General features: G+C 53.5%; 2 protein-coding genes across 2 annotated transcripts in view; both read right to left on the bottom strand.

Moving 5' to 3' along the window:
* GINS2 (GINS complex subunit 2) overlaps positions 1 to 10,063 on the bottom strand; it is a 14,419-nt gene extending 4,356 nt beyond the window's left edge. The window contains exons 1-3 of the mRNA XM_025427035.3: positions 9,866 to 10,063; positions 7,624 to 7,738; positions 398 to 497 (exon numbers count right to left, since the gene is read on the bottom strand). Of these exons, the coding sequence (XP_025282820.1) occupies positions 398 to 497; positions 7,624 to 7,738; positions 9,866 to 9,955 (305 nt within the window). The 5' untranslated portion in view covers positions 9,956 to 10,063. The remainder of the gene's footprint in view (positions 1 to 397; positions 498 to 7,623; positions 7,739 to 9,865) is intronic.
* A 12,659-nt stretch (positions 10,064 to 22,722) lies between these two features.
* On the bottom strand, positions 22,723 to 59,426 carry C5H16orf74 (chromosome 5 C16orf74 homolog). Its single transcript, XM_049109728.1, has 6 exons — positions 59,358 to 59,426; positions 57,453 to 57,524; positions 53,884 to 54,436; positions 44,859 to 44,903; positions 25,505 to 25,648; positions 22,723 to 23,256 (listed from the first exon to the last, which is right to left on the bottom strand). Exons 1-6 carry the CDS (start codon positions 59,424 to 59,426, stop codon positions 23,198 to 23,200), a joined length of 942 nt encoding a protein of 313 aa, XP_048965685.1. The 3' UTR covers positions 22,723 to 23,197.
* Between the last annotated feature and the right edge of the window lie 10,774 nt (positions 59,427 to 70,200).

Here is a 70,200-nt window from a genome sequence, read left to right as displayed (position 1 = left end):
CTAGGGTTCAGAGCAAGTGTGAGCCCTCTGGCCTTTCCTGTGAAAGACATACAAGAACTCAAATGCACACAGTGGAAGACTCACCAATAAAACACAGACACAGTAAAGCTTCACCAATAAAACAGAGCTACAGTTAAGAAAAAGAAGACTCACTGGGGTTCAATGTCAAGTGATAAAGCAACAAGGGATTCCCCAGGAGAGGTAGAGGTGGGAAGAAAGCCCAGGCAAGAGAATAGGTGCATACAAACGCCCCCCAGGTAACTGACACAGGGAACTAGGTGGCCGGGGATACCCCTCACCTCAGAGTTGAATGTGGAATGAGAAAGGAGGGATGGTGTAAGGGACAAGAATCAGGAGTTTCACTTTATACGTGGCTCTAAGGAGGACACATACTTACTGATTTAACAGGAGTTTGGTAAGTTCCATGTAGTAAGGGCTAGGCATAGGGGTAAAGGTTTCTTCCTTCCGCTCGTGATCCCTAATCTTCTCCAACTTTTCTGAAATTTAGAAGTGCATACATTTTTACCATCACCATGCCCAAAATATTTAAGTTTTCCAACTTTATCAGGTATCTACATTACCTATTGGATCAACTAACAGAAACAAAGGAAAAAAAGCACTTTTTGGAGTACCATATCACTAATTAGAGGATTCAGGGCCTATTTCCTCAAAAGTTTCTCTTATAGGGACACCTGGGTGACTCAGCAGTTGGGCACCTGCCTTTGGCCCAGGGCATGATCCTGGAGACCAGGGATCAAGTCCCACATCAGGCTCCCTGCATGGAGCCTGCCTTTCTCACTCTGTTGTCTCTCACAAATAAACAAAATCTTAAAAAAGGGCGGGGGGCGGTCCGAGTGGCTCAGTGGTTTAGCGCCGCCTTCAGCCCAGGGCCTGATTCTGGAGACCCGGGATCGAATCCCATGTCAGGCTCCCTGGATGGAGCCGGCTTCTCCCTCTGCCTGTGTCTCTGCCTCTCTATGTATCTCATGAGTAAATAAATAAAATCTTTAATAAAAGAAAAAAAAAGTTTCTCTTATAGAAGGTGGTAAATTTTTGTGGGTGTTGCTGCTCTGGCCCACAGGATGTAGTACTGATGAAACTGTGTCTGAGTCAGAAATTCTTTTCTTAGGGAAAGAGACAAGTGTTCTACCTTTGATGCAAAAGGTGAAGAGAGTAACCAGTGACTGGAGAAATTTACTTATGTATATGAAGCCTTGTTCAGAGGAGAGCAAGAGGACATAGAACAGCAGTGCTTCCAACCTGGGGGTGGGTGATGATCATGGGGGGTTAAAGCCCAGCATCTGGAATCCAGCAGTGGAGCCCAATTCCATCCAGCAGCAGCACCCCTCTCTCCCTGGTTTATGGGCCTGAGAAAGTCCTGAATGTGGACTGGCCACTGTGGCTGAGGGACACACACACAACTGTGCTGGGGGTGGGGGGAATCTGTCAGTGATGGGTCCCCTCTTCAGGGACCCTTGGTGCCATGCTACAACCCGATTTACTCCCCTGTTCCATTCACCTGCTCACTCTAATGCTCTCCTTCTGAGAACCTGCACACTCCTACTGGTACACTGCTCCCAACCCCCTCCACACCTGTCTCTGTGCACTAGGAACAGCCATCCAGGTGTATCCTGGACCTCCTCTCCAACCTTCATAGGACACCACCCTATCAATGCTCACTCGAGCATTCACTGTTGTCCTCACTACTTAACCATTCCATCAACCTCACTACAATAGCTTCCATCTTAAAATGAAAAATCCTAGGGTGCCTGGCTGTCTCAATCAGTTGAACATTTGACTCTTGATTTTGGTTCGGGTCACGATCTCAGGGGCCTAGGATCCAGCCCCAAGTCAGGCTCTCTACTCAGCGCGGTCTTCTTCTCTCTTTTCCTCTGCCCCTCTCCCTGCTTGCTCTAAGTCTTTAAAAAAAAAATAAGAGGGCAGCCCTGGTGGCTCAGTGGTTTAGTGCTGCCTTCAGCCCAGGGCCTGATCCTGGAGACCTGGGATGGAGTCCAACGTTGGGCTTCCTGCATGGAGCCGGCTTCTCCCTCTGCCTGTGTCTCTGCCTCTCTTTCTGTCTCTGGGTCTCTCATGAATAGATAAATACAATTTATTAAAAAAGAAAAAGAAAAAAATTAAAAGAGAGGGAGAAAGAGTCTAGGGGTGTCTGGGTGGCTCAGTTTGTTGAGTGTCTGCCTTCGGTTCAGGTCACGATCTCAGGGTTCTGGGATCAATACCCGAGTCAAGCTCCCTGTTTAGCAGGCAGTCTGGTTCGCGTTCTCCCTCTCTGTGATCTCTCTCACTCTCATTCTCTCTCAAATAAATAAAATTTTAAAAATAAATAAAACCTTAAGTAAGTGAAATAAGAGAAAAACAATGATCATATGATTTCACCCATGTGAATTTAAGAAACAAAACAGACGATCAAAGGGGAAGGGAGAGTAAAATAAGACAAAATCAGGGACACCTGGGTGGCTCAGTGGTTAAGCGTCTGCTTCTGGCTCAGGGCATGATCCTGGGGTCCTGGAATCGAGTCCTACACCGGGCTCCCTGTGGGAGCCTGCTTCTCCCTCTGCCTATGTCTCTGCCTCTCTCTGTGTGTCTCTCATGAATAAAAAAAAAAAAAAAAAAAAAAAAAAAAAAAGACTAAATCAGAGAGGGAGACAAACCATAAGAGACTCTTAACCCAAGGAAACAAAATGAAGTGGCTGGAGGGGATGTAGGTGGGAGGACAGAGTGGGTGCATGAGGGTGCATTAAGGAGGGTGCATGATGGAATGGGCACTGGGTGTTATATGCAACTGATGAATCACTGAACTCTACCTGTGAAACTAATAATACACTATATGTTAATTAATTGAATTTAAATAAATTTTTTAAATAATTTTTTTAATTTAAGATTTTATTTATTTATTCATGAGAGATACAGAGAGAGGCAGAGACAGGCAGAGGGAGAAGCAGGTTCCATGCAGGCAGCCCAATGCAGGACTCAATCCTGGGACCCCGGGATCACACCCTGAGCAGAAGGCAGACACTCAACCACTGAACCGCCAGGCATCTCTAAAAAATAAGATCTTAAAAAAAAAATCCTCCCAACATCAGCTACCAAACCACTTTTTTTTTAAAATAGTTAACTTCGGGATCCCTGGGTGGCGCAGCGGTTTGGCGCCTGCCTTTGGCCCAGGGCGCGATCCTGGAGACCCGGGATCGAATCCCACGTCGGGCTCCCGGTGCATGGAGCCTGCTTCTCCCTCTGCCTGTGTCTCTGCCTCTCTCTCTCTCTCTCTCTCTGTGACTATCATAAAATAAAAAAATAAAAAAAAAAATTAAAAAAAAAATAAATAAAATAAAATAAAATAAAATAAAATAAAATAGTTAACTTCCTTTCTTCAACCACTCAGGTGGGTGTCTAGTCTACCCTTCTACAAACACTGCTCAACACCAAGGCCCATGACCTCTGCTCAGCCAAACCCAACGGTTCCATCTGTCTTCACAGCTGACAACGATCAATCCTGCTTGGAGTGTATTTATCACTTGATTTCTGGAATACCACACTCTGAGTTCTCTTATCTCATGGATTCCTCTAGCCCTACCTGACCTCTCTTTCAACACTAGGGTATAGAGCTCAGATCCCTGACCCCTTGGCTACCTAAACCCATATCCCATGTGATGTCATCCTGCCTCACTTAAATATCATCCAAGCACTCATGATGACTTCAACATTCATATCCCCAAATAAGTCCCTTCACCTTCTTCCTGACTAAATACTTCTGCCCACATTATTTCTACTTAGATATCCAATAGGCATCTCCAATGTGACATGGTCAAACCCCAACTCTGGACCCCTACCCCAGCCCTCATGCTCCTGAAGCCTTTCCCAGCTCAGGAGACAAGCTACTCCATATCATTCTGTAGCTCAGGTCAGCCACGCTGGCACTCATTCTTCACTCTCCTCTCTCAGATCCTACAGCCTGTCCATCAGCAAATCCTACAGATTCTCCTTCGAAATACACCTAGACTCCAACCATGCCTGCCCACCTCTGGCAACTGGTCAGACTCACAGCCTGGATAACTCCCTCCTGCCCTCTCTCCACAGACATTTTTATACAGTTGACATTCTTTTCTCGCATCTAAATCAGAGTATGAAATACTGCTGTTCAAACTGTGATGAATCAAACAGTGACATCACCCAGTGTTGGCCAGGATGTGAAATACTGGGAACTCTCACACGATTCTGGTGGGATCAGAATACCTCAACCATTCTGGAGGGCTGGGTGGCGGTTTCTTACAAAGTCAAGCATAGTCCACCCTATGACCATAGGTATTTACCCAAGAGAATTAAAAACATTTTTCCAGGGCATCCCGGGTGGCTCAGGGGTTTAGTGCCGCCTTCAGCTCAGGGCGTGATCCTGGAGTCCTGGGATCGAGTCCCATGTCGGGCTCCCTGCACAGAGCCTGCTTCTCCCTCTGCCTGTGTCTCTGCCTCTCTCTCGCTCTCTCTCTCTCTGTGTCTCTCATGAATAAATAAATAAATAAAAATCTTTAAAAAAAAAAAAAAAACATTTTTCCACAAAAAGACTTCAATAGGAATGTTCATAACCCCCCTCAATCAGCAATAGCCAAAAATGGGAAACAATCCAAATACCTACCAACAGAAGAATGGGTGATCAAATGTGGAATATTTTATCATGAATGAAATAGTACTTGGCAATAAAAGAATGATGTAATGCCACGTGCAACAATAGGAATGAATCTCAAAAACAGTGACAGAGGAGCACCTGGGTAGCTCAGTTGGTTGAGCACCCAACTCCTGGTTTCAGCCCAGGTCACCCAGCCCTGATCTCTGGGTCAGGTGATGGGAGTTCTGCCCTCAGTGGGGAGTCTGTTTGGAGATTCTATCTGCCCCTTCCTCCACTCACGCAGGTGCACTCTCTCAAATCTTTGAAAAAAAAAAAAGTCACAGAAGAGACAAAAACAGACTTAATAGATGATTCCATTCATAGGACAAGAATAGGTAGAACTGTATGGTGGCAGAAGCAGAGGGCAGTGGTCTCTTGGGCATTCTCTACTGACAAACTAGTGGGGTTTCACTACTGCTCACCCCAGCGTGGGCCTGGCCTGTGAAAAAGCTCAGGCTCTCTCTCCACACCTTCACTGCCTGGCCTGCAAGACAGGCTCTTGCCCCTATTCTTTGGGTTTGAAAGGACCGAAACTGCCAGGAGGGGATGTAGCACTAACAACCAGAACTGAGGGGGTTCCCTGTCAAAGAGCCCCTCAGCAGAAGGAATTAGGAGTTTCCCTTTGTTGCATACCTTCCAGGGCCACCCCCTCTTTAGGACCAGGAGAAAATGCCCACGCAATCTTTCTGAAACTGTATTTGAAAGTGCCTGGCTCAAAATGTCCTCACTCCTAGATGGGAGCTGACCCTGGCTGATTCCCAATTGGGAGGGGACAATCAAAATCACTCAGGTGCTTTTCAAACTCTACATGCCCCCTCTATTCCAAATAAAATCAATGTTCTTTGCTATAATGAGCCACTTTTATCTGAGATAGGAAGAAGATTGCAAAGGCTCAGGATAAATTCTGCCTGCGTTGCTGATACATTAGTTTTTATTTTAAAGATTTGAGAGAGGGCACCTGGGTGGCTCAGCGGTGGAGCATCTGCCTTTGGCTCAGGTCCTGATCCCAGGGGTCCTGGGATGGAGTCCAGCATTGGGCTCTCTATATGGAGCCTGCTTCTCCCTCCACCTGTGTCTCTGCCTCTCTTTTCTGGGTCTCTCATGAATAAATAAATAAAACCTTTAAAAAAAATTTTAAAAATAAAGATTTGAGAGAGCTTGTGCCCATGAGTGGGAGGAGGGGCAGAAGGAGAGGGAGAAGCAGACTCCCTGCTGAGCACTGAGCTCACCCTAGGGCTCTATCTCAGGACCATGAGATCAGGCCTTGAGCTGAATGCAGACGCCCCCATCATTTTCTTTATTAGTGAGGCATAATCAATACACTATACAATTCACCCATTTAAAATATATAATTCAGGGCAGCCTGGGTGGCTCAGCAGTTTAGCGCCTGCCAGGGCCTGATCCTCGAAACCTGGGATCGAGTCCCATGTCAGGCTCCCTGCATGGAGCCTGCTTCTCCCTCTGCCTGTGTCTCTGCCTCTGTGTGTGTGTGTGTGTGTGTGTGTGTGTGTGCGCGCGCGCGCGCACGTGTGTCTTTCATGAATAAAAATCTAAAAAAATAAAATAAAATAAAATATATAATTCAGGGGCACTTGGGTGGCACAGTCGGTTAGGGGTCCAACTCTTGGTTTCAGCTAAGGTCATGATCTCAGGGTCATGGGATCGAGCCCTGCCTGCATCAGGCTCCATGCTCACTGCACAGTTGCTCACTGCAGAGTCTGCTTGAGATTCTTTGTCTATCTCCTCCTCTAAAATAAATCTTTAAAAAAATAAGATGTACAACTCAATAGTTTTTAGTATATTCAAAGTTGTAAATGATCTTTGTGTCTTTTCTATTTTTCATGTAACATAATGTGTTCAAGGTTCATTCAGTCGAAGCACGATCAGTGCGTCATTCCTTTATATGGGTAATATTCCCTTGTTTGGATGATGCATTATTTTCATGCATTCTCTATAATGTAAGAGAACCCAGCCCCTTACTTAATATGCTTGTCAATACATGGGGCTCAAACTTATGAACCCAAGGTCACTCACAACTCCAAGGTCAAGAGTAGTATGCTCTACTGGCTGAGCCAGCCAGGCACCCCAATATAGTTATTTTTTTAAAGTTAGAAGAAATGTTTCTTCAAAGCCATACAATATTCTTAATTTTATTTTAAAGATTTTGAAAGAGAAAGAGCACACACACACAGGCATACAGAGGGGCAGAGGGAGAAACAGACTTACTGCTGAACAGGGAGCCCAATGAGGGGCTCAATCCCAGGATCCTAGTATCATGACCTGAGCCAAAGGCATAAGTTTAACCAACATGAGCCTCCCAGACACCCTACAATATTCTTAATTTTAAAGCCAGTTGAGGGGCACCTGGTGGCTCAACTGGTTAAGCATCTGCCTTCCCGCTCAGGTCATGATCTCAGGGTCCTGGGATTGAGCCCCACTTCGGGCTCCCCGCTCAGTGGGGAGCCTACTTCTCCCCTTCCCCCTGCCCCTCCCCCACCCCATGTTCACTCTCTCGCCCTGCTCTCTCTCAAATAAAATATTTTTTTTAAAATAAAAATAAATAAAAAAATAAAGCAAGTGGAATTATCTTAAAATCAAAATCTGAGCGAAATTTGGTGTAGATGCCTCAAACTAACATGACATTAGTAATAGTGGTTAGCAAACTAAGAGGTGAATCTCTAACCGTTCATTAATTCCAGCTGATCAGCACTGGGTGGCTCAGTTGTGTGGGGGGGGGGGGGCGGCGGGGGGGGGGACCCTGCTCAGCAGGGAGTCTGCTTCTCCCTCTACTCCCACTCATCCTCCCTTGCACTCTCTGTCAAATAAATAAACAAAATGTTTTTAAAATTTCAGCTGACCAGTGGATGTTGGAGTAAGTGGAAGGGGCTCCGTGCTTGCACCCTAAGGGAAGGTGTCACTTGGCCCTGCTCCACCCAGGTCCTTACCCACATCCATCCACTCAGGAGGAATCAGCCGACACTTCTGTCTCTGTTTCAGGTTAATCGCCAGCCACAGAGGCACTTCCACTGGTAAACCAGGGTTAAAAGGCCCCAGGTCCCCCTGCCAAAGAAAAACCAAGTCCTGGTAAGACAAAATATGGCACAGGGCACTACTGGACCCCACTGCTGTCCAACAAGGGAAAAGGCGTTGCAGATGTTGAAACCCAAAGGAAAAAGCCCAACTGTGAACATACACCCAGCAAGGTAGCTCCAATCAAGTGATCAGGCCGTGGGCACTGTCCTCAGCTGCACACCTGGCCAGCTCACCTGAGCATGGGTTTCCTGCAGGGTGCTGCAGGGAAGGTGGCTGGAACAGCTGAGGTGCTGGGCCCAGGATGAGAACCTGCTCACCTCTTCCTCCCCTCTGCATCCACCCAACCTGTACCCCTGCCCCAACCCACCACTGGCCACTCAGTGTCTCTCCCTCCCCAGTACTCCCCCACAGCACCCGCCTCTCTTCCCCCAAAACTCGAGGTCACCCCACCCTGTATCCTCCCATATTCCATTCAGAGTCCCCCCTCATGAACTCCCCCCAACCACCAGGCATCCCCTCCAAGAACTCCCCACCACCACCACTCATTGTACCCCCGCAGGTAGTCCCCCCCACACCACTCAGCATAACCCCTAGGTATACCCCACCACCACTCGGGCATCCCCGGACCACTGGGCATCCTCCCCTCAGATGCTCCCCCCCACCACTGGGCGTCCCCCGTCAGGTGCTCCCCCTCGACCACTGGGCGTCCCCCCTCAGTGCTCCCCCACCACTGGCCGTGCTCCCCTCAGGTGCTCCCCCCTCCCCGACTACGGGGCGTCCTCCCCTCAGGTGCTCCCCCCCCACGGGGCGTCCTCCCCTCAGGCGCTCCCCCCCACCACTGGGCGTCCCCCCCAGTACTCCCCCCGACCACGGGGCGTGTTCCCCTCAGGTGCTCCCCCCCACCACTGGGCATCCCCCCTCAGGTGCTCCCCCCGACCACGGGGCGTCCCCCCCAGTACTCCCCCCGACCACGGGGCGTGTTCCCCTCAGGTGCTCCCCCCCACCACTGGGCATCCCCCCCTCAGGTGCTCCCCCCACCACTGGGCGTCCCCCCTCAGGCGCTCCCCCCCACCACTGGGCGTCCTCCCCTCAGGCGCTCCCCCCACCACTGGGCGTCCTCCCCTCAGGCGCTCCCCCCACCACTGGGCGTCCCCCCCACCACTGGGCGTCCCCCCCAGTACTCCCCCCGACCACGGGGCGTCCTCCCTCAGGCGCTCCCCCCACCACTGGGCGTCCTCCCCTCAGGCGCTCCCCCCACCACTGGGCGTCCCCCCCACCACTGGGCGTCCCCCCCAGTACTCCCCCCGACCACGGGGCGTCCTCCCTCAGGCGCTCCCCCCCACCACTGGGCATCCTCCCCTCAGGTGCTCCCCCCCACCACTGGGCATCCCCCCCTCAGGTGCTCCCCCCACCACGGGGCGTCCCCCCTCAGGCGCTCCCCCCCACCACTGGGCGTCCTCCCCTCAGGCGCTCCCCCCACCACTGGGCGTCCCCCCCACCACTGGGCGTCCCCCCCAGTACTCCCCCCGACCACGGGGCGTCCTCCCTCAGGCGCTCCCCCCACCACTGGGCATCCCCCCCTCAGGTGCTCCCCCCACCACGGGGCGTCCCCCCCAGTACTCCCCCCGACCACGGGGCGTCCTCCCCTCAGGCGCTCCCCCCCACCACTGGGCATCCCCCCTCAGGTGCTCCCCCCACCACGGGGCATCCCCCCCTCAGGTGCTCCCCCCGACCACGGGGCGTCCTCCCCTCAGGCGCTCCCCCCCACCACGGGGCGTCTCCCCCAGTACTCCCCCCGACCACGGGGCGTCCCCCCTCAGGCGCTCCCCCCCCTCAGGCGCTCCCCCCCTCAGGTGCTCCCTCCCAGTACTCCCCCCGACCACTGGGCGTCCCCCCCAGTACTCCCCCCGACCACGGGGCGTGCTCCCCTCAGGTGCTCCCCCCCACCACTGGGCGTCCCCCCTCAGGAGCTCCCCCCACCTCGGCGTCCCTCCCAGTACTCCCCCCGACCACTGGGCATCCCCTCCTCAGGGTCCCCCCCGACCACTCAGGGTTCCCCAGCCCCGTCCACTCGGCGGGTGTCCGCGGCAACCCCATCACTACCGCGTCTCCCAGGCGCTGGGGCCTCAGGCAAATGGCTGCCCCAGCCCTTACCCCGATGAGGTAGATCTGGTCTAGGCTGAAGTTTGGGATTATGGTGACCAGCTCCTTCTCAGCCAGAAACTCCACCTCCGCCGCGTCCATGCTGGCCAGAGACACGTCGCAACCGGCAGCCCCTCACAGTCCGGGGTGAAGGGCCAGGGCCACAGCTTTCCCGCCACCGCGTGGGGCCCGCCCCCCTGGACCGGAAGAAGCCTCGGCCAGCCAATAGCAACACGGCGCTCTCCCCGTGGCGGCGGGAGGCGGGGACCGCGGCCGCCTCGAGTCCACGGATTGGCCAACGTCAACGAGGCTGAGCAGACCACGCCCCCCAGCCTCGCGGCAGGGCCGGCCCCGCCCCCTCCGCGCTCCTCCGGTAGGCGGTGCTTCGCGCCGTGCACCTGGCGCTGCGGGCTCTCCGGCCGCGGTTCCCCGCGCTTCCGCCTCCCTTCACCTGTCCTGAGCGCCTACACTCTGAGTCAAGCTGGGGGTGGAGATCGGTGCACGTGGGCACTGGGACCCGCCCCGGGACACGAGTAAGTGCATTGATTATTAGGTCGTGGCTGTGACCTAGCCAGACACATGTGGCCTGGGCCCCAGCGGAGTGAGAAATATAGCCTTGTTTTCCTTAACTTCACAAGCTTTTGTCTTCTCTTTACATATTGATTAGAACCTATAAAAAGGTAGATTCCTGGGACGCCTGGGTGGCTCAGTAGATTGGGCGTCTGCCTGTGGCTTGGGTCATGACCCCAGGATCCTGGGATCCAGCCCTATATCAGGCTCCCTGCTTAGCAGGGAGTCGGCTTCTCCCTCTGCCCTTCACCTGGCTCATGCTCGCCCACTCGTTCTCAAATAAATAAAATCCTAAAAATTAAAAAAAAGGCAGATTTCCCACCTCGCCCACATCTTCACAGTGTGTACTTTGCCAAGCACCCCAGGTGAGACTCAGGAAGGGGCAGGTTTGCACAGCTGCTGCAAACACTACTGATGAGCTTCTCTGTCCCTTCCTCTAGACCACGGACTTAATGTAAAACCTAATAGCAGTGCTTCTCACATTCTCTTCTGGGTCAGAATCCACCCAGAAGATTCTGAGTGTTAACATGCACGCTCCTGGAGAACAGTGAGTTAGGGGTCTGGGGTGGGATAGAGAACTGAATTTTAGGGCAGCCCTGGTGGTGCAGTGGTTTAGCGCCACCTGCAGCCCAGGGCGTGATCCTGGAGACCCTGGATCGAGTCCCACGTCGGGCTCTCTGTTATGATGCTGCTTCTCCCTCTGCCTGTGTCTCTGCCTCCCTCTTTCTCTCTGTCTCTGTGAATAAATAAATAAAATCTTTAAAAAAAAAAAAAACTGAATTTTAACTAGGGCCAGAAAGCTTCCTGGGGGTGAAGCTGCCAGTGCAGGCTAGGGACAGTGGGCTGAATTTGAACCCTTGATCATGAGGTCCTGAGAAAAAACACAAGAGACAGGAGGATTCCAGGGTTCCAAATCCCCAAAGGAAAGTTGCCCCACCCCAGAAAACTCCATGCTTCCCTCCCTAAGCCCCCTGAAATCTGCCCCATGTCGGGTTGTCGGAGAAATGAAATAAGGCCATAATTAAGTTCTGTCCACTTACATGGCCTAGCAAGCTAAGTCTGCTATTTATCTGCACTGGAAATCACCTTCATTGTGAGCCATTATATAAAACTGGCTGACTCGGTTTAGCGCCACTTTCAGCCTGGGGCCTGATCCTGGAGACCCAGGATCAAGTCCTGCATCGGCCTCCCTGCATGGAGCCTGCTTCTCCCCCTGCCTGTGTCTCTGCCTCTATGTGTGTGTGGTGTGTGTCTCATGATTAAGTAAATAAAATCTTTAAAAAAAAAAAAAAACAAACTGGCTGGCTCAATCCGTGGAGCTGGTGATTTTTTAATTAATCTCTAACACACACACACCCAAAAAACCTCTAACGCAACATGGGTCTTGAACTCATGACCCCAAGATAAAGAGTCAGATGTCCTACCAGCTGTGCCAGCCAGACTCTCCAGAAGGCGCTACTCTTGATCTTGGGATCTTGAGTTCAAGCCCTTTGTTGAGAATGGAGATCACTTGAAGAAGGGGGGTGGGGGAGGAAAATGAATAAAAGGTCCCTTTGGATGCCATGTGACTGAGGACAAGTGACTACTTTGAACCCCAGTCTCCTCATCTGCAAAGGAGGTAGGAATGAGAAGGAGCCTGGGGTGTCTGGGGAGAGGGAGAAGCTGCAGGCCACCTGGTCTCTCCTAAAATAGAAGCTCCCTCAGGCATCTGCAGGGAATGTGTGCCAGCTTGTCTGGGTTTTGACTGATAGGGGAATGTTTTCTTGACTGGCAAATATTTGTGTTCCAGAGCTGGCGAGGCTTCCCTCCCTCATTTTCATAGCCTGGAAAAGAGCAAAGGAAAAGAGCTGGTGGGGAAAGCCCAGGTTCAGAGAGGCCATGCATGGCGGGATAAGTAGGAGAGCTAGCAGAGCCCGGTGTCCATATCACCTGAGTGTCCTCATCCCTGTCTGTAAAGTGGGGGCAGTGCTGCGCTTACCTCACAGGGCTGCTGAGAGAGCAAGATGAGCTGGCTCAGTGTGCCGAGTTACACACTGCAACGTGATGGCGTCTCCGAGTCTCAAACATGAGCAAACATTGGGGGCACCTAGGGGCTTGCTAAATGTCTTTCCATTCCCAGAGGTATGATTCACAACAGCTGAAAGGTGGAAACCTGCTTAAATGTCCAGCAGCTGAGGGATGGATAAACAAAACATGGCCTATACATCGTGTGGAGTATTCATCCACCACAACCAAGAATGAAGCATTGATTCGTGCTACAGTGTAGATGAGCCTGGAAAACATGCTACGTGAAAGAAGCCAGTCACAAAAGGCCGCATATTATGAGTCCATTTATATGAACAATGCAGAAACTAGATTAGATGTAGAGATAGAAGCTAGATTTGTGGTTGCCAGGGCTGGAGGAGGAGGAGAGGAGTGTGGCTGTTCATGGGTACAGGGTTTCTTTTAGGGGTGATAGAAATGTTTTAGAACTAGACTGGTGATGTTTGCACAGCTCTGTAAATACACTAAAAACACACTGAATTGTATATTTTAAAAGGGTGACTTTTATAATATATGAATTATATAAAGCTGCTATTTAAGGGGCACCTGGGTGGCTCAGTTGGTTAAGGGTCTGCCTTCGGCTTAGGTGGTGATTCGAGGGTCCTGGGATCAAGCCCTGCATCAGGCTCCCTGCTCAGCAGAGAACCTGCTTCTCCCTCTGCCACTCCCCATGCTTGTGCTCTCTCAATCTCTCTCTCTCTCTCTCTCTCTCAAATAAATAATCTTAACAAATTGGGATGCCTAGGTGGCTCAGCAGTTGTGTCTGCCTTTGGCTCAGGGCCTTATCCTGGATTCCCAGGATTGAATCCCAAATCAGGCTCCTTGCATGGAGCCTGCTTCTCCTCCCTCTGCCTGTATCTCTGCCTCTCTTTCCGTGTCTCTCATGAATAAACAAATAAAATCTTTGAAAAATAATAATCTTAACAAATAAATAAAATCATAAATAAATAAATAAATAGCTGTTATTTAAAATGTCCTTCCCTAAGCTCCAGATTTGGATTTTCTGACTCAGTGACCACACACCTAACTGGATCCCAAGAGGTTTTTATAATTGGGAAAATTGGGAATTGAAGGGATTTGCCCCAATCTGGTTTAGCTCTGAGCCACACTTGAGATCCAGAGAGGACTTCCAAATGCCTGTCCTCATGTCTGGTCTCTAAAAGGAGGGGAGGACGGCAAAATACACTGGAGAGAGGAACAAGAAAGGCATTGGATCCACCTGTAGGGTTGGGGTGGAGGTGGGCTGTTGCTTTAGACAGGTTGGTCAGAACCCTCACACCACTATCCCCTGTTATATAAAAGGCCTCCCCTAGAAGATGGGAATGACCCATTTGGTAGTGAATTAAGAACTGGAGATAAGGGATGCCTGGGTGGATCAGCAGTTGAGTGTCTACCTTTGGCTCAGGGAGTGATCCTGGGATCCAGGATGGAGTCCCACACCAGGCTCCCTATGAAGAAGAGTCAGCTTCTCCCTCTGCCTATGTCTCTGCCTATGTCTCTGCCTCTGTCTCTGTGTCTCTCATGAATGAATAAATAAATAAATCTTAAAAAAAAAAGTTGGAGATGAAGTTAATGAGGATAAAGGGACAATCTTATTGTGTAGAAAATTCCAAACAATGTACATAAAGACTACCTTCAAGAAGGTGACATCAGGGCACTTGGCTGGCTCAGAAGAGCATGTGACTCTTGATCTTGGGGTCTTTTGAGCCCCACGTTGGGCATGGAGGTTGCTTAAAAAATAGTGATTCAGGATCACTTATTTAAAGATTTTATTTATTTTTATATAGAGGAAGTGTGAGGGTGGTGGGGGAAGGGGCAGAAGTAGGGAGAGAGAATCTCAGACTCCCCACAGAGCATAGAGCCCAATGTGGGGCTTGATCCCAGGACCCCAAGATCATGACCTGAGCCAAAATCAAGAATTGGACGCTTAACCGACTGAGCCACCCAGGTGCCCCAAGAGTGTCTCAGAAGCATTTAAAAATAAAAACGAGGGGGATCCCTGGGTGGCTCAGCAGTTTAGCACCTGCCTTTGGCCCAGGGCGTGATCCTAGAGACCCAGATTGAGTCCTGCATCGGGCTCCCTGCATGGAACCTATTTCTCCCTCTGTCTGTGTCTCTGCTTCTCTCTCTCTCTGTGTCTTTCATGAATGAATAAATAAATAAATTCTTTAAGGGATACCTGGGTGGTTCAGTGGTTGAGCGTCTGCCTTTGGCTCAGGGCATGATCCTGGAGGCCTGGGATGAGTCCCACATCGGGGTCCCCTCAGGGAGCCTGCTTCTCCCTCTGCCTGTGTCTCTGCCTCTCATGAATAAATAAATTTTTAAAAATCTTAAAAATAAAAGTAAAAATGAATGTGGCCTGTAACTCCCGAGTCCTGAAGGGTGGGCTGCCAGTAGCCACTTCCTTCCGAAAAGAACAGGTTGGAAATACAGAAAAGTGGAGTAACTTGACAGTGGAGAAACCCATCCAATATGACCTTGGCCAGGTGGTCAGGGTCAACATCAGCAGTGACAAGTCAAGGTGAGGGCATGCACCTCTCATGTAATGCAGGAGAAATGCTCTTTACTTCCTGAGCCTTCTTCCCAAAACCCATAATCCCAGTCTAATGCTGGGGAAAACATAAGACAAATGCCAATAGAAGGACATTCTGCAAAACTCCTGGTCAGCGTGTCTCAAAACTGCCAAAGTCGTCAAAAACAGAATATCTAAGACACTGTCACAGCTACAGGAGACATGAGGACTGAATGTATGTGGGATCCTGGAACAGAAAAAGGACACGAGGAAATGTGAATAAGGGATGGACTTTAGTTAATAATAATGTATCAAGGGGAGCCTGGGTGGCTCAGACCTCTGCCTTTGGCTCAGGTCATGATCTCAGGGTCCTGGGATCGAGCCCCACATCGGGCTCCCTGCTCAGGGCGGGGTCTGCTTCTCCCTCTCCCTCTGCCTCTCCCCACGTCGTGTGCACATGCTCTCTCTTTTTTTCTCAGATAAATAAAATCTTTTAAAAATTGTATATCGGCACGCCTGGGTGGCTCAGCAGTTGAGCATCTGCCTTTGGCTCTGTAGTCCCAGGATCGGATCCCACATCAGTTTCCCTACATGGAGTCTACTTCTCCCTCTGCCTGTGTCTCTGCCTCTCTCTCTCTCTGTTTCTCATGAAAAAAATAAATAAATTAAAAAAAAAAGAAATAAACAGACTCTTAACTATAGAGAATAAACTGATGGTCACCAGAGGGCAGATGGGGGGGATGGGTGGAATAGATGATGGGGATGAAGGGCTGCACTTGTTGTGAGGAGCACCAGGTGATGTGTGGAAATGTTGAATCAACTATGTTGTAAACCTGAAACTAATACTATATTGTATGTTAACTGGAAATTATTTTGTACCAAAAAAAATAGCGTTTCATAATTGTTTCATTAATTTTGACGAATAGACCACAGTAAGTTAAGATTCAGGACAGGGGAAACTGGATGGGAATTCTATGGGAACCCTCTGTATTATTTCTGCAACTTTTTTGTAAATCTAAAGCTATTCTTTTTTATTTATTTATTTATTTTTAAATTTTTATTTATTTATGATAGTCACAGAGAGAGAGAGAGAGAGAGAGGCAGAGACACAGGCAGAGGGAGAAGCAGGCTCCATGCACCGGGAGCCTGACATGGGATTCGATCCCGGGTCTCCAGGATTGCGCCCTGGGCTAAAGGCAGGCGCCAAACCGCTGCGCCACCCAGGGATCCCTCTTCTTTATTTTTTTAAAGATTTTATTTGAGAGAGAGAGGGCTTGTGGGTGAGTTGGGGGAGGAGCAGAGAGAGGGACAAGCAGGCTGGGCGCTGAGCAGGGCACTTGATGCGGGGCTCCACTCCAGCACTCTAAGATCATGACCTGAGCTGAAGTCAGATGCATGACTGACTGAGCCACCTGGGTGCCCCACTAAAGCTCTTTTGAAAAAAAATTTCATTAAAAAAAATCCTGGGGTGCCGGGCTGGCTCAGTCAGGGGAGCATATGACTCTTGATCTCGGGGTCATGAATTCGGGGTAGAGATTACTTAAAACTCTCCTCCAGGTTCCCGCAAGGCACCTAAGCACTCCTGAGATTGAGGTTGAACCTACTGCCACCTGCAGGACAGTCAGTGCTCCAGTACCTTTGGTCACAGTAGAATTTAGGCGGGAAGCAAGGCACCTTGGAGTTCAGAACGTAAAGCAGCAGACATGCTGCCATGAGAGAAGTGTCCCACAGCCGGGCTGTCCAGCAGGGTGGCCACTGGGCCTCGGGTAGAAACAGCATTTGCAGCATCTGCGACTGACTCGGGTCTGAGGTCCTCCAAAGGGTCAAGCAGGCCCACATCTGGTGTTGGGCTGTGGTGCACAAATGCACCTGCACAGGTGATTCTGGGGATGAGCATGTTTGGGAGGGACCTGTGGCCCATCTGCGCAGAATGTGTCCATTCAATCCTTGCTTAGTGTACCTCGAAGTCTGAATCTCAGCCACGTGGGAGCGATTTTCTCATGGTAAGGGGCCCTGGCATCCTAGCACAGTGGTGGACTGTGCCTGGGGTGGGGGGCAGGCTGTAGGGGCTCTCAGACATGCTTGTGCACGAGAATCACTTGCCCAAGGCCAGGCCACACCTGGAGTTAAGAAAGAACCACAGCAAAAAAAAATTTAAAAAAATAAAAATAAAATAAAATAAAATAAAATAAAATAAAATAAAATAAAATAAGAAAGAACCACAGCCTCTGGGGTGAAGTTAAGGGCCACTGGCCTGATAAACCGAGTCCAGCCTCATTCCTGTAGCCTCTGGGGGGAACCTAGGGGGAAGCCATCTAAGGAGGGGGCAAGAATTACAGTCACGGCAGCAAAAGAAGTGCAGAATGGAAATCACCTACTCTTCCTTCCCTTGTCTCAGCTGAAACCAGTCATGGTATCACAGAGAACAGGGGCCTGGTGATAGGGAAGGATCACTTCCCTAATGTGGCCCCAATCTCACAGTGTTCCAGGAGCCTGAAAGCCATAGCTCCTACTGTGACTTGGGGGGCTGTCTGCCCTCCAAAGTCTCCAGGGTCAGGGGAGGACATGATCTTCTTTCTGCCCATTGGGCTCACCTGCTCCAACTGTTGACTATTCTGAATATCACCACCTCTTGCAGCCACTGTGAGGCTTTGGGGGGAGGATGACACAGTCATGCTCCATAGGTGGAGGCCCCTGCGCTCAGTCAGCTCTAGTAGCTTTTCTCATAACAGCCCACAAAGTATTGTTCTCCCTGAGGAGCGTGCTGGGAAGCAAAGCCTGAAAAGACAAGCAGCGGCCAGCTCTCCAGGGCCTCCTCCGTGAGCTGCTTCCAAGAAGGTGAACAGGATCCTGAGCTCAACAGGAGGCCCTCTGAGGGATGCAGGTCAGGGAGTGACAAGAATAGATGCACATTCTTGGAGGAGAACTCTGGGGGGCGTGGGGCATGGTCCAGCAGCAGGAGGCTCACATGGAGGCTGTGAGTAGAAATCCAGGTGAGCCCTGGCAATGGCCTGGCCTAGGGCAGCTCCAGGAGGTCCAGGAGTAGGGCCAGTCTAAAACCAGAGCCTGGACAATTCCCGCCAGGGCCCAGAAAAGCCCTGCAGCACCCAAGTGGCCAAGGGAGCTCCCGATCTACCTGTGGCTCCAGGCAGCCGCCCCTCCTGGAGGCCTGTGGACCCTCCCCGCAGCTCACAGGCCTTCAGGGTTTGGCGGGGGGAGCCATCCCGCCGGCCGCCCGCGCACATCTCGACGGAGCCGGGCGCTCTCAAATGGCTCTGACATGGTGCGAATACACTCTTGTGTCTTTTTGCCATCTGCTGCTGTCATTAAAACATTACATTTCCATCTGTTTTCACACTTTCTCCCCTCCTGGAGGCACACAGCACGAATCCCTAGTCGTAGGCCCGAGCGTTCCCGCACCTCCTGGAACCTGGGAGCTTCTCGGGGACACGCCAGGGTTAGGGCCAATGGCCCTTCTCAGGGGTCAGTCGCCAACGTCCATCTAGTTTTTCATTCACCCGAGACCACCAGCTCTGCACCACACCCTGCTAACACACACTTTGGGGGGAGGCACTCACAAAGCATTTTTATTGTGGCTTTTAATCGGTATGCATGATTTTGACATTAAGAGTAAATGAAAAATAAAGTACAGACATTAGTATCCATTTCCCTCAGGATGTATTTAGGGAAGAACACACTCAAGAAGCAAGAGTCAGGGAGCCATGCTGTGGGCTCATATAAATCATCATTCCAGACCAGCCCCAAAGAGGCACCCACCCCACCTGGCCCACCCCCTCCTATAGGGGCACCCCTGACCTTTCATTGAAAAAGGACATCTGCTGCCTCCATTCTGACTGCAAACCTTTTTTTTTTTTTTAATTTTTTTAAAATAATCTCTCCATGGAACCTGGAGCTTGAACTCATAGCTCCAAGATCGAGAGTTGCTGCCCCACCAAGTCAACCAGCACCCTTGACCTCAAATGTCCTAGTTTGGGTTCTCCTTCCCAGCTTGTCTCTCAGCTCAGGTGGAAGACCCTGAGGGCAAAGCGTCCCGTGATGGCAACAGAAGCAACCCCATCATGCGATAAGGGCTGCCCTGAGCCTGCGAGACCTCTCGTGATTGACCCCAGACAGTGATGGATTTGACCTTCACTGCCTACCTGCACGCACCCACCCACTTTTGCCCTACATCTTCCTTAGATAAACTGGAAGTATTTTTGACACTTTGGAGACTGTCTTGGAGCTGCTAGCCTGCTCTCTTGCTGGTGTTGGCCTCACTGGAATAAATCCCTTTCTAATCTCCTTACACTTCAGATTCTTGCGGCGGTGGCAATGAGTGGCCTGACCAAGTCTGTCCGGGACCCCCAGAACCAGGCACTCTTGCATCCCTGCGTGCTGGGCTACATCATGAAGGGTCAAGTCCACACAAAACCAAACAACTTCATGAGGTTGTGACCGCACAGGTGGGCTTCGTGGGTCTTCTTACACACAGTTGTGCTAACATCAGCATTATCACTAACTTTTTTTTTTTTTTGAGATTTTATTTATTTGACAGAGAGCATAAGCCAGGGTGGGGGGAGCAGCAGGCAGAAGGAGACGAGAAACAGACTTCCCGCTAAGCAGAGCAGGGGCTCCATCCCAGGACCCTGGGATCACGACCAAAGCCAAAGGCAGACATTTAATGGCTTAACCGACTGAGCCACCCAAGTGCCTCAATTGTTAACATCCTAGAGGACTCTTTTTTTTTTTAAAGACTTTATTTATTTATTCACGAGAGACACACAGAGAGAAGCAGGCTCCATGCAGGGAGCCTGATGTGGGACTCAATCCCAGGACTCCAGGATCATGCCCTGGGCGTGAAGGCAGCTGCTCAACCACTGAGCCACCCAAGCAACCCTTTTTTTTTTAAAGATTGTACTTATTTATTCATGAGAGACACAGAGATAGAAGCAGAGACATAGGCAGAGGGAGGAGACTGAATGTGGGACTGGATCCCAGGACCCCAGGATCACAACCTGAGCCAAAGGCAGACACCCAACCTCTGAGCCACCCAGGTGCCCTCCCCCATTCTTTCTGACAGCTCCTGTGTGGGATGTTAGAGCTGCAGTGGGGGGCCCTCCTCCTACTTTCATGCCCTCCCTGGGCAAGAGCTTCTACAGAGCAAGTGCCCTCCACCTCACCCCTCCCTTGTGGGGAGAGAGAGCTTGCTTGAAGGTAGAGGCTTAGGGACAGGGGCCGGGCAGTGTCATGGGTTTGCTGCAGATTGGGGTGCAGAATTCACCAGGAAAGGTCTCTCTCCCCTTATTCAGCAGGCACCCTCATACGGATGCTGGCTTCACCAGGAATGAAGCCTCCAGCTACAAGAGGCACAAAGCTCAGGACTGGTACTGATACCTTTGGCCCCATGAGAGCATGAGAACTCACCCTGCCTGTGCAAGAAAACCATATCCAGCATCCTGGGACCACACAGCCTCTGACCAGCCCCTCCTGCCTGGGCTCCAGCTCACAGCCCTCATCCTGTTGCCATGGGCACTAAAAGCCTGGGATGAAGCTGCGATTAGCCGCAGCAGGTTGCTGAGTGCGCTGGAGGCCTCTGAGTGGTGCCTAGGGAGATATGGGGGCTCCCCTTACCCTGCACCCCAGCATGTAGACCGAGCCAGTCTTCAGGGCTCATGCCCAGCACCAGCCCTGAGGCCCAGCATCTCCCTGGTGCCCAGAGTCATAAGCGGGAACTGTGAACACACTTGCATGACCTGACTTGGGCCCTGTGCTCCTGCCACCCTCCATCACAGCACACTGGGGTAGCGGCTGGCCACAGCAGGAGGAGATACACAGAGCAGGTTTGAACTCAGCTTTAGCCTGACAAAGCCCAGCTCCTCACAGCCATGTAGTAGAGCCATGGCTCACCCACCCAGGGACCAGGGAGTAAGACATTGATGTTTGCTGTCCTAAGCCATTGATTTTGGGGAGCACGTTTGTCTTAGTTTGTTTGAGTTGCTAGAAATTTATTTCTCATGGTTCTGGAGTTTGGGAAGTCCAAGATCAAGGCACTAGTAGATTTGGTGTCTGGTGAGGGCCTGCTTCTTGGTTCACACTTGACCATGTCCTCACAAGGCGGGATCTCTCTGGAGGTCTCTCTGGTAAGGGCACCAATCCATTCCCCAGGGCTCCGCCCGCATGACCTCGTTCACCTCCCAGAGGCCCCCCTCCTTACACCATCACACTGGAGATTAGGTCTCAATGTAAAATATGGGAAGGTGGGTACACATTCAGATTATAGCTGGGGTTGTTTGTTACACAGTAGTGTGACAGCCAAAGGAAAGCTGCCTAATACACTATCTCTAAGGGTTTCCTCCAAGAGGATCCTATGAGTTGGAAGTGCTCAGAACAGTGCCTGGCACACAACCAGCAATTTGAGCGCGAAGTAACAGATACGTTGAATACCTGTTGTGTGTGAGCTCTGGTAGCATGCTGATGAGTGAGACTGATCTTTTTTAAAAGATTTTGGGCAGCCCGAGTGGCTTAGCAGTTTAGCGCCACCTTCAGCCCAGGGCCTGATCCTGCAGACCCAGGAGATTCCCATGTCAGGCTCCCTGCATGGAGCCTGCTTCTCCCTCTGCCTGTGTCTCTGCCTCTCTCTCTCTGTCTCTCATGAATAAATAAATAAAATCTTTTTAAAAAAATTATGTATGTATGTATTTAGAGAGTGTATATGAATGGGGGTAGGAGCAGAGGGAGAGGGAGGACCCTCCCAGAGTGGTCTGGCCTTTACCCTGGGCTCCTGGTAGGTGACCTCTAGGCTCTAGGAATGTCCTGCCTGATAAGAGTATCTTTGTTTACCTGGAGCCTCCGGTCACGCAGAACAGCCTAACAGTGTGATTTACTGTGGTATCAGCCTGACCTCCAGAGGGCTTGGACACTGAGGTCACCATGTGGGCGGCCAGCCCTGTCTGTGTGGCCAACTCCCAGCAAAAAGTGCAGACACCCCGGTGGCTCAGAGTGCTCCCCTGGTTGGCGGTACCCTGAGTGTGCGTCATCCCAGAGCCTGGATGCTGCCTGCAAGCCTTTCCCTACACTCTCTCCTGGGCCCCACCCTTGTCACCTCTGCCCTTTGAGGATTGTAATCTCCATTCTTTCACCATAAGAAACCATAAACACGGCCAGGTCAGCACAGCTTTTCTGAGTTCTGAGTCCTACTAGGGGATTACTGAACCCCGAGAGTGGTCTTGGGATCCCCCCACCAAACTGCACTTCTCTTCCCCCCTCCTTACCTGTGTGCTCCCTGATTACCTTCCAAATAAAGTCTTTCCTAGCAGAGTCTTTGCTGGGGTTCTGCTTCTCCAGAAATGTGACTAACACAGGGGGAGCCACACGGTGTCTGATAGAAGCCAAACACAGGTGCCACCGTCAGAACAGTCTAGGAGGGACGCAGGGACACCAAAGACTTGATGCTCTTGAAAAAAACAAAGCCCAGAACCACTGCCTCCCATCCTAGAGATGCATTGTTACCAGGATCCCGCAGCTGGCAAGGACAGAGCTGGGACTCAGGCTCACGTGACTTCAGGGTCCGTGCCTTTGGCCAGGCTCAGGTTTACATGGTGGTGGGCAAATAGAAGGCCCAAGAGCACCCGAAGCAGCCCCCGACCCCGGCCGGCCCCGCCCCTCCGTATGAAGTCATTCTCTTCACTTCTGCACCTGCGTGCGCTCCGTCGCGTCTGCCCAGCCCAAGAAACAGGGTTTACTGTTCATTACAGATGACCTTTATTGATAATGCAAAAAAGGAATTATAAATCACTTTGTGGACTGTTTTGATATCTGTAAAACAACTCGTAAAAAACAGAGCCACTCTTCTGCAAGAAGTTCTTGTGTGTGTCCCTCTCCTGCGTACCCGTCTGTGTGGCCCAGGGTGCAGGGAGGATTCGTTTGTCCAGAAGAGAGCCTCTCCCTGCCACCCCGGTGGCCGTCACCGTGAATGTGTGGGTGTTAGGAGTCCCCACTCGGTGGGGCATGGGAAACATGGCTCTGGAAGCAGGCAGGGCTGATTCCTTGCTCTTCTTGCCACATTGCAACTGGTGGGCTCCCAGAATCCTTTGTTTTCCCGGCCAGTATCCAGCGACCTCAGCACAGCTGTCCCAGGCAGCCACACCCCCAGAGACATGTGAGTTGGGGGCGGCTGGAGCAGGAGCCAGTGAGGACAATCTCCGACCTGTGCCTCCTCCTCAGGCCTCAGGGTCTATTTCTCCATCCTCTGGGCACGACCCTGTCTCATCCAGCCAGACTAGGACAAAGAGGAGGAATCAGCATCTGAATGGGCACCCCCCACATCTGAGTCCCCTCCCCTCAGAGCTCCAAGGCCAGAACCTCTGGGCTCCATGCTCTGTACCACCACCCCGAGCTCCCCCCACATACAGGGAGGTAGGGATGCTGACAGGGGACCTGGGTGACACTGGGTCTTGTGGGCCTTCCCCATGCACCTGCTGCCCACACTCCGAGCTCGCCCGGGTCCCTAGCTGAGGTTCCTGGGATTGTACCCCTGGGCCCCACCCTTGGCTCAGCATCTTTTGGCAGGTGCCTTCAAGTCCAGGGCTGGATGTGAGGTCAATACCTCCACACAGCTAGCTGTCCTAGAGATGAGAAGGCAAGGCCTGGGGTGGGGGGGCTGCTCTAAGTCACCCAGGGGGGTCCAACCCATTGCCTGGGGAAGCTCAGGTATGTAATCATCACTTGGAGCCAGCAGCCCCAGAGGTGGTCTCCATCTGCTCTAAATATCACTGGTGGAAATATGAACAATACAGCCACTGTGCAGGGCATGAAATCAGACCCTGACCTTCTTGTGGCCAATCCTCCCCAGCTTCTCTGAGGCACCATTTTACAGATGGAGGAACTCAAGACTCAGGGAGGGTCAGCGTCTTACTCAGTGTCACAAGGTGCTAAAGTCACAGAGCAGGGATCCGAATGCAGGGTTTTCTGACCTCGAGGTCTGGGCCCTTTATCCTATGTCTCTGCTCTCTGAAAGAGGGTCTGAGCAGGCAGGACAGGAAGAAACGACTGTGCAGGTCGTCTGCGCTGATTCACCCCGGAGCTGGTTACTTAAAGAGGCCTCTCTGGGTTTTAGGAATTCCTCTGCAAGCTCAGGGCCTCTGACCTTGTAATGTCTCCCCACACTCCCATTGGCCCTGGGGGCAGGGAAGGTGGTTATGACCCCATTTTGCAGATTGGGGACACCAAGGCTGGCAGGGCAGGAAGCCTGACGGCAGAGCAAAGGGCCGGAGCCTCTGTGGCCTGCACTGAGCTCTCTGGTTGGACACTGGAGCAAGAGCCCAGCTCTTCCCCCACCTTGCTGTGTGCCCTCGGGTGACTCACTGTCCCTCTTTGGACCTTAGCTTTCCCAACTGTAAACTAGAGATAAGAGCGGTACTCACAGCCCTCAGGGTTGGAAGGAGAATAAACACTGTGAGCAGCATTCAGCCTGGCGTCTGGCACTTGGGAAGGTGACCAGGAAGATCACCTGGTGTGAGTCATTGATGAGAAGGCCCAGAACCAGGCCTGACATAGGGCCCGGCCCAGAGGGGGTCCTGTGGCTTCCTCCTGAGTACCCACCCTGGTGGGCAAGCTGCGATCCAGGCTCAGCACTTCTGGAAAAGTCTACCCAAAGCCCCCCAGCAAACTTCTGGAGCCCCACATCGGCCTGGTTGGCCTGTGCTCCCTGACGGCTGGTGGGCTGACTGATGCTGGCCACTGGGAGGGCGCCTCGCTAGGGGCACAGGGTGAGCTCCAGGTCACACGGCTGGGTCTGAATCCCAAGCCTGCCACTTACCAGCTACATGGCGAGCGTCTCCACCCCTCTGAACCTCAGTGTGCCCATCTACCAAACGGGGATGAAAACAAGACCTAGCCCAGAGTTACCCTGAGGACCCCATGAGGAACAGCTCACTGTTCATATCAGTATTTCTTCTGATTATTTTTTGAAACAGCAGCCACAGACAGCACCTAACACAGGCGTGGCTCCAGAAATCTCTTTGATGAACAGGTTGTCTCACCGGCTCCAACAGCATCCACAGAGGGCAGGTGGGGGCACGGGTCTGCCTTTCTTTCTGGGAACAAGTCTGTCTCCTCCCCGCTCCCTGCAGCTGGAAGGCCCAGAGAGCAGCTCGGCCCAACATGGTGTTTCCAAGCCCATCCCGTCCAGCTGAACTGCTGTGGCCGGCAAGCCGGAGCACCCGTCCCCAGCTGGCAGGGGAAGGCACATCCATCCATTACCTCGCTGGGCCCGCCCAGCCCCATCCATCACTGGCCCTGGCTGCCGGCAGGGGCTGTCTAGCTAATTACTTAATATGCCACATCTTGCTGAGGGTGGTGCATGCAAGGGGCCCTCGGTGGATCGTACGCAGATCCAAGCATAAATTTTTAACAAACCCCAGCAGGTGGGGACGTGGGCTCAGAGCCACGGAACAAAAGGGGACCCCGTGAGCTGTCCCCAGCCAGGCCCCTCAGACACACTGGCAGTAGTGGCAGGGCGGCCTCACCTGTCTGCCTGGAGTCCCGTGGCAGCATCATGCCCGTGGGGGTCGGGGGGGTGATGATGATGTTGGGCACATCCAGGTGCTTGTCGCTCAGGACGGGGGCCTCGTCATGGCTGCTGCCGCTGCTGCTGCCACACATTTTCAAGCCTGAGAGGGCAGGCCGTGGGACACACACATACACACAGGACAGGCAGACAAGCATCAGTGGCCGCTGGGAACTGCCTGCTGCAGGCTGCCTGCCTCCCTCCCTCAGCACCACTTCTCAGGCAGGACGGGAGTGCTGTCCCCACTTCGCATGCACGGGACCCCCGGCGCAGAGCCGTTGAGTGACCTGTCCAAGCTTGCATCGTTTAGGGAGGGCACCGAGTTTTACCTGCTGGGCTCACTAACGTGGCTCCAGCGCCCAGCGCGGCGTGTGACACGCGGAGGGCGCCCAGAGCAAGACTCTGAACGGATGCGGGCAGCGCAGTGCGGACCAGAGCCAGGCCCGTGTGACGCGGAGCCGCACCTGCCCATACCGCTCCCCCTTGTCACCTTCTGAAAGAGTGTTTGTGGGATGCGGCGCATTTCTCCCTAGTGCATTTGACTAGATTTCCCAGTGGAACTGTCTGAGCCTGGCGTTTTCTTTGTGCAAAGACTTTGGATTATGAATTTGGTGTCTTTCACAGACAGGGCGCTAGCCAGGTTTTCTGTTTCTTTTCCTGTGTCAGTTTGGATAAGCTGGGCTTTTCCAGGAACCTGGCCATTTCTTCCACGTTGGTGAATTTGTGGTCCTGGGGTTTCTGCTAATGAAGTTCGGGTGACCCAGCCACGCCCAGTTACAGACCTCCCGGCTGACACAGAAGCACCCAAACCATCCACACCACACGCCTGCCTTGCTCCGTCATACTTCCTGTCTGAGTCAGTGGAACCACGACCCGCTAGAAACCAGAGTATCCACCACAATTCTGTTTTCTGCTTCACCCTCCAACCCCCAAGCTGACCTAACCAATCACAAGCCAACAGGTGCCATCCCTCAGCATCTTTGCCATCCTTCTCCTTCCCCATGCTGCTAACCAGTTCTTTCTGCCAGGAGCTATGAACCTAATCATACCTGATCTTGACAACTGGCTATAAGCAGTAGCTCCCAAAGTGTGTTCCCTGGAACACAGGCCTCTGAGACTCCCTCAGGAAGAGGGTCCCACGATCACATGAGTTCGGGAATACCACATAGTTGAATGTTGACCGGATCCCATCCAATCTATCTTTCTCTTGGAGATTCTCATGGATATTAGAGAATTAAAGGCTCTGAGAAGTCCTGCAGTAGGGAAGCAGTTTTAAGTGGGCTTAATCCTGGGCTTCCTGAACTTAAATAATCTTGGGGTCTGTTTTTGGGGGAAGGTCTGTTAATATCTCACAGAACCATGAGTCATGAAATACATTTTGGGAAATGTTGATCATAAATTACAGCCAGTCTTCACAATCTGGGCTGAACTACTCACATGCAACCTTATTTTCTGCCATCTGCCCACACGCCCCAAACTGCTCACAGTTCCCAAAACCCTGGGCTCCCAGCACCTTCGGGCCTTTGCATGTGCTACTCTCTGCCTGTAATGCTCTTTCTTTCTTTGCTGGGATAATGGGCTCCTACTTACCCTTCAAAGCCCAGCAAAATAGGCTCTTCTTTGGGGAAGATGTCCCAGCAAATGTGACCCCTCCCTCCTTTGTCCTTCTACACTGATTCATTCATCAATCTTCTTCCAGCACTGATCACACTGTATTGAAACATTAGTTCTTAATTCTGTCTCCCTTTACCACCAGCGTCTGGAGGGCGGCCAGTGTCTCACTCATCTGTTTCCCTTGGGCCCACATGGTGCCTGGGGGAGAGCAAGTGGAGTGCTTTAAACTGTAAACGAGAAACACCTCCAGGCACCATTGAGCTGGGTGTTAGCATCCCTGGCTCTGGGCCCCACCACTTTGTTTCTCACCCCAAACAGCCCCGGACTGGGATGACATTTGCTAAGGTCCCTGGGTCCCTGGCCAACAGCAGGAGCTGAGTAATGGGGTGATGGATGGTCATTCCTGCTGCTCCTCGACAAGCTCCTGGCTGGGGGGGAAGTCACTGGTTCTCAAGCACGTCCCCAAGAGGCAGAGTCTAATTCACCTCCCCTTCAGTGTGGTTGGACTTAGCACAGATTATAGTGCACAGCCCATGACAGAAGGCATGGCATGTGACTTCCAACACAAGGTCACAAAAGACTGCAACTTCTTCCTTTCCCTCTCACTCTGGGGTATGCCAGGCACCAAGCTGCGGGGATGAGCAAGGGGTGGGGGTGGGGGCGGGGGGCGGGCCTGTGTGGTGAGGAGCTGAGTCTTCCTGCCAACAGCCGTGTGAGGGAGCCATCAGGAAATGAGTTCTCCAGCCCAGTCAAGTCTTTGGATGACACTGCAGCCCTGGCTGACAGCTTGAAGGTAGCCTGACAAGAGATCCTGAGCCAGAACCTCCCACGAAGTCAGTCCTGAATACCCAAGCCACAGACACCAAGATAATAAATGTTAAAGCCACGGAGTTTGAGGGTAATTTGTTATAGAGCATTGGAAACCGATGCAGTCCACACAGCTCACTCTGACCATAGGGGGAAAGGACAGCAGGTGCACAGTGGGAATACCACACCCACCGTGCCATGGGAAAGTCATAAGGGGCTTCTCAGGGTGACCTTTGGTCACCTAAGGGGTGTTCCTCTGATGGGAAGTTCATGCCTGGACAGTCAAAGATAGCCTGTTCGAATCCACAAAAGCATGAACATCAGATGACCTAAAGCAATGGAATCGGGCCAATTTCTTGGCCCATCTGTAGCTTGACCTGGGCTGTGAGCTCAGAAGAGCTGCCAGCAGCAGGCACAGTGGGGAGTGCCCTAACTGTAAATCAGGCCAGCTGCTCACTATCAGTGTGACCCTGGGCAAGTCACATCTCCCCTCCAGGCCTCTGTGTGGTCAAGAATTCAACCAACTCGCAAAGAGGTCTGGCCTCTGTGCTTGGAGGCCCTGGATGCCATGCCTGGCAGGAGAACTTTTGTTTGCCTGAGGGCCCTCGTCACATTGGAGAGTCCAGCCACATGGCCTTTGGGTGACACTCAATGGGACTGGAGACAGATCTTCCACGTGAGCAATCAATTGTGCCTTTGTAATGGAGTCCCAGTGAATTTGTGTCCTTGGGCTGCTGTGACAAAGGGGCTCAAACAATAGAACTCTACTCTCCCACCTTCTGGAGGCCCGAAGTCCGAGAGCACCATGCCGGCAGGGCTGGTTCCTCCTGAGTCAGCGAGGAAGACCGTGTCCCAGGCCTCTTCCCCGGCTTTCAGTGGTTTGCTGGCAATCTTTGGTATCCTTTGGCTCACAGACACATCACCCCAATTTCTGCCTTCATCTTCACACAGCTTTTCCCTGTGTGTGAGTCTATGACAAAATTTTCCCTTTTCATAAGGACACCAGTCATATTGCATCATGGACTATAATCCATAATAATCCATACTGGATTATTACCCTACACAGTATGACTCCTCCTTAACTAATCACATCTGCAAACATCGTATTTCCAAATAAGGTCACATTCTGAGGGTACTGGGGGCTAGGACTTCAATATGTGAATTTGGGGGGACACTATTCAGCCCAGAAACACCCAGTAAAACCTCTGAACACCCGGACACCTGGGTGGCTCAGTGGTTGAGTGTCTGTCTTCAGCTCGGGTGGTGCATCAGGCTCACCATGGGGAGTCTGCTTCTCCCTCTGCCAATGTCTCTGCCTCTCTCTCTGTGTTTCTCATGAATAAATAAATAAAACCTTAAAAAAAAATTTCTGAGCATGGAGGGCCACGTGACCTTCCCTGGTTGGCACCCCTCTGTGCGTGTGTGTCACACATCTATTCCAAGAGTGTAACGCATGTATCACTCTGTGAGGAGAGGACGATGAGAGCTCTGTCTGGACGTTTCCTGGTCTCTGCCCCACACACTCCCTCTGATTGGCTGATTGGACTCTGTGTCCCTTCCCTGTAATAAATCATAACCATGAGTACAAGAGCTTTCAGAGAGTTCTGTGAGTCTTTCTAGGAAAGACTGCAGCTGGGGTCAGAAGTGAGGGTGTTCTGTGGACTGTGTTCTCTCTGACTTCCTGTTTTCACTGACAAAATGGGGTGGGGGGGACCCACCTCTGTGGCTGGAGAGAGGATGACACAGCACCTGGCACCCTGCCTGCTCCCGCTGAACACGGCAGCCTTCCCGCCCTGCACGGCTTCCTCTGTCACTCACACCAAACTCAGGCCTGGAGTCTCTCTCCCAGGCAATGCCCCAGCCTCCTCCCAGTCCTGAACCCCGATCCTATTTCCTCCCTGGGCTGGTGCCCCCCCCCAAATCTCCCAGGCCAGTTAGTTCTGCAGGAAGAGGCCATCTCCCAATCAGACTACAGGCCCCTCAGGATCACCCAGGGAGGCTTCTGCCAACTCCATCTGAAGCAGTACAACCCAGAACGTAAAACAGGTAAAAGGAAGGCACTCGGAGGAGGCCTTCCTGTTATCACGTGTACTGGTGGACATTGACGGATTCTTTGCTGCATGCCAGACACGGTGCTGAGCCCCCAATGGGCTCTTTCTCCTTTGGTCTCCACTGCTCCCCCCTGCTGTGTGAAGGCTAACCAGCCCCATCTCATGGATGTGGAGACTGAGGACCAGAGGAAGAACCTGCACTCGGTTGGTTCAACAGCTAGTGTATTGGAGTCAGGATCTGAACCCAAACCCAATCTGACTCCAAATGTTGGTGATTCTTTTAAGCACAATTCTAATTCTATATATTGGAGCTGGCAAACTTTCTGAAAAGGACCAGACAGTAAATATTTTTTACTTTGGGGGCTATGTGGTCTTCTGTTGCAACTGCTAAACTTAGCCATTGTCATGGGAAGGCTGCCACTGACAATATGCAAATGAATGAGTGGCTGTGTTTCAATAAAACTGAATTTACTTATTTATTTTTTAAAGTAGGCTCCAGGGGGCACCTGGGTGGCTCAGTGGTTGAGCATCTGCCTTTGGCTCAAGTTGTGATTCCAGGGTCCAGGGATTGAGTCCCACATCCAGCTACCCATAGGGAGCCTGTTTCTCCCTCTGCCTCTCATGAATAAATAAATAAATCAAATTTAAAACATAACGATAAAGTAGGCTCCAAGGCCCAACACAGGGCTTGAATTCACGACCCTGAGATCAACACCTGAGCTGATACCAAGAGTCCTGATGCTTAACCGACCAAGCCACCCAGGCACCCCACAATAAAACTTTATTTACAAAAACAGGCATCGTGCTAGATTTGGCCCAAGGGCTGTGGTTTGCCAATCCCTGCCCTATAACATTCAGAAGTCAGGGAGTGTGGATCCGGAACATGCCTGATGTCCTAATAGGCAGTTGCAGAACCTCAAAAGCCTGAGGTTGGTTAATGCCAAAAACAAGAACAAAATCCCAAACCTGGCTGCTGCTGTATAGTGACAATACCTACCTCTGATGGGTATTGGGCTTGAGGAAATGAATGAATTCGCGTAAAGCACTTGCCCAGCGAGCCAGGGGCCTAGAGGGTGCTCAATCCCTGTTAGCTTTCTCTATAATCATCCATAAAGAGCGTCTCATGGAGTGCTGGCAACAAAAGGAAGCTCTGATTATTGTTATCTTTAACAGGAGGGAGCCTCCCTGCTCCCTCTCTGAGGCCCCTTCCTCCACGAATATTCCCAAGTTCTAAAATAAAATGCTAATAGGGAAGAGCCATACTCCTCCCGGGGCCCCACATTTGCATTTTAACAGGTTCTGGGAGGTTGGCGACAAAGCCCACATTCTTAATCAGGAAGCATCAGGTCACTTGGTGGGCCCTGGAGAGATGCTAGAGGCGGAGAGGAGAGAAGGGAGGGGAGGGGGTGGAGAGAGGAGAGAGGAAAGGAGGAGGGTGGGACTCCAGCACCTCTGAAATCCCGTCACCCCCTCGCCGCCGCTGGGACTGGCCCAGCCTCCAGCAGAGGTGGCTGAGCAAGAGGGAAAAAGCTCTCGGGAGATAAAACCTACTTTGGGGATTAAAAACAAATGCCAACCCTGCCCTAGACAAGGAGCTCATTTATGCTAAAGCCAGAACTGTTACTTGTTAATTATGTGCCCGCCTCAGGCCTTTAAAAGCCCATTTCCTGAAGGGGTGGGCTTGGCTAGGATTGGGGGGGGGGGCAGGCCCCAAGGAGGCAGGGGGTAAAGAACGGATCCCAGCGCCCCCAAAATACTGAAGGCTTTCGGGGTGCAACAGGGAGTCTGTGCAGGAGGCTTTCCAGCGGGCAGTGGTCACCTGACCTGGACTGGGCTCGGGCTCTGGGTCATGCACCATTCTGGACCTTGAAGCTAGAGCAGGCCAGACAGCCAAACCCTGGCCTCCAGGAGCCTGCCTTCTCTGTGGGTGAAATGGGGAGACACTGTGCTATGAGGCCAGACTTCCTCTGAAACCTTGGTCTGCCTTTTCCCAGCCCAAGGGGACTGGATTTCCATCTTGGCTGCTCACTGGGAATCATGTGGGAAGTTTGAAAAATACCGATTGAGGACCCCACCCCCAGAGAGCCTGATTTCACTGTACTCTGGCCACCAGGGATTTTTTTTTTTTTTAAAGTAGTTTCCAGGCCCAGCTTGCACCTCAACAAGAGGCTTTAACTCATGAACCTGAGCTGAGATCAAGGGTTGGATGCATAAAGGACTGGGCCACCCAGGCACCCCTCGGGGCCAGCAGGAGTTTTGAAAGTGCCCAGGGAAGTCTAACAGCCAGGGCAGGGAATCCCCAAGCTAGAGTGACTGTGGGAACGCATTGCACTACTCTAGGCCTGTTTCCTGGCTGTAAAAGTGGAGTCACAGCAGTCTCTTAGGCACAAAGCACCTGGTGTGGGGTATGTGGCTGCCAGGTGCAGGAGGAGTGAAGAAGGGTGAGCCCATGGGCTGGGGCCTGGGGGAGACTGAGGCGGAAGACCATGCCTCACGCAGCTTCCCTACACCACCCCTGGAGTGGATGCTAGGCCCACAGCCGTTCTCCAGGCAAGAAAACCAAGGCTCGGAGAAAGGAGGCGCTGGAGGACACGTGGAGGCCAGGTGGCTCCAGGCCTCAGCTCTCGCCCTGCCCCTTTGGGTATCAGCCACCACTTCTCATCTTTCAGAAGCCCCGAGCCAGGCCAATGCTCTGCTCAGGATGCCCCAGTTCCCCAGGCGGCAATCAGCAGTACCCAGGCCACTCCCAGGCCACAGCAGACACCTGTTGCCCTCAGCCGGCTTCGTGGCTAAAGGGCGCCCTCTGCTGCTTTTTTTGAAAACGGCACTCGGACTGGCACCCAGCTTGGAAGGGACCATGTCCCTGGGACGGTGTTCACTCTTCCCAAAGGCACTGTCGCACACACAGTGATTCTGTTGGACCCAAGATGTACTGGAGGCCAGAACGTACACCTGGGCTTCAGTACACCTGGCATTGACTCCACCTCTTTGGACCCTGCTTCCTCACCTGCAAAATGAAGGTAAATAATCATGCCCACCTCCAGGGGGCGCTGCGGGGAGTTAATGCCCACATGGCTCACTCCCGCCAAGGGGTGCAATCATTTATGTGCATTTTGCAGGTGAAAAATCCACATAGTTGGCCCTGCGGAGCATGCTGCGTAAATACAACTGGTTACTTAATAGCACGAGATTCTGACCTTAGCGCTTATTCATTGACTCAGCCAATATTGAGCACCTACTGGATGCCACCCAGCTGCTGTTACTCCTAGCCACCTGAGCGCAGGTCAGGGACCTGGACCCACCCGTGCCATGCGTGGGACAGCTGGAGTGGGGGTGGCTCTGACGAAATACTCCTGGTTCCAACTTTACACTCGGAGGCACAATTTCCTTATTGGATTGGAACAACCCTGGCTCTAGGGGTCTGGGAGGAGGGAAACTGAGCCCGACTCTCAGTTCTGCTGGCTGGCTGTTACCCCACCTCGCTTGGTCCCGACCTTTTCATCTGAGGCTCCCTTCCCTTGCGGCACAGAGCCCGGCCCAGGGGAGGGGCAAGTTCAGCGGGCCACTAGTGAGCACCCACTATGTGCTAGGTGCTGGGGACACGGCAGAGGAGAAAGAGTCTCAGCATGTTTCTCTGTCCTCCACCCTCCCGGCCCCAGCGTGGAAGTGAGGCCCCAAAGATTTCAGAGTCAGATGGAAAAAACAGAGAGCCCCGGTGTTTCAAGGTTCTGTCTCACATTGCTGTGGCTGCGGTGGCGGCACAGGGTGGAGTGTGGGGCGCTGTGTGAGCTCCCTGAGGGGAGGTCTTCCCAGTGAGGCCGATGTGTGAGAAGCCCATCTTCCAGAAGGGCACACTAGTGGCCAAGGAGTCAGAGGCCATGCCCAGGGTCATGTGGGAACTGGCGCAGAGCCCTGCCTTCCCAAGGCCGGGAAGCAAACACTTTCCAGAGCTTGGGTCAGTAGTCAGAAGCAGATGATGGGAAGGAGCAGCAGGACAAGGTTAGGAGGGGAAGGTGAGGGCACTGGGGTCAGCCACAGCATGCATAAAGGCCCTGGGGCTGGAGCAGGGTGCACTGGGGCCAGCACTAACTCCTCCAAGATGACCAGATGACCGGATGTCGGATTTAGTGTAGGTCTTTCAAAAAAAAACAAAAAACAAAAAACCAAGCCGACAAATGCCTCCAAGGGTTCCAGATGCACTTAATCTTTTTTTTTTTTCATTCCAATTAAGCCGAAAGCCTTTGCATTATTATGGATGAGGCCAGGGCAGTGAGGGTGGTTTTACCTTTTCGAGTCAGCCTGGGCCCAGTGGAGCCAGCAGTGGATGTTTTAAATCTCTTTTTAATTAAGGAAAAAGCCCCAGCTTGCGTCAGGGATGAGCTGCTGGAGCGAGAGGCTGGGAGGAGGAGCCGGAGAGGGTGGGGCGCCGTCAGGTGGGACGAAAGCACACCCCTCCGGCCACCCGCAGCCTGCCTGCCCTCCCCCTGGGGTCCCCTGGTTCCTAACCCCAGCCTCTCTGGAGGGCTTCTTGGATCTCACCTCGGGGTGAGTGGTGAGAGTGCAATGAGAGCCCAAGTCCAAGAAAGTAGGCAAAAACACCTGGGCTGGGCAGTGGCCTGGGCTGTGGGGAATGCTTGCCGTGTGCAGCTTAGAGTCCCTCAGCCACTGCACCGCAGACCATGCTTTGGGGAGGGGGCTGCCTGGTGCACAGTAGGTGGGGTATGTGGCCCTGACCTCTAGAGGCTGTGGTGCCCTCCAGCTGTGACCACCGAAAATGTCTCCAGATGCGGCCAGTGTTTCCTGGAGGTGGAGTTACCAGGTAAAATACAAATTAAAAAAATACAAATCATTTTTTGGTACAAGTCCCATGCAATATTTGGGACATACTTTATACCAGACAATTATTCTTTGTGCACTTGAAATTCAAATGTAATGGCATCCTGTTTTATGTTATTTTTCCCCCAAATCTGGAAACTCTATGTAATGGGGTGGGGGTGGGGGGCAAAAATCCCCCTGGTTGAGAAGTCGAGAACATGGTCATAGCTGTTGATAGCTCGGCCTTTCTGAGCAGGCACCTGGGAGCCCCTGGTATCCTCTGTCCCTTGTGGCTGGTCTGGGGCCAGGGGAGGGAGCTGCGGGGGGGCCAGAGCCACAGGGACTGATGGCTGGACTCTGCCTTTTACCAGCTGTGTGGGCTGAGCAATTTTCTTACCCTCTCTGAGCCTCTATTTGCAAACTCACAGAGAGGATAAGTAAAAGGGCGGTACCCACGTTGCCTCCTTTATTAGTATAAAGATTTGAACTTTCACCCAAGATAGTGATCTATAACCCACAGGGCTCTCCTGAGGATGTGTGACATTAAGTGGAAGATGTCTGGGGCAGCCTGAGCCTAGAACGGGGGCTTAGTGGGGCTAGGACTGTTATTACTGCCACCAGGGGCCACGAGGCAAGTAGATTCCAGCTAGGCCCAGAGGTAGGAGGTGAACGGGGCCTACCTGAGCAAACCTGTGAGCTCCTGGGGGTGCCCGAGCCCTGAGGACAGGGATGTGTCATCCCAGCTGTGGGCAGCTGGCGCGTGAGAGGGGCCATGGATGGACAGCCACACAGTGGAGCAGATCAAAAGCTCAAGGCCCAAGTGTCATTTGGCATTTGAGAAGCAGAGCGGCAGCAGGTGCCACCATGGAGAACTGAGGCTGTGGGTCCCCCCGGGGAGGCCTGGATGTCTCCTTCCATGTGTTCCCTGGTCAGCGCCACATGGGCCAGGCCTTTCCCAGGATCCAGCACTGCCCTGCACACCTCTGATTCACTGGAAGCTCAGTGAACCTTCACAGAGGGCTGGTGGCTCTGGACAGGGTGAGAGGGTTGGCCTGCCCAGGGCCTAAGGGTGTGCTGGCCCTCAGTGCAGGGGAAAGACAAGTGCAATGACGACAATCCCCCCAACACCTTGTATGGAGGTCCTGCCACCCCCTACAGGTATCAGCACCTGAGATTATCTTAGCAGCCCCCCAAGGGGACTGTGGTGGCCCCACCCAACAGCGGGGGAAACTGAGGCAAAGATAGGCTGCACCACTTGCCCCTAATCACACAGCTGCTGCCCACAGCACAAGCCCCAGCCCACCAGAGGCAGCACCATGTCAGTTGTAAAATCCTGTGTGGTGACAAATGATGTACAAGGTGACAGGAAGTGGCCAGCCCAGAGCATCCCACTGGGTCCTCAGGTTGTCACAGGGTAGGGCAGACCAGCCCTTACTTTGCCGAAACTGAGGCTCAGGGAAGTTCGTGCCTTCACCTGGGGTCTCAGAACAGATCAGGCTCCCCAGTGACTTCAGAGGAGGTCAGAGGAGGGTCTCAGAGGAGTTTTGGGAGTGGCTTGGGCACGTCAAAGCTCCTTGCTCAACAAAAGAGGTGACACACACAGAGGTCGGGGGCTGGGAAGGGACAGAGGCAGAAGCTGACCAGGGCTGTTAGGGGTCAGGGAAGGGCTCGCCTTGTGGGGAATGTGAGGGGGCCCCCAGAGGACTGGAAGGTTCTGTTTCTCTGTGGGGACGCTGGTCTGGTCAGTGTGTGAAATCACACGGAGTGGCTCCTCACAGCCTGTCTTACATCAGTAAGAATGCAAACCTATCTTGCAGAAATGAAACAAACCCCCTGAGATAGCACTTTTTACCCAGGAGATCAGCAAGAATCAAAAAGAGGCCATTACCACTCCGTTAGCTTAGCCTTTCCCCATGTGGAGGATGCAGGGCCTTTGGGTGTGACTTCCAAGGTCATGTGCCAAAACTCTCAAAATGACAAAGGCGCTTGCCCTCTGACTTGGCAGTGCTGCTTCTGGGAATGTCCCACAGCCAGGCTCCCTCATGAGTGCATGGGACATGGTGGGTGAAAGACCAGCTGGAGATGGTTAGGACATGAGGGGGGGCCACACAAGGAATATTATGCAGCTGCATAAAAGGACTGGTCACATGATCCACAAGGGACCTGTTCCCGTTCCCGTGCCTGCAGATCAGTGAAAGGAGGAAGAGGTGGAATGGCTTGTGTTGGAAAAAGAAAAGGAATAGACCCAGGAACATTTCTGTGCATGCAGACATAGAATATTCCAGAAAGATGGGCAGCCCTGGTGGCGCACCGGTTTAGCGCCGCCTGCAGCCCAGGGTGTGATCCTGGAGACCCGGATCAAGTCCTGCGTTGGGCTCCCTGTGTGGAGCCCGCTTCTCCCTCTGTCTGTGTTTCTGCCTCTCTCTCTCTCTCTATGTCTCTATGAATAAATAAATAAATAAATAAATAAATCTTAAAAAAAAAAAAAGAATATTCCAGAAAGAGACCCAAGGCAGCCGTAACTATGGCTGTCTCCAAGCAGGTGGCTGGGAGAGAGGCTAAGGCAGATTTACTTTTTACTAGATATCCTTTGGTACATTTTACATTCTGTACTGTGGGGGTATTTTATAGATTCAGAAAATAATGAAAAAGAGAGAGAAAACATTTTCCAAAGGGGAGTTACAGACAAATGGATGTAGGAGGTAGGAAGGAGGAAGGTAGGTTGTGCTGCTTCAGGAGAGGTCTGATCAAGGTGAGGGGCTGAGAGAGTAAACAGGCAGAGAAATGCCACAGGGAGACTTCAGAGTGTAGACCTGGAGAGGCAGAAGCAGGGATGGGAATGCTCCTTCTCAGGAGAGTGGCCCAGCGTGTGGCTAGGACAGCAGTGTGACAGGAGCTGAGGCCAACTGGAGGGGCGGGGGTTGGCTAGGACTTACAGGACAGGCGGCCTCAAGGCCTGTGCCTTCTTGGCCTACAGCCCTGGCCCCACAGTCCCTCAGTGGAACCTGTGGCCTGAGTGGACATTGTGCCTGATGGCTCAGCAGACCTGAGGGCGGCCTGCTGACAGCTCCCTAGGACCTGCCTGCCACCGAGCTGGGGGGACCCTGTGCTCAGGGCCAGACTCACCATCACTACCCTCATCTCGGTCCTGCCCAAGGTCATGCCCCTCCTAGCACTGCTCTCCAGTATCTCCAGCAGACAGGCAGGGAAAGGCCTGTCCCCCTCTATCTGGGACACCAGTGTGGGGCCACTGTAGCTCCAGAGCCCGCCCACTGTGGGTACTGGTCCTCAAGGTGCCCTGAGCCAGTCAGCTTGCCTGTGACCCTCCCAGCCGTTCCTCCCTCCTTCAGGACAGCAGGTGTTGGCAGGGGGGTGGTGGGATGGGGGAGGTTAGTCTAAGCAGGACATGGGGCTAAATCTGGGCAGGGAGCCAGGAGGGCTGCTGGCTCGCCCTTGGGGACCGGGCGGGGTGGAATTAAGTACCATCTGCTTGGGCATTTAAGATGGTCTCTGATTAGCCACCCCTCCCTGGAGCTGGTGGGGGTCTCCCTGCCCTTTGAGCCCCTGCCTTCTGGGTTTTAGACAAGCTAACCTTGTCACCTTGGGCAGTTAGTCCCCAGCCCAGGGTCCATGTGAAAAGCACAGATGCTGGCTCCAGACCCCGGTTCTCACCTTGGGCTGCCCGGGAGAATCAGCTGGGAGTGTCATAAACACGCCTGTGCCCAGGACCCCCACCCCCACCAACCAAATCCCTACCCTCTGGGGAACGGGCCAGGGCCACTGAGGTTTCAAAGCCTCCCATGTAATCCCAATGTGCATTCCTGCAGGTCGGAATCACATGGAAGTCTTGGACTCTGGGTCTGCACTGATTCTAGGGATCCCTACTACTAATGCAAGAAATTCCTGATGCCACATCTCGGCTGTCATGGCCCTGCTTGCCCCAGGGGCCTCAGTGCCTCCTGCTTGGCCCCTCAGCCCCTCATTCCTGTCACACTCCCCTCTTCACTGCTCATCAGCTCACCAAACTTATTCCTGTCTTGGGCCTTTGCGTCTGCTGTTCCCTTTGCCTGGAGCACTGTTCCCTGCCTCCACATGGCTGGCTCAAACGTATGAAGTCCCCAACTCGTTCTGAAAATTGCTCAATGCGATGCCTGGGTGGCTCAGCGGTTGAGCACCTGCCTTTGACTCAAGGCGTGATCCTGGAGTCCCGGGATCGAGTCCCACATCGGACTCCCTGCATGGAGCCTGCTTCTCCCTCTGCCTGTGTCTCTGCCTCTCTCTCTCTCTCTCTGTGTCTCTCATGAATAAATAAATAAAAATCTTTAAAATAAAAAAAATGAAAATAGCTCAAAATGCATTAGCAAAATGGATACCTTTATCTTTCCCTCCACATGGAGCTCCCAGTCCCCGCTGGAGTAAACCCCAAATTCCCTGCCTCTGCCCCCCAATCTATCTGGCTGCTCTCTCCTTGATCACCTGCTGTCTCCTTCCACATGCCCCTGGCTCTTCCTGCTGCCTCCGCTTCACTGTCCCCCTGCCCTCTCCCAGCCTCACTGTCTCAGGCTTGCATGCTTCCTCGGGGCCACCCCTGCCCAGCGGCCGGGCTGCTGGTTTCCATCCTAGCACACAGCAGGTAGTACTCAGGTGGCTGTTCACCTCTTTCTCACCCTCCCAGTTCCATGTGGTCAAGAAGCGCAGCAGCCTTGCTCAGGTCTGAAGCCCTGTATTTGGCCCTGAGTCGGTGCACAGTAGGGGTGCAATCAATGTTTGTGCAATGAGCAGTCTCTCCACCAGCTCTGCCCCTAGCAGCGGGTGGCTCAAACCAAGAGTTTGCCCCAGAAGGGGTCATCCTTCATGACTCTCATCTTTGCTGTGACCTGCGGCTAGTCTCAGGCCTCCCGACACCAAGTCAAAAATGGGCATGGTGTCTACAAGCCTCCAACCACCCCATGCCTGGGTTACAGGCCAGTGGAAGAGAGGCTCTGACTCCCCTGCAAGGGAGGTGACAGAAATGCCTGGACAGCTGGGGGGGGTGTGTGCCAAAGAGGGCGTACCGTGTCCCCAGTCCCCACCATCACCGCTGTCACCTGCTCGGCAGAAGAGATTAAAGACCTCACCTACACCAGACCCTAACAGTGGGCTGTCCTCCCAAACACACGGCCAGTCCTTCTCAAGATGCTCAAGATTCCAAAGACAGGGGCTCTGAGAAACTGTCACGGCCAGAGGAGTGAGGAGATGTGACCAGTAACTGTAAGGTGGGCTCCCAGCACATCAAAGGGGCCTGAGGGGAAAACAGGAAAGCTGAACACAGCACGGACTTTACTGATGTAACACATCTGAACTGATTCGGGGTCGTGATGCAGCGACTATGCCCCGGTTAGCTTTAACTGTTGGGGAAACTGTAAATTTGAAACCGTACTTTCTGTAAATCTAAAACTGTTCTAAAAAAATAGTCATTAAACCAAATGAGTGAGCCACCAACCCCAGTCAGAATCTCCATCTCCTGGTGCCTTTCTCCCTGGTCCAGGCGGCCCCAGAAGGACAGTCCACTGGGGCCACCCCAGCCTAGGAGTCTGTCTCTACGATAACACTGTCATTGGCTGGGGCTGGAGCTGCACCCTCCGGGGAACCCCAGAGACCACACTCACCCTGAGGCGGCCCCCACAGGAAAGCCCACACCTCCGGGTTGACTTCCCCTGCACCTGCAGCCCCCACCAGAGCGGGAAGCTACAAAGGGCAGGGACAGACAGGAAACCCTATCCACTGGGCACCCACTTTAGTGCTGATCTAGCTCAGATAACTCTCGAAACCTGGCCCAGGACACGTCACCACTCATCACTCCATTTTACAGATGGGGAAGCTGAGGCTTTGCTACATGAAGTGATTTGTATGAGGCTGCAGTTATTCTGGGACACACCTCGGAACTGAACTCAGATCCTTCTGACCCCAGCACCACGTCACTAGTGTTCTCAAACTTGAGCAGGCACTGGAATCTCCCAGAGGGTTTGTTAAAACCACCCCCAGAGTTTCTGACTCAGTAGGTCTGAGAGGGAGACCACACGTCTGACCCGTTCCCAGGTGATGCTGAGGCTGCAGGTCTGGGGGCCCCCCTCGGCTGTTTCCTGGGCAGTGCCACCTGTTGCTGGTCAGGGGAGAGAACATGCTCACAAACCAGGGAAGCCACTCACCCCTCCCTGCTGCCTGCTAAGCCAAGCCCCTCCTGACTGGCCATAGGATGTGGAGCAGGTGAGAGTGCCCTGTGCCTCGGTCTATCTGTGAAGTTACCGACACTGTCCCCCTGCAGTAAGCATGAAATAGGCAAATCCAGGGACCCCATTCCGGGAGCAACGCCTGGCTTGCAAGGATGCCTGGCCTGTGCCAGCTGTTCTACCAGAGGGCACAGAGGAGGTGCCCTTGGGCCAGTGGAGCATTCCCACATGTCACAGCTGTGAGGGCCAGACCCCACTCTCCCTTGGACCAGAAACAAGAGGATCTCTCCCATGCCACACCCTCACTAGTCACCCCTTGGGCTGACTCTTTGCTGTGAGACCGGAGAAGCACCTTCCTGCCCCGCATGTATGGGGCTCAGGGCTGAAGTGACTCATGGGGGGGAAGAGTGTCCCCCCACATCCACACAAAACCTTTAGGTCGTGACCTTATTTGGAAACAAGGTCTTCGCAGATATGATTAGTTAAGAATCTTGGGATGAGATCATCCTGGATTTAAGGCTGGCTGTAAGTCCAAAGACTAATGTCTAGAAAGGACGCAGAGAGACACTGGGAGGAGGCTGTGTGAGGCCAGAGGCCAACGCGGGAGGACGCGGCCAGGAGCGGGGAGAGACAGGGAAGACTCTCCCTAGGAACCTTCCGGGACAGTGTGGCGACCCTGCAGGCACATTGATGTAGGACTTGTAACCTCCAGACTGTGGAAGAACACATTTCTATTGCTTAGAGCCTCTTGGTTTGTCATAATGTGTTGCAGTAGCTCCAGGAAACTCTGACACCATCTTATAGACCGTGAAGATGAATGAGAACGTGTTAATAACGTTTCTGGCTACAGCGACTGCTTCAAATATCAACTTAAATGTTTCCTTCTCAAGAGGCCATACCAGTGGTGGTGGAAGCAAGGCCTCTGGATCGAGCCTGCCTGGGTTCACATCCCAGCAGGTCCCAACTGTGTGGCTTCGGGCAAACTGCACTGCCTCTCTGTGTGTTAACTTCCTTATCTGGAAACTGGGGATCCCAGTAGTCCCAATTCACTTGGTTGTCTGGAATGAGGGGGGTGGATCCACACAGAATGCACAAAATGGGGCTTTGTCCAGGCTAAGCCCCCAGTGAGAATTCACCATTCATTCTACTTGACGGGGTCATTCTGATTTCTGGAATTTATCCCAAACAAATCATAATTTAAAAAATCAGAAATCAGAGATGTTCAAAATGGCACTACTTACAAAAGCAGTTAGAAACAACCCAAAGACCAACCCTCAGTGCGATGGGGACACAGGCGTTAGAGAGTGTTGGGGGATGCCTCTCCTGGCACCCAGATGCTGAGCACAAATGTGTCCCAGCTCCAGAGCCAGGTGAAAGCATGCCTATGGACAGCAAGGGCTGAGCCAGTAACATGGACATCAGTGTGCAGGGAAGGGGCCGCAGGGCACCGGTGCTCTGCATTTGTTGCGCACATGCACATCCCCTACGAGAGGAGGAGGGTCTGGGGCCTCTGTGCTGGTGGGCCTGGGTCATCTTACGTAAGCATAGAGAAGAGAATCCTGTACTCAGCTTCCTGCCCCATGCCTGTCACCTGCCCCATGTCCTGCCCCAAGAGACCTGCCACCTCCAGAGAATAAGGCTGGGTGAGGCTGGTGTGGGTAGACGGCTGGCAGCCAAGGCCCGGTGGCAGGCCCCAACGAGCTGCAGTGAAAAATATGTGAGCAAACCTCACTGTCCCAGCAACATTCCAGCACTTAGCTCCTCCAGGTCCCAGCAATGTTCCAGCACTTAGCTCCTTCAGGGCCTGGCGGGAAGGTGGCCCTTTTATTTTTTATTTTTATTTTTTTTAAATATATTTTTTAAAATTTTTATTTATTTATGAGAGAGAGAGAGAGAGAGAGAGAGAGATAGGCAGAGACATAGGCAGAGGGAGAAGCAGGCTCCATGCACCAGGGGCCCGATGTGGGATTTGATCCTGGGTCTCCAGGATTGCGCCTTGGGCCAAAGGCAGGCGCCAAACTGCTGCGCCACCCAGGGATCCCATGGTGGCCCTTTTAAAAGCCTCCATCACCAGGAGCATTCAGCCGCCCAACAGGGGTGGGACAGGGGTGGGGAGATGGTGAGGGAGGGGTACAGTGGGATGTTCCCCAGGGACTCTTAGGGTCTGCAGTGTCTGCATGTCCTCCCCTGGTCGGACCCCCCACCCTGGGCTAAGCGGCCCTGGAGGGACCTCTGGTTTACTCGTCAAAGATGTCCTGGCGCAGGAGCCGAAAGTGGAGGCAGCCCTGTGTCTGGGGAGGAATGAATGGGTAAACCAAACCTGGTTTATACACACGGGAGACTATAACTCAGCCTTTCAAAGGAAGCAAAGTCTGCCACCTGCCATAGCACGGAGGGACCTCCAGGGCATGCTGAGTGAGGTGAGCCCGGCAGGACAGGATAGATGCTGTATCACTCCCGTCACAGGAGGCCCCTAGAACAGGCAAAGTTACAGGGCCCGGAGTAGGGTGGGGGTGGGGCTGGGGAGTGAGTGTGTGACCAGGACAGAGCTCTCGGGTGCAAAGTGGACAAGGTCTGGAGGTGGATGGTGGGGACGGCTGCACAATGACATGAATGGACTTAACGCCACCGCACAGTACACTTACAAATGGTTAAGGCAGCAAATCTGATGTCCCGTCCATCTTATCACGGTTAAATACTGAAACAAAATGCTCGTCCTGAATGCCGACTCTGTGGCCGGCCCTGGGAAAACCCGCGGGCAAGCCTAAGGCAAGAGGGTCCCTGAGCGTCAGGGGCTTAGTCTGGACGCCACCGCTGGCCCTCCACCCCACAGGTGCCCCCCACTCCTGCGTGGGCTCAGCTGCGGCCTCAGAGGGGCCAGGCCCTGGTGGGGGCGTGGGTCGTGAACGCCTCTCCAGTCAGGATCCCATCGCCACTTTGCAAACGACGCCCTGGTTTTCTCCAGGGAAACCAGGGCTGCCCCCTTGCGCGGCGTCTAGAAGGAGCTGTCCATCAGGATGCCCCGCCCCTGCCCCGCCCCTGGTTGGGGGCGGGGCCTGAGCTCTGAGTGGGGCCAACCTGAGGCTCTCCTGAGCTCACGGGTCCCAGCAGTGGGACCTTCCGGCGCCCCTGACCTCCTTCTGCGAAGTGATGGGGCCAGGGGCACCCTGACACATCCAGGAGGTGAGTCAGCGCTGCTGGCATGCCACATATGGGCAGGGGGCCATCAGAGCGACTCCGATTTCGGGCTGGGGAGCTTGGATCACTGAATAATGGGCTTCAAGGGGAGAGGTCTCTGTGGGCCATGCTGGTCTGAGTGCCTCTAGGTCATCCAGACGCTGGACACAAAGGTCCAGCTGCCTGAATGTCTGGGCTGCCTCTGCCAACACCTACAATATTCCCCCGTGATTCTGTGTCCTTTTAGGACCTACTCCAGCACCCAGCAAGCCGGGTCTCTTATGTCAGTGATAACAGGCCTACAAGGTGGACAGCCAATGCCCCAGTATGCGCCTATCAGGGGCTCTTGCTCCCTTATTTCCCACAGGTGGGATTAATCCCCCTGATGGAGAAGCCAAGGCCCAAGGGCACTGTGGCTGTCCCACATCACTTACCTGTCAGTGAGCAGGGAGGCCTGAGGGGTGCTCAGAGTCAGCGTGAGCATGTAGAAGGCACCTGCTGTGTATCGATGCTGCCTGCGGTGGCGGTCCCTTCCCTCTCCAGGGTGAGCACATTTGTGCTCTCTCCTGCCTCATTCCTTCACTACCCCCACCACCTCCCCCAGCCCCGGAAGAGCTGGTGGGGGTGTTGCCCCCCTTACCTTTCAGGCAGGACAGCTTAAGCCCCATGGCGGTGCCTCTGTGGCCTGTGAAGAGAGAAGGGGCTTGTTTAGGATTGGCCATGTGCACCCCCCCCCCCAACGGATACACAACAGGAAGTAGTGGGGAGAGAAACTGCCAGTCACCAGTGAGGTCAGGGTGCGTGCTGACTACATCTGGGCTGAGTTTGCTCAAAGACGAGCGTGTGCTAGTGGAAAACATTTTCAGGTGCCTCAGAGCTCAATGTACTAGAGATGTGGAGTATGGGGCACAGTGGCGGCGACAGCGTGGTCGGGGGGCTGACGTTGGTTCTGAACCAAGGTCCCCCGGCCATTTCTTTTAGGGGTTGCTGACAGTAGCTGGCTTCAAGAGCAGGAGGACGTGAGGACCCTTAGGCCAGGCTGTGGGGCGGCCCTAAGCCCACCATGATGGGCTCACCTTCTGTTAGGGCACTGCTCCCCTTTTAAAATGCATGTTCTTTGGAGACCTAATGGATCAAGGGCACATAGGCCTCAGTCTGTGGGACTTAACATTGTCCCAAGCAGCATTCCCACAGTCTGCCAGCAGTGTGATGCATCCTTAGCATTCTGAGTGATGAATAAAACAGGCAGCAGCTGATGGTGCTCAGCACCAAGGTGCTCTTGACGATTCTCAGCAACAATCCCTGGGAGGTGCTACTACTGTCCCCACTCACAGATGTGCAAATCAAGGCTCAGAGAGCTGGGATTGCAACCCCAGGACCACCCCCCAGGGGCCTGGAAGGGCAGGCTAGTCCCTCCATTCACAGGGAGCTGCTCATGTGCCAGGCTAGGTGGGGAAAGGGGGTGGGGGGGTGGCCACGAGAGGAGCCCCTCAGATCTCCTCTGCTGGTGTGTGACCAAGGCCCGGCACTGTGCTCTGAAACCCATCATCTCGTCCTGCACAGAGGCCGACATTTACGGCTAGGAAATGCTGGGGTCCCCCAGCAGGCTGTGCTGGTGGACCCGCAGCTTTGCCCCCCCGCCCCGGGGAGCTTGTTAGCAATGCAGCATCTCAGGCACACCCAGATGCACAGAGCCAGAATCGGTATTTTAACAAGGCCCCCTGGGAGCCATGTGCCTGTTAAGGTCGGAGAAGCTCGCTCTGGGCCAGAGATTGTGGAGATTTAAGGAAGGAAGACAGAGAGGGGTGGGGTGAGGGTAGGGAGGTGCGGGAGAGGGGGGTGGGGACAGTGAGGGTGTGGAGAAGCAGCTGGAAGTCTGGGAGACATGCAGGCCCAGGAGGTGGTGGGACCAAGAGGGGCTGGTTTGGAGAAACCCAGGGTGAGGGCTTCAATTTTATCCAGGTTGGGTTTGCGGGACACGTAGGAAGGAGGTGGCCTGCAGACATCTGCTAGGAGATGGGCTGGGGGGATTGGGGAAGAGGCAGCAGAGCATGAGCGAGTGGGAGGGAGAGAGACAGACACGGTGGAATGTCTACTGACTTGACAGCAGGTGCTGGAGCTGTGTGCCCTCCTGGCCGGTCCAGAGCCTGGCTGAGCCAGGTGACCACAGGTGGGTTCCTCAACCAACCTAGACTTCACTTCCCTTGTCTTGAAAACAGGGATGATGCTCTTGGCATCTGAGCATCTTGGCACTGAGCAGCACGGAAGACTGCATTATCAGGAGGGCACACGGCTCAGGCTTGAGCAGTGTCAGATGCTATTATTTATGACAGCCACGGAGGGAAGACAGGTAGTGGCTTCCAGCTGGGGCCTTTCTCCAGGGCCGTGCTATCTAGCGTGGTCTTGGACCAGCAGCATGGGACCACCCGGAGCTTGTGAGAGATGCAGGCTCTCAGGCCCCGCCCCGCCTGCAGGCTCGGGGAGCTGCCTCTCAACCAGACCCAGGGGATGCTCATTACCGCTGCAGAGACTCAGCGAATTCGCCCGGGCACTTAAGAAGATACAGATGCCTGGGGCCCACCCCAGAGATTCTGGGGTAATTGGCTTGGAGTGTGGGCCTGGCACAGGATTTTTTTTTTTTAAAGCTCACCAGGGGAGACTGATGTGCAGGATGAGATGCCAAGGAGAGGGGATCCTTCTTCAGGGGGGAGAGGAAGGATCAGGCTGAAAGAAGAGAGAGACCAAGGCCAGGCATGTGGGAATAACGGGTGTCATCTCTTGAGCGTTTGCTGTGTGCTCAGCATTTGTCAGAGCCCCTGGACCCGTGGACCCCTGGACTGATGTCCCTGGTCCGTTAATGCTCACAACACCCCAGAGAGGTTGGGACCATCCTCATTTCAGAGGAGGAAACAGAGGCGTGGGGAGGTTAGTTAATTTGCCCAAGGTTGTAGGGATAGCAAGAGGTGGGGTCAAGATTCAAACTCAGCACTTTGAACCTAAGAGCCACAATATTTTCAGCTACAGGGCTCTGCAGGGCAGATGGGTGGGGATGTTAAGCAGGGAGTGGCATAGACCTTACCCTGTCTCTCCCAACCCTCCCCAGGCTGGGTCTCCAGCCCAGAGGTCTGCAGCCCTGACTTCGGGCTCGTGAACAAATATGCCCAGGACCCCCAACTGGCCACTGTGAGCAGCACACACAACATCGCGGTCTAGACAGACACACTGTGCGCAGTGCACCCCGACTTCACTGTGTGCTTCTGTGAGGTCTTTAAGTGGTGGCCACAGCGTACCCCATTGGTCTTATGGGCGCCCCATCCCAGGGTTTAGACAATGATTTATGTGGAAGTCCTCCCGCAGGAAATGATGTTAGGACTTTGCAATAAAATACTCCAGAAAAACTAGCTCCGTGCCATAGGCACCAGGGAACAACACGGTCGGGCCCAAGGCATCAAAGTGGAGAGGTGGGAGTTCATTACATATTTTTGTGTGTGTTTGAAAAATACTAAAATGTCAAAAGAAAGACAACTGTCTATGAGGTGACAGGATGGGGCCAATGTTTAGTTTTCTGAGCCTGATCATTGGACCGAGTCTGTAAGAGACAGTTCCTGCTCTTGGGACACACCCGGCCCAGGTGTCTGGGCTCAGAGGCCATCATGCCTGCAGCTGTAACTCTCGGATGGCCCAGCTAGAAAATCAACAAAGCCATGTGTACAACAGAGAGAGACCCTAAAGGAAATGTGGCTAAATGCTCATCTCTGGGGAAGGACATGGAGTGCTTTATGTTCTTGCAACTTTTCTGGAAGCTTCAAACTATTTCAAGAGAGGTCAACCAGGGAAAGAAAAGCAGAGAAAGAGCAGCAACAGGGGTCCCACAGTCTCTGTGCCCACCACTGCCTCCCCAGCTGTGGCCCAGAGAGCAGTTCTGTGCATCAGACACTATTTTCCTAGAAACTTCTCTGATGCAGTTGTAGCTACGTTCAGGGGACTGTGGCTCTGGTCTGGGGAAGGCTGTGTTATTTTATGCCAGGAGTACCACTTCCCCAAGAGTTGTCCTGAATTTTTTTTTTTTTTTTTTTTTTTTAATTTTTTTTTTTTTTAATTTATTTATGATAGTCACACAGAGAGAGAGAGAGAGGCAGAGACACAGGCAGAGGGAGAAGCAGGCTCCATGCACCGGGAGCCCGATGTGGGATTCGATCCCGGGTCTCCAGGATCACGCCCTGGGCCAAAGGCAGGCGCTAAACCGCTGCGCCACCCAGGGATCCCGAGTTGTCCTGAATTGATAGGTGTTGTCTCTAAAGCTCTCTTGTAACTTGAAAAACACTCATTTCAAAACATTCAGGAGGGAAGGAGAAGGAAGGAGAGAAGAAGGGAGGAAGGGAAGAGGCAGGGAGAATAAAGAACAGCCAGATCAAGGAAGCAAGAGGAGGAGGGGGAACGAGGACTGGCCCCAGTCTGGATTCCGGGGACACAGGGACAAGAAGCTGCACTGCGGTTATACAAAGGTCACGCCACGGAGTCATGTCAGTGTGTAGGGATTCTGTGTCAGCTTTCTACAATTCCCAAATGGAGAATTTTCACAAACCACCGTTTCTTGTCTAAGCACATGGGCCATAACCCTGGTCATCCTGCTTCTACCTCTGCACGGGGACAGAAACCAGGCAGCAGGTGGGGAGCGGACCAGAGGAACACGGAAGAACCAGGGTCTGAGAGCTGTGTGATCTCAGGCATGTCGTTTCCCTCTCTGAGTCTCAGGAGCTGAAGTTGGGCTCACTGGGCTCTGTGTCCTCATCTGTAAAAACGGGTGTCCTGCCACTAGCCTGGGGGATGGTCGCCACTGTCACCCAGCACTCCTGTGAAGGCCTGGCATTAGAAGACAACAGGGGGCAACCCGTGTTGGGGACCCTTGTTTGGAGGTATGGGCTGCTGTGTCAGGAGGGGGAGCTCCCAGGGGTGATCCACCTGCAGCCACGGATACGAGCCGTGTCCACTCCATCCCTTTGTGATGGAGCTGTTGGTGGGGGCCATCTAGGCAGAGACTAGCAAGGCTTTGGTGGGAGAGAGCCCAGGGGATGGGACGAGCTGTCTGCAAGGGAGAAGCACAAGCCTGATTCCACAACCATGTGAATGGGGGTCTGACCGTGGGGAGCGAAGCTGCTTCTACCATAAACTCCCTCACTGTCATCACTGTGGCAATGAATGCTGACAGATACCCAGTTAATGCTTTTAAGAGGTCAAATCCTGGGCCAGGATAATTATAAAAATTAATTCCCCTGGACCCTAACGATGCCTAAGAGATAAACATTACTACTACCCCATTTTACGGATGGAGCAGGGCATGGAGCTCTGAGGGGCCCAGGGGCTAGTAAGCTGCAGCCGAGGCTCAGGACCCGTCCTGGCGCTTAGCTTCAGCACCCCATCCTTCCATAGGCCACGTTTGTTACAAAGATACAGATTTTTGCAATCAGGAAAAAGAGCTTTAAGGGAGGGAAGAAAAGATCGAGTGGGAGGGGTCCCCCTTAGCTCAGCAAGATGGCACAAGTGCAGTCAGGCCCGGGAGAACTGCTAGTTTAGGTCTAAATGTTCTCTCTCTCACACTCTTGCAGGAGTGTGAAAAACCTCCCTTTCATATTGAATCGGGCTGTTTATGCTCCCTCTGAAATATCAGATTGTTAATTATTTGCACAACAGCTTGAAGTAGAACAGGTTCTTTCTTGCATCCAGGCATAAAAATCTCTCTACCACCAAATGGCCACAACAGGATCCTCTTCTGGCGATAGGGACCGGCAATGATACTCACTTCCTTCCTCCTGCAGGGGTCTGTCTCTCCTCTGAGCAATCAAGATAGAAGGGTATCAGCTGCTTTGCACACCACACAGTGTTCACTAAAACCATGAGCATCTCCAGGGGAAGGACACACTTGGCCAAGTTGTCTGTTACTGTTTTGATAGCCGCTTGGAAGATACTACCGGCCCACAGCCGTGAAAGCTTCCCAGCTCACCTTCTACATGTTTGCCATGCAGAGAAAAGTAAACCCATATACTTGTTCTCGGCACAAAATAAAAAGTAATTAAGATGTAGCACTCCCTATCCAACGTATAGAACCACTGACTGATTGGGGGGACCCTACTTCTTGAAGTCTGGCCTAGTGCAGGCTGATTTCCTTCAGTTACTTCTTTTGTGGATCAGAGGTTGGGCTCTAGAGTGTGAGGGAGAGTCTTTCTGGGGTGAATCATACAAATCTACAGCTAGAAGTGGCCGTAGATAAAAGGCTCCAGGTAAAATATGCAGTCCTAATTTCTGCATGGGACATACTCATATCCCAAATCCTTCATCATTAACCCACAATTTAAACATAACTGGGGGGACACCTGGGTGGCTTAGTGGTTGAGCATCTGCCTTTGGCTCAGGTCGTGATGCCGGGGTCCTGGGATCAAGTTTTACATTGGGGTCCCCGCAGGGAGCCTGCTTCTCCTTCTGCCTATGTCTCTGCCTCTCTCTGTATGTCTCCCATGAATAAATAAATAAAAGCTTAAAAAAAAAAATGTAACTGGGTGTCCCTTTTTTTTTTTAAGCTTTTATTTATTTATTCATAGAGACACAGAGAGAGAATGAGAGGCAGAGACACAGGCAGAGGGAGAAGCAGGCTCCATGCAGAGAGCCTGACCTGAGACTCGATCCAGGGTCTCCAGGATCACACCCCAGGCTGCAGGCGGCACTAAACCGCTGTGCCACCGGGGCTGCCCCCCCCTTTTTTTAAGATTTTATTTTTAAGCAATCTCTACACTCAACGTAGGGCTTGAACTCATGACCCTGAGATCAAGAGTCACATGCTCCACCACCTGAGCCAACCAGAGGCATCCTGCATTTTATTTGCTAAATCTGGCATCTCTCCACAGAGGTGGTCTTGGTTCTAACAGGGGTCTCCCAGATGAAGACATGGAGGCCCAGGGAGGGAAGGTGAGTGAAAGGCTGAGTCCAGCTGGAAGTCTGATCTTGGTCTCTGTAGAGCCACCTCCTAGATGGAATTGGAATGATCTTCTGGAGGTCGTGACTCACTCCTTAACAAAGACCTCACTTGAGGCCCAAGGAGAGGGCAGGGATGAAGAATCATAGCTAAGGAATGTGACAGTTTGCCTAGGGGCGAGGACCCAGCAGTGAGGATGGAACCAGGTGCCCCTCGCAGCCGGGGGCTGTAGGCAAGCTCTCTACACCTGTTCCCTTACTGCCAACACAGGGAAGAAGGTTCTAACAGGCTGGCCATGCTGGGCTCCCATTAGGCACAAGGTACATCTTGGTTTTCTTCCTTCTTTAGAAAAGGCACTTTCTTTTTGTAACAGGATTAGAATTCCTGCAACTCCAGCCAGAGGGTCTGTGCTGGGAACAGATGCTACAAGCGTTAACATGCCTCCCATCCTGGTACACAGACTGCAAACATGAGCATCTCCCTGGCCTTAGCCCACGGACCTGCAGGAGGCGGTGAGCTCCTCTCTCAGGGGAAGCGAGGACAGCTGCTAGGCCCACAGTGGCTCACAACAGGAAGTGAAAGAGGATGGGGGTGGGGAGGCCAAGGCACCCACTGAAATCCCCTCCTACTTTTCTGTCATGGAGAAGAGTCCTGGGCCACCTGGGGTCCAGCCTTGGCCTCCCTGTGATTGACCACATAACTCTAAGCAAAATACTTGCCCACGGCCAGCTCTGGGACTCTGTGTGATCAAGCTCAATGCTTATGGTTTGTGTTTCTTTTCATATGATCTATGTTAATAAAAATGTTTATTTAAAAATAAGGGGTATGCTATTAGAAGTCAAGTTAATGGTTAATTAACCACAGGGTTGATTTAAAAATATGCAATTAATTTTTTTTTTCTCAAGTAGGCTCTATGCCCAATGTGGGGCTCGAACTCATAACCCTGAGAGTGAGAGTTGTATGCTCTTCTGAGCCAGCCAGGTGCCCCCCCAAACATGCAGTTGTTTCTTACAGCAGCCTTGAGGATAGGAGATACAAACTACCAGCCCGCAGAAGTGAGTACCTGCCAGCTCATGCCCTGAAGGTTTCCAGTGCAAAGAGAAAAGTAAACTAGATGTGGCATTGCCTCTGGGAGACGTGGAACCACCACCTGCTCCCGAGGGACACTGCAGCAGGGAGGGGCAGGAGGAGATTCCTGGGGAAGTTCTGTTTCCAGTTCTGGGTGTACACTTCTGGTGTACACATATTACCATACATGTGTTATACCTTAATAATATTTTAATGGGGGGGTGCATGTTGCACTTGCTGGTCCCAGAGGCCTGGCCTGGCCCTGGCCACATTCAAAAGCAATTCTTGAAGTGTGGCAGCTAGGGGTTCAAGGCCTGGCCCTGCCACTTGCCACCCCATGACCTTTACAAGCCTCTGTGTCTTTGTCTGTAAAATGGGGATAACACGACTTGGTTGGAAGATGAAGAGGGACAAGGCAAGTGACAGGAACCGGCTCTTACTGCTGCAGGGTCTGGCACGCGGCAAGTGCGCCATACATATTAGATAGCACTGCTCCCTTTCCACGCCCACTGGGGGGATGTTCCGAGCTCCAGTCCTCAGGGGTGACCTCAACTCCAGCTCCGTGTCCACTGAGCTGCACCCCACAAGCAAGGGAAGGGCTTCCAGGGAGAGGAGATTAGGTGGTGAGGCTTTCAGCCTCCTTGGGGCTTGCAGAGGGATTAAGTCTTTCCATAAATACATCGCCTGCCTCCCTCCACCCCCCCATCCATCCATCCATTCATCCATCTGGAGGAATCAGTAGCCAGGGTGGGGACAAAGATCCCAAGGTGGGTGTGGCCTGGACAGGTAAAGGTGGGGGGACAGGTGAAGGCATTCCTGGGGGTTGGGCTGGAAATGCCAGGGCCTGCCAATCCAGCTCTGCTTCTGTGCCTCAGTTTCCCTATCTGTAGAATGGGGTGTTTGCGCCACAAATGCTGCACCCTCTCAGAAGTGCCTTCCATCTGCCCTTCCTCGGTGATCCCCTAGCTGGTCAGCCAGCAGAGCCAGACTCTCCAGGCGGTTCCGCGGCGGCCCAGCGCCCAGCGCCCAGCGCCCTGCCCCACCCCCTGCCCCACCCCCTGCCCCGGCCAGCCCAGCCCAGCGTCTCCCGGGCCGCGGCGCTCAGCGTGCGTTCACACTGGTCGCCCTTTGCGGTTGCAAACCTGCTTTGAAGCCCTGGGAGCCAACGGGGGCCCCTAAGTGAGGCGGCTCATAAATAATAGAGTTTGAAATACTCGATAGAGGGGAAATGGTTCCTCTGGAGGCCTCCCGCCCCCACCCCGGGCCGGGCTGGGCTCCAGCTGTCAGGAATGGCGGTCTGGCCCGTTCCCGGGAACTCGTGACAGCGCGGGGTGTCGGGCTGAGAGTGGGGGGCGGACGCCCCCGCCCCCGCCCCCGCCCCGGGGAGCTGCCGCACCGCAGAGCTCGGCTCAACTTTCCCCACACCCGTCTCCGCAGAGCGGTCTGCGCGGAGTTGGGGCCGCCCGGCCCGCGCCCCCCGGCGCCCGCGCCCCCGCGCCCCCGCGCCCCCCGCCTCCCTGGGCGCCCCCCGCCTCCCTGGGCGCCCCGGCTGGGCGGGCTGCGGCCGGCGGGGAGCGCGGGGTCCTCCGGCAGCGGCGGGGCGGGGCGGGGCGGGGCGCGGGGCACTCACCGCTTCCTGGGGGGCTCACTGCGGAGCCGCGCCCGGGGCGCACGGGGCCCGCCCGGGCGCTGGCGGGGGCGGCGGGGGCGGCGGGGGCGGCGGCGGCGGCCGGGCTCCGGGGACCGGGGCGACGAGCCTGCGAGAGTGAGCGGCGGGGGTCATGGCCCGGCCGGGCAGCGCGGACCCCGCTCCGCCCCGGCCGCCGCTCGGGCCGCCGCCGCGCGCACGCCTCCGGCCGCCCCCTCCCCGGCCCCTCGGGGCGGCGCTGCCCCTGGCCCCGCCCCGCCCGCGGGCGCCGGGTGGCTCGGGCCGGGGAGGGGGCGGAGCAGGCCCGCCCGCCGCCTCCCGGGGACCGTGCCAGGGGCGCGCCCGGCGCCCGCCTCGGTTCCCTCGCGCCCGGCCTGGGGAGGGGGGAGGGCGGGGCCCGGGGGAAGTTGGGGCCCCTCCCCGGGGCTGCGTGCCAGGCTGCCCGAGGCCGTGCACCCCAGCCCAGGTTGGGTGGGAAGGGGCGCGGGGCTCTCCCGGACCAGGTGGCCACAGAGGAGTGGGCCCCATCGCCAGGCTGCGGAGAGGGGAGCCCAGGGGTGCGAGGTTCCACCTTCTCGCCAGCCCTAGCGCCCTACCCCTGCTCCAGGGGCTGGGGTGGGGGCGGGACAAGTAAGCAACGCCCCTCCCCCCTCTTGGGAGAGCTGTGGGGCTTCAGAGGGCCCTCGGGATCAAAAGGCGGCCTCCCTGGTGTCGGGTTCGGCCCTTCCACCCTCCACTTCTCGAGGTAAACCCCGGGTGCAGCCAGAGGGGACATGAAGACTTGCCTCCTGGCCCGCTGCCCCGGCTTCCGCTGCCCCGGCTTCAGGTTTTTGCTGATGCCCAGCTGGGAGTAACTCCAGTTCCCCTCCGGTGGGTGTGGAGGCCTTTTAACCAAATGGGTTTCTTAGGAGGCTGCCTGATGAGAAGGTCTCTGCGGGCACCTTCCCAGCGAGCCGGGAGGAACAAAAGTACCCCCTACCGTGGGTTCTTTATGTCACTGTCAGAAGCCCCTCATGCCAGCTCCAGCTTTCAAGCCCAAGGTCTCCACACCCTGTGCTGTGTGTACTTTTGGAGGCTTGGAGGGGGAAACTGAGTCACAGCAGGGCAGTGGCACTCCCTTGGCAAAAGCAGGAAAGAATTCAGTGGCAGGAAATAGAGTCAGCATCCTAGCTGTGTTCTCCCTTTGAGTCATTCCTAAAAATGTTGCAATCTTTTGTATCAAGTTAGGAGTGACAGGTAGAAAGTGTATCATGTCCCCTGCCCTCCTCCACCCAAGAGAAGAACAGAGGGAGAAGGGGGAAGGGTTAGGGACAGCTGCCCCCCCCTCCCTCAGAAGGACAGAAGGAGGAAGGGTTAGGGACAGGGTGTTCCTTCCAAGGGTCCCCAGTCCCCACCCTCAGAAGGAAGGGGGCTGTCCAGGGTCTTGTGTCCTGGCTGTGAGCTGTGGGGCAGGGCTGCTCGGAACGGTCTCCTTTAATGGTGGTGACAGAGGTGCAGGGAAGCCTGCAAGGACGGTGGGCACAGCCACCAGGTCCTTGTTCTGGCATGGTGAAGAACCAAAGAGGCCTTTTCTGCAGGCAGAGAAGCCCTCAGCAGGCTGAACGAATGCTCGGTGCTGCTTGTGAGCTCAGCCTGTTTCTGGGTCTCAGTTTCCAACCAGGACAAATGGTAATTTATTATTTCTACAAATGCTTTTTGAGCACCTACTCTGTGCCCGGCCGCAGTGTACCTCAGTGAATGGACAACTGTTGCTGACAGTACCACCTATGCCCACAACCCCCATGTCACCACCTGCTCAGGACGGCCCTGCAAGGGGGTGACACTTATTCTGTCCATTTCCCTGCGGCCTGTGGCACAGGATGTCACAGGTCACCCAACTAGTGGGCTCTGTGGCCCCCAAGCCGAGGGAGGAGCCTCCAGCCTCAGGCGGGGTGGCTGCTAATGAGAGGCGGCCAGGAGGATGAGTTGTTCAACTGTATGGGTTGAGGTGAGGAATAGAAATAATCCAGTTTAAATTGCTTCCTCCCCCAGGAGTCCTCGGTCCCCTGAGAGCAGTTCCAGGGTCGGAATATCTGCATCTGCAGATCTGCACCTGAGGTCCGGGGCTGGGTCATTCTTTGTCGTGGGGTGCCGTCCTGGACACTGTGGGATATTGAGCAGCAGCATCCCTGGCCTTCACCCACTAGAGGCCACTAGCATCACCTCCCTTCTCCATGTTGTGATAACTAGACACTGCCACCTGTCCACTGGGGAGTGCCATCACCTGAATGTATTCCAGTGGTTCCCAGCCCTGGTGGTCTGGCATGCTGGTGTCACAGGGGGTGGGGGTGGATAGGTGGGGAGCTTAACAAGTAAATAAATAATGCATAAAGCAAGCACTCAGGCCCAGGCTCACGTCTGGGATCCGCACCCAATTGGTCCAGGTAAAGTCCAGGTATGGGTGTGTTGTAAAAACTCCCAGGTGGCATCGGGACACCTGGGTTGCTCAGTTAAGTGTCCAACTCTTGATTTTGGCTTAGATGGTGATCTCAGGGTTGTGAGATGGAGCCCAGCATCCAGCTCTGCCCTGGGGCTGGAGCCTGCTTGAGATTCTCTCCCTCCCCCTCTGTACCTCCCCTACCCCCACACATGCCCCCCCCCCCAATAAATTCTTTAAGAACTACCGGGTGACATTAATTGGCTGGTCCCATGGAGAACCTCAAATCTAGCCTCAGAGCCCATGTGGAAGACTAGAGAGTTGGGACAAATCAACCAAGTGAAGTATGTGAAATGGGTACAGATCGATTCGAACAAACCCATTCATTGTAAAAAGATATTTGTGAGTTAATAGTGGAAAATGGGCCATAGCCTGGGTATTAGATAATATTAAGAAATTATTACCGATTTGAATGGATGTGACTGGCATCATTGTGCTTTTAAAAGCCTTTATCTATTAGCAATACATATGCAAACGTTATTTATGACTGAATTAGTATGAAGACCAAGTTTGCTCTATTAGTGTCCAGGAAAATGAAAAGATGGAAGAGAGAGGGAGGAGAGAGACAAAATAATGATGGAAAGTATTGATAATTGTTGAAGTTATGTGGAGATTCATTATGCTATTCTACTTCTTTTTAAATAATTTGTTTAAAAAATTATTTGATAGAGAGAGAGTGCACAAGCAGGGGGGAGTGGCAGAGGGAGAGGGAGAAGCAGGCTCCAGGCTGAGCAGCGTGCCAGACTCAGGGCTCGACACGGGGCTTGACCCTAGAATCCTGGGATCATGACCTGAGCCGAAGGCAGACACTTCACCGACTGAGTCACCCAGGTGTCTGGATTCTCTCTACTTCTATGTATGTTTGCAATTTTCCAAAATTGGGGCACCTGGCTGGCTCAGTTGGTGGATTTTTGAATCATGAGTTGAAACCCCACTTTGGGTGGTGAGATTACTTAAATAAATCTTAAAAAAAAAAGAGAGAGATTTTTTCCAAAATAAAGAGAAACCTTTTGTTTTAAAAAGAGAGAGAAAGCCCATGTAGACACTTTTCCTGGCAGCCAGGTGAGGTGCCTACCTCCAGAAACTTGGTCTTGGTTTGGGGGTGGGGACAGGTAAAGGGAAGCTGGTAGTGGGGACCTTGTGGGTTCTGGGAGGAGAGGCAGGCTCAGAGGGCTCACCTTGCACCTCCACCTGGAAGCAGCCATGAACCCCCAGACCCTGGAGACTAAGCTAGTCCAGAGGCCTCATACCTGCTCTGATCAGAATCATCTGGCACTTTGGGAAAAGGCAGGTGCTGCCGCCCAGGGGGAGATTCGTCAGGTGTGAGCCTGGCTGGGCAGCTGTGAAGTCAGGCCCCTGAAACCTGTCCCCCAAAGCCCTTCCTTCTCAGCCCCAAGCCCCTTGGTCTGAGAGTAAGTAGAACAGCCAGAGCAATTCCTCCCCTCTCCTCCCCCTGGGGATTAATGCACGGACAGCTTTGCTGATTCAGCAAGAGTTCTCAACAGTGACTGCGTGCCCTCCACGTGCCAGGCACGGCTCCAGGCTCTAGTGAGTGACCCAGCCCGTCGAGAACTCTTGCCCTGTGGATGTTAGTCTGCTGTGAAGGGTGGGGCTGGGGAGCTAAAACTTGGGAAAAGGTGGACAAAAAGAGGCTCTTGGAGTAATAACCCCCTCCAGGGCTTCGGGAGGAAATGCTTCCTGTGGGATTCTGGGTTCAGGGTATGGCCCAGGGAGGGTAGAAAAGGGTCCACAGTTGTAGGACAACTTCCTTCTCCTGAAATACCTCCTCCCCCTCTGCCCTTGCCCCGAGAGCCCCCTCCCGACTTTCAGAGCTCTGCGCAGGAGTCCCTTTGCAGTTTGGAACTGCATCCTGTCCTGGGTTTGCTGTCACTAGCAGGTAAGCTCCCAGAGGGCAGGGACTAGGTCCGCTTTGCTGACCGTCATATCCCTGGCACAGGGCGGGCACTCCATACTTCAGAACAAATAGGGTTTGAATGAGTGGATGAAGAACCTCAAGTCCTCAGTAGAGAAGCAGATGATAGAGCCCATTCCCAAAGGGAGCCATTTGCCAAAATGCCAAACCAGCGCAGTGGGCTGGGGGCGCTGCAGGGGACTGGGTACATGGAGGTGGCTGGTTCTGTCTACGGGTCCCGGCTTGCTTGTGCCCCTCCTCAGTTGTCATAATGTGGCAGCAGGGATGAGGAAGGTGGTGCTGGTGACATCAGGGCTGCATCAGGAGATGGGGCTGGAGGCAGCGAAGAGGAGGGCAGGTGTGATTGCCGCCCTGGGCACTTTCTGGGCCAGGAAGGACTTTAGGGCAGACCCCAGGCTCAGCGAGGGGTGAAGGGTTGGAGACCATGCCAGCTCAGGACAAACTGTGACATGGCAGCAGGGTGGGAGGGTGGGGGTTCCTGCAGGCTGGCCTCCTAGCAGACCTCCCTCACGGGTCTGAGAAGCTTGGGCCTTCCCGGTCACTATGGCACAACCACCCTGCACCCTGGGGGCACCATCCAGTCACAGGTGGCTTTGGAGGGATCTGGCTCATCCAACATAGGCAAGTCCCCCTCAGGCGACAGCAGTTCCAGCCAGTGTCATGAACAGCCCAAGAACCACCTGATCAGGCCCAGGCATCCCACAGAATTGGGAGGAAATATAACATGGTTGTTGTTTTAAGCCACTTAGTTTTGGGACATTTTGTGACACAGCAACAGGGAGCTGAGACAAGTTTCTACTAAGTGATAGACGTGATCTGAGTTACTGCTTTCTGTAAGCTTGGCTTACGTTTGCTGCAGTTAGATTTGTGAAGTATTCCAAATGTCCAAAAAAGCATACAGCATGAGAAAATGTACACCTACAACCAGCTATATTTGCCTGAGTTTCTGTTGCTGTTGCTACAGCTATTCGAAGCTCTGTGTGTACCCCTCCCAATCTCATTCTCTCTCCTGTCTGCCTGCCTGTGCAGCTGACCTGCTGTCTGTACTGCCTCGTGGTACACCTGTGCATTCACAGGCAGTCTGTAGTCCTCTGGGTGGTCTGTCTCCGGAGGCATCTTGCCAGGCAGTGGGTACTGGCATTCTGCTTTACAGATTCAGAAACGGGCCTGGGAGAGGTGGACCAGGGATGCCTGACTGGAGAAGGCCCCCCCCACCCAGGATGGAGTGGGCCACAGGTGGCTCTTCCTGTCTGGAGGAGCTTTTGTGCATGCATGTGTGTACTGGCACAGTGCGGCAGGATGTTGGAAACGTGGGCCATGGGAAGCGACTGATGGGACACCTGTAATTGACTCAGTGGATGGGAGAGTGGACAAGAGCCACCCGGACAAGGCCACTGCTGGAGCTGGGTGACGGGCACAAGGGACTGGTTGTGGTCCCCACCCCCCTTTTAAATGACATTTTTTCCTCTTTATTCATTTTATGTATTAAACTACATGCGGATAAATACATTCTCCTTCGCACAGGACGCAGTAAGTGTTCTAGATATAAATACACACAGGCTGGAGATATTCGTGCCAATTCAAGCCTTACAACGATAATTTAGTTTTCTTCAAATGTCTCCACGTATATGTTTGAGAATTCTCTGCATAAAAGTTAAAAAAGAAACACAGGCCCTGGGGAGACAGGCCTTAGGAGACAGGGCCCTAGGAGGACAGCAGCCTAGGCAGCTGCCTGGTGGGTCACCCATGCTGGGCTGTCTGCTCCAGAGGGGCCCCTGAGAGCCCTTGCAGCTCTCAGGCTGTCAGAAGGGGCTGCGGAGGGCTTAACCCACGGTGGGGGAGGCTGAGATGCCCCCACCTCATGCCCTAGGCTGGGTCTGGCCCCTTCCCCCATGCTCCCCAAATGCCCAGGGCCCTCCAGCCTTGCTGACCAGGCTGCCTCAGCAGCTTTGTCCACTCAGGGGGGCCGATGGCCAAGGGGCAGCAGTGACTGAGTCTTATCCCTGTGCCCCCTTGGGCATGGGACCCTGGAGAGTCAGAGAAGGAGTCTCAGGCCTTCTAGGAGCAGCTATTGGGAACAGGCAGCAAAGCAGTGGGTCTGCAGCCCGCAAGCCCCTCCAGGCTGTGACGCTCAAGGTAGGTGAGTCACTCAGCCTTGCGGAGTTTCAGTTTCCACCCTGAAATGGGGTGAGGGCTGCGGTGAGAGTCAAAAGTGAGGGCCCGTGTAAGCGCACTATAAACTAGAGAGAACCAGACAAATCTGAGCTAGCGCATGCTTTGTGCAGGGTGGGCGCTGGGTAAGCTGTGTGGCCTTCTGATGCAGACCCTCTATTCCTCCCCTGAACAGGTGAGGGGCTGAGGCTGGTAGCGATGCCTCACTGCCTCCAGGTCTTGGGCCAGGAGTGGCAGATCCTGGGTTTCCACCTGGGAGTCAGGTGTCACTCTGCTGCCCTTTGTGTATGCTGTGGACGAGAGTCGGCATGAGAGCACAGCTGTCCCTGTCCGCGACCCCAAGGATGATCGGGGCTGCTTGTGGGGGAAAGGGCAGAAAGCTGCCCCACAAAAGCCCAGGCCTTCACAGCCCGCAGGCAAAGCAGCATCCGCCCGACAGATAGAAAGTCATGAGATTGGATGGCCATGTCCCCCAAATTAAAACCTTCTAGAGACACCGTTACAGAAATTAACAGACTAGCCACAGACTGGAAGAATGTGTTTGCAAATAGTGTATCTAAGAAAGGACGCACACAGACAGAAGCCTTTGGACTCGGAACAGGGAGCCAAGTAACTCAATTAAGAACTTAAATTAAAAAATTAAATTCAAAAAAGATTTGAGTAGACAGTCTATGAAGGATCCATGTATGGTCAGAAGCATGGGAGGAAAGCTCAAGGTCATTGGTCACTAGGGAAATACAAGCCAAACCCAGAACGAGATGCCACCAGGGTGGTCGTAATAACGATAAGGGGAAACACAACAGCAAACGTTGGTGGGACGTGGGGAAGCTCTGATGTCACTGCTGGGAATGTAAAATGAGGCAGCCACGCTGGGAAGTGAAACACTCGTCCACCATAGAACCCGCCAATTCCACCCAAGTGGTGGGATGAAATCCGGTGTCCACACGAAGACTCGCTCACGCAGGTTCACAGCTATTTTATTCACAGTACCCCACAGGTGGAAATGGCCCAGGCGAGCTTCCAGTGGTGGTGGGCGCACACATGGAGGTCCCCCCACACAGCCACAGGAAGGAAGGAAGGAAGGAAGGAAGGAAGGAAGGAAGGAAGGAAGGAAGGAAGGAAGGAAGGAAGGTCCCACTCATGCCGCAATTCAGATGAGTCTCAAAGGCGCTCTGGCCAGTGCGAGAAGCCACCTACGAGAGGGCTCACATTGCACGTGTCAGATCACCAGGAACGTGCAGAACAGGCAGCTGTGCAGAGCTAGAATGCAGACTGGCATTTGCCCGGGGCTGGGCCAAGAATGGGGAGGGCTGCAGATGGTGGGGTGAGGCTGGACACTCACTAGAGGTTATTGTACTGGGCGTTGGAACAGGTGACTTCTATGGTATGTAAGTGACGCCTCATTACCTGTAATGCAACCAGGACATGGAAATACCTCGGAAGAACGTGGCACCTGGAATGACCAGGGGGCCAGCAGGTGCGAGAACAGTGGTTAGGCTCTGGGGCTTTGGAAAGAGCCCTGCAGGAAGGAGAGGGGAGGCCGGGGACCCTCACACTGGCAGGGAGGAGGCAAGAGGGCAACCAGGTGGGCCCTAGAAGAACGGGCAGGAGGGTGGGGAGATGGAAGGAGGGCAAGTGGGGACTGTGGCCAGGAGGAGGGAGGGGTGCTGCCTGGCACCCTGGGGAGTCTGTTGAGGACAGTCCCTCTGACGGGGGCTCAGGGACTCCGGCGCTGGGGACACTTGTGGGATAACGCGTCACATGTGTAGTTGTCCAACCTGCTCCTTCACTCCTCACTGTGCATCTCACAGGTAGTCTCCCCCTGGAAAGGTGCCGGCACTTTGGGGAACAAGCAGGTCCCCTGCGTCACGGAGACCTTGGGCTGGTGGGGCAGGGCTCTGATGTTTTGCTGGCACGTGTGAGGGGGGTCACAGAAGCCAAGTTCAGCGGAGGAGGGTAGATGGCAGGGTTTAGGGACAAGGCAAGAAGGTATCATGAGGGAGGATGGCAGAGGGAGAGTGACCGCAGGGGAGCCCTGCCTTGAAGGCTGTTGGGAGGCTCAGGGGAGGAGCTGAGTGGCTGAGGGCACTGGGACCCAGGGCGGGAGGGTCAGGGGGCCAGACCCTGTGGGGCCCTGGGGGCGTGTTCTGGAGGTTGGCATCCGTGATGATGGAGACAGGGTGACAGGTGTTCAGCAGGGGAGTGGACAGGTCAGAGAGGCGTGTACTGCTGCAGGGCAGGAGGGGCCTACAAAGTGAGTGCAGGGCTAGAGAAAAGGAACAATAAACACAAAACAGATCAATTGCTCTGCCGCCATATGAGCCACCAGCTCTTCCCGTCCTGATGTCCTGATAGGGAAGGATCTCTAGGTGCAGAAGAACGGGGGTGCCCTGTCCTCCCGGTCAGGGAGAAGGATGTGGCTCGGCACCTGTCCGCCTGCGCTGGGAACATCTGGGGAGACCTGGGCTGCTGGCCGCTTGCTTGTGGCTGGCCGCGCAGGTGGGGGCCTGGGACCCTCTCCACTTCATACCCTTTGTCTCTTTTGAAACTGAACGCGGAGAATGGATGACTCAGTCCAAAAGTTAAATGTAAAAGAAAAAAAATCTGTAGGTTCTAACATACAGAGAAAGCTTCGAAATAGAAGGTACTAAAAGTTCACCCAAGACATGGAAATGGGATTCATTCATCATTGACTTTGCTCTTCCCAAAAGCTTCAGTATGATGGAACCTCACAAGTGATCTGGGTGTGCAGGATGGTTGAGCACTCACTGCTGACCTGAACTTTGTAAGTTCCTTACAGCCAAAGGAGGGCGGGTACAACATCACAAATATTACTTTTTAAAGAGCACTGGAGCCAGTGGGGTTTAATGGCAGGTGTGGATAAGATTTTTCATCAGTGGACGGGGCTCTGGGGTAGAACTTCGCAAAGAGGGAGATTTGGAGGCATCAGCCTGGGCTGGGGCTGAGGTACTGAGTGTGGAGGGACAGGCAGGGGGAGTCCCCAGGGGAGAGGTGATAGTGACGGGATCTGTGGTCAGTGGATGGAGGGACAGAGGGGGAGTCCCTGGGGGAGGGAGGGACAGGATCTGTGGTCAGTGGATGGAGGGACAGAGGGGGAGTCCTTGGAGGGGGCAGGGATGGGATCTGTGGTCAGTGGATGGAGGGACAGAGGGGGCATCCCCGGGGGAGATAGGGATGGGATCTGTGGTCAGTGGATGGGGGGGACAGAGGAGGAGTCCCCGAGGGAGGGAGGGACAGGATCTGTGGTCAGTGGATGGGGGTACAGAGGGGGAGTCCTTGGAGGGGGCAGGGATGGGATCTGTGGTCAGTGGATGGGGGGGACAGAGGAGGAGTCCCCGAGGGAGGGAGGGACGGGATCTGTGGTCAGTGGATGGGGGGATAGAGGGGGAGTCCTTGGAGGGGGCAGGGATGGGATCTGTGGTCCGTGGATGGAGGGGATGGGGAGGGGGAAGTCCCGGGAGTGGATGAGGGGACAGAGATAGGAGGAATCAAGGACGGCTCCCAGTCTTTCGCCTCCTTCAGCCCGCGGGTGAGTTTGCTTTGTTGAATTAATTTTGATCTTGCCAGATTCAAACAAATAGCAGATCTTAGAACCATCATGAAGACTAAAAGATTGGCACTCTGTGATCTGTAGAGAATTTGCTACTCTTGTTGAACATTCTCGTTCATATACCAGTATCTTCTGGTAAGGACAGTAATGCCATTTATTTGAGGACATGTCTGGGGACCTCACCTGTCCATGCCCCAAAGCCCTGTGCCAAAGACGACCCAGGGGTCAGAGGTAAGACCCAGTCTATATTTTACATACATTTGAATAAGTTTGGCTTTTCCAGGTCAGCTTGGCAGGGGTCTCTTCCAAAGGGATCTAGATGGGCTAGAGGACGGTAAGGTTAGGGAAGGACTCGCATGGCAGATGCCCTGATGCAGCAGGAGCTGATGGAGACTCTGGACCAGAGGAGGAGAATGAAAGGCTAGAAGAAGCAAGCTGGGGGCTCAGACAATGTGGCCACTGGGGACAGAAGCAAGACAGTCTTCCATGCTCGTGGGGCCTGAGGGTGTCACCATTCAACTGCTCAGCCTTGGACCCGATGGTCACCATTTGTCATAAAAAAAAAGGACCAATATCACTGGTAAACATTTCCCACCTAAAACCACTAAGATATGTAGAAGCACTGTGTCTGCAGGAGTAACATTCCGTCACCCAAAATCTCAAGTGTTCTAGATTTTTTCCCCAAGTTCCATATGGGTGAGGTTTCTGTACATCTTTGGAAGGAGTTCCCCCACAATTCAGGCTGGGCTCCCCACTGCTCAGGGGTAGCTCTGCAGGGTGCCCAGGACTGGAAGCCGTAGGGCTCTTTGTTCAAGCCCTGCCTGGCTCAGCTGCTCCCCGGGCAGCTTCAAAGTTAACCTTTCTCAGGGCATCAAAGTGGCCCCATGGAGTGTGGGGCCTGGGCAGGCGCCCAGGGGCCGAGCACAGCTTTGGCATTCTTCTTCTGTGAGGCCTTGGGCAGGCACAGCAGCTGGCTCATAACCCTCTACAGTGTGGCCCTGGCCTCCTGTGGGGTTGGGACAGGGCCAGCAGGGTAGGGCTGTCACATGCTCCAGCTGGGAGGAGGTGAGGGTGCTCACCAGACCCCTAAGGGACCTGAGCTGTTCTGCAGGACAGTGTCTCCCTAGTCAGCGTGACGTTTTCAGGAAGGCCCTGCTCAGGGGGTGCTGGCCCAGCAGAGCCCAGGCTTCTTTCCCAGGCAGCTGGTCTCTTGTGCTCTCCTGTGACCCACCTCTTACTTCCTGGGGGCAGGAGGGGTGTCAGGGCTCTCAGGTAAGGAACTAGCCTCTGTACCATCTGAAGCACCCGGGTTGGGGCCAGGGGGGTTCGGCTATACCCTGGATGTCCTCATCTCATGTATCTGATTTCACTCATTCATTCATCAGACTTCCCCTGGCACCCCCCGCCCCCCAGGGCCAGCCAGGCAGAGTCTAGTAATCCAGAGTCTGGATTTCCATAGAAATCTATTCCATGCCACACATGCCATCTACAGGTTTCCTAGAACCATGTTAAAAAAAGCAAAAAGAGGCAAAATTGGTTGTAATGGCATATTTCATTTAACCCAATTTATCAAAAAATGTTCATTTCAACATGTAATCAATATAAAAATTATATGGGGATCCCTGGGTGGCTCAGTGGTTTAGCGCCTGCCTTCGGCCCAGGGTGTGACCCTGGAGTCCCGGGATCAAGTCCCACGTCAGGTTCCCTGCATGGAGCCTGCTTCTCCCTCTGCCTGTGTCTCTGCCTCTGTGTGTGTGTGTGTGTCTCTTAAAAAATAAATAAATGAAATCTTTAAAAAAATATATAAAAATTATAAGTAAGATAGTTTACATTCTCTTTTTGTACTAAGTCTTCCAAGGCTGGCGTGTATTTTATACTTAGAGGGCATCTTGGTTCAGAACAGCCACATTTCGGGGGCACCTGGGTGGCTCAGACAGTTAAGCATCTGGCTCTTATCTTAGCTCAGGTCTTGATCTCAGGGTTGTGAGTTCAAGTCCTGCATTGCACTCTACGCTTGGTGTGGAGTCTGCTTACAAAAAACAAAACAAAACAAAACAGCCCCAGTTTAAGTCCTCAGGAGCCACATTTTAAGTCCTGCCAGCTGGCATGTCGGACAGCACAGATCTAGAGATACAAAAGATAGCAACACCTGGACTTCCCTGGAGGCATTGTTGGGGTGCGGGTATCAGGCATGTAAACGGCCCATTATGTAAATCAGAGCTGGTAGGTGCTACCAGATCCAAGTGTGGAGATGGTCTGTCCAGAGTCTTGCGTGGGCTTGGGAGCTGGGGTTTCTGGTCCTTGCTTTGTCCCCTCGTAATGATGCACGGCCCCTGGTGAGCTGCAGGTGCCGGTCAGCATTTAACGACTTGACCACGAGGAGATGCCACTGCACGCCCATCTGACAGATGACTTAATAATGCTGGTTCTGGCCAGAGCGCGGAGAACGCTTCCCTGCTCACGCAATGGAAGGAACAGGGCAGTGTCTGGGTAGCCCGTCCCCTGCCGCCCAGCCACACCTCTGGGGGCCTGTGTCCTCAGTGTGGGAACCCACACAAGTGAGTGTGAGCACGCAGGCGCAAGGGTGTTCACTTAGCATCGCGGGTGAAACTGCAAACTGGTGATTGCTGTTTGTCAGAACGATTAGACAATTTGTTTTTGTTTTTTTTTTTTAAATTTTTTAAATTTATTTATGATAGTCACAGAGAGAGAGAGAGAGAGAGAGAGAGAGAGAGAGGCAGAGACAAAGGCAGAGGGAGAAGCAGGCTCCATGCCCCGGGAGCCCGACGTGGGATTTGATCCCGGGTCTCCAGGATCGCGCCCTGGGCCAAAGGCAGGCGCCAAACCGCTGCGCCACCCAGGGATCCCCGATTAGACAATTTGTGACATTGATTACAGTGACCTATTTACTGGCGGAAGACTGCACGGTGGCCAAGGGCAAAGAACCAGACCTCTGGGCGTCCACCCGGGAAATACTCAAAGGCTTACTGAGCAGGGAAACCAAATTCAGACGGTATGACGTCGATCAGAACACTTTGGAAAGACAAAGCGACACATGAGCTCACGCGGCAACACTATCGAGCTCCTGGGGAAGGATGCCCACCAGCCTCAGATGAGTGGTTGACTCTCACAGGGGAAGGGAGGACAGAGGACTTCTTAGCTCAACATTTTAGTTCTTAACAAATTCAGCAACGACAGCAAGAGGCTCATACGTTTTGAATACAAGAGTGCGTGTGGAGGTAACCTCTGTACTTGAGGTATTTCATAATGAACAATGAACGCCCTTCTGAAATAAAAAATAAATTAAAGAATGGCCCTGTGAAGGTCACTTGTCCTCCCTGCCCTTTGGTTTCCACAGCTAAAGATGGGATAAGAGTACTACGTCGCTGAGTTCATGTGGAGCGAAAGTGTGACCGTGTTTTCGTGACCAGCGTCTGGTAACAGGAGCCCTGAATCAACAGCAGTTGTGCATGTTCAATGCTTACTACACATGCCACACGGATGAACGGGCTGGGGGAGCTCAGTTGGCCTCAGGTGGCCGACTCTTGGTTTCCACTCAGGTCCTCATCTCAGGGTCCTGGGATCGAGCCCCACATTGGGCTCCATGCGTGGCAGGGAGTGTGCTTGAGGATTCTCTCCCTCTGTTCCCCCTGCACTGCTGCTCATGCTTGCATGCACTCTAACAAATAAATAAATCTTAAAAAATAAAAATGGGGGTCCCTGGGGGGCTCAGTAGGTTAAGTGTCTGCCTTCGGCTCAGGTCATGATCCTAGGGTCCTGGAATAGAGCCCAGTATCGGGCTCCTGCTTGGGCTCCCTCTCCTTCTGCCTGCTGCTCCCGCTACTTGTGCTCTCTCTCCCTGTCAATTAAATAAATAAAATATTTAAAAAATGAATTAGGGACACCTGGGTGGCTCAGTCAGTGAAGCGTCTACTTTTGGCTCAGGTCATGATCCCAGGGTCCTGGGATGGGGCCCCGTATCAGGCTCCCTGCTCAGGAGAGTCTGCTTCTCCCTTGGCCCCTGCCCCCTTCTGGTTCTCTCTCTGTATCAAATAAATAAAAAATATCTTTAAAAAAATGAACTGGCCTAACGATGACAAGAACATTTTACAGATGAGGACACTGAGGCAGGGTAGCTGGTTCATGGTGGAACCAGGACTGGAGCTCCGCCAGTCAGATCGGGATTGGCATTTTCACCCCTTCCATATACTGCCTCTAATCAGTGATTTGCTTTTCTTTTCCAGAGATTGAAACCATTTTTTAAGTCTGCAGGTGCCAAGTCGCACCCCAAGCTTGGATCTCTGGCTAATCCCTGGAGAGGCAGGTGGTGCCCACTCTGGCTGCAGATGGCTCTCCCCAGAATAGACAAGCCCGCCTGGAGACCAAAGAGCCACCTACCGACTTTAGGGCCCCCCCAAGCACACCGAGTTCAAAGGTGTGCACGTAGTTAACACTAAGCGGCCACCAGCTACACGAATACTCAGCAGGCTGGGGTCCACACAGAAGGGGAGTGGTTCTGAGTTCTAGGTCCACCTGCAAGGTGCCCTGACCCCAGAGAGCAGCTCACTCCCCTGGAAGGTGTGGCTGCCTTTGCTGGGGAGCAAAGAGAGTCACCACTCCCTGCAGACTTGGAGGTTCTCTGCTGGGCGAGGGCTCTCCTCTACCAGCCAAGCCAATGTGCAAACGGATGAGTGTCATCTTCTTCCCAGGACACAGTCAGCCGACAGTGAGAAGAAAATGAACGTTCTTTTCTGCCTGCCACTTACTTCCTATCTCATTTAATTTAAATTACACGACTCCGGGATCCCTGGGTGGCGCAGCGGTTTAGCGCCTGCCTTTGGCCCAGGGCGCGATCCTGGAGACCCGGGATCGAATCCCACGTCGGGCTCCCAGTGCATGGAGCCTGCTTCTCCCTCTGCCTGTGTCTCTCTGCCTCTCTCTCTCTCTCTGTGACTATCATGAATAAATAAATAAAATCTTTAAAAAAAAAATAAATTACACGACTCCCATTGACCTGTGGATTGGGGTGGGAGGAGAGGCACCACTGCTTCTTGCTCTGCTGTAACTTTCTGTAATCTTTCTGTTAAAAAACCTCCAGGGGATTAAAAAAGGGGGTGCCTGGATGGCTCAGTCAGTGAAGCATCTGCTTTCTCCCCAGGTCAAGATCTTGGGGTCCTGGGATTGAGCCCCACATGGGGCTCCCTACTGACCGGGAAGTCTGCTTCTTCCTCTCCGTGATCGCTCTCGCTCTCTCTCAAATAAGTAAAAAAAAATTTTTTTTAAAAGATTTTACTTATTTATTCCTGAGAGACACACAGAGAGAGGCAGAGATGTAGGCAGAGGGAGAAGCAGTCTCCCTGCGGGGAGCCTGATGCAGGACTCGATCCCAGGACCCCGGGATCACACCCTGAGCTACAGGCAGACCCTCAACTACTGAGCCACCCAGGTGTCCCAATAAGTAAAATCTTTAAAAAACCCCCAACAACTCAGGGGGTATACATGGCTTCTGCTGTATGAAAATAAAAACACAGGTTTAAAAATTCATGAGAAGAGGTCCAGGAAAGTGCCTGGCACACGGCTGGGCCCCCAGAAGGTGGTGTTAAATACTGACGGGATATTGCAGAGTGAGGGCTCCTCCCTGAAACTTGGAGAGGTCTAGAGATGGGGCAGGGCAGACGAGGCTGCCTTTCCCTCCAAGCCCTGCACTGAAGCCCCTTGCAAGGCCCCCAGCAGCACCCCCTTACCTCTAGGAGAAGAGATCAGTGGCTGTCTTGCATCTCAGGCTGGGGACAGTAGCTCGCTCTTCTGGATTGGCCATCTGGGCTGTGGCTGCTCCCTGTCCCCTGCTGGCCTGGCCCTCTCCTGGCTCTGCCCATTTGGACTAAATGCCTGGCCTTTGCAGAGAAGGGAAATTATCTTTAAGCTCAGGCTTCCAATGGCCCCCGTGACTTTCCGAAGCTTACTCTGTGCAATTAATCCCTGGCTCATATCCCCAGTTCCTGGCTTCGAGGATAGAGGGATGGACCAAGCAGAGATAGAACCCACGGGTGAAGGGAATGAAAACCATGACGGGGATGAGGGGAGAGGTGGAGGACGTCACCATTTCTTTTTTTTTTTTTATAAATTTATTTTTTATTGGTGTTCAAT

This window comes from Canis lupus, chromosome 5 (genome assembly GCF_003254725.2).
Source record: "Canis lupus dingo isolate Sandy chromosome 5, ASM325472v2, whole genome shotgun sequence".
Taxonomy (NCBI): domain Eukaryota; kingdom Metazoa; phylum Chordata; class Mammalia; order Carnivora; family Canidae; genus Canis; species Canis lupus.
The sequence above is the reverse complement of the archived record's forward strand: the minus strand, read 5'-3'. Positions and strand labels throughout refer to the sequence as shown.

Excerpts from the sequence above, each read along its gene's own strand:
- C5H16orf74 (XM_049109728.1), bottom strand. The coding sequence starts at position 59,426 with ATGCCTCCGGAGACAGACCACCCAGAGGACTACAGACTGCCTGTGAAT. Across the intron at positions 57,525-59,357 it reads CACAGGTGTACCACGAGGCA|AACCCACAAGGTCCCCACTA; the intron begins GTACAGACAGCA and ends CTCTCCTCCCAG. Across the intron at positions 25,649-44,858 it reads TAAGCTGTCCTGCCTGAAAG|GCTTGAAAATGTGTGGCAGC; the intron begins GTAAGGGGGGCA and ends CTGCCCTCTCAG.